The 72,089-nt window shown below is 42.5% G+C and overlaps 2 protein-coding genes across 3 annotated transcripts in view; one reads left to right on the top strand and one right to left on the bottom strand.

Moving 5' to 3' along the window:
- Positions 1–14,325: 14,325 nt before the first annotated feature.
- GDF11 (growth differentiation factor 11) lies at positions 14,326–43,519 on the top strand (the record flags this gene model as incomplete). Its single annotated transcript, XM_080994843.1, has 3 exons — positions 14,326–14,728; positions 36,203–36,576; positions 38,363–43,519. The coding sequence occupies 3 exons, from the start codon at positions 14,326–14,328 to the stop codon at positions 38,741–38,743; spliced, it is 1,158 nt and encodes a 385-aa protein (XP_080850969.1). The 3' UTR covers positions 38,744–43,519.
- A 20,208-nt stretch (positions 43,520–63,727) lies between these two features.
- The window catches only part of SARNP (SAP domain containing ribonucleoprotein), a 54,480-nt gene continuing 46,118 nt past the window's right edge, over positions 63,728–72,089 (bottom strand). For both annotated transcript variants that reach the window (XM_080995057.1, XM_080995058.1), the window contains 2 exons: positions 66,150–66,239; positions 63,728–64,121 (listed from right to left, as the gene is read on the bottom strand). In XM_080995057.1, coding sequence (XP_080851183.1) covers positions 64,080–64,121; positions 66,150–66,239 — 132 coding nt within the window. In that variant the 3' untranslated portion in view covers positions 63,728–64,079. The remainder of the gene's footprint in view (positions 64,122–66,149; positions 66,240–72,089) is intronic.

The raw sequence follows: 72,089 nt of genomic DNA, 5'->3' as shown, positions 1-72,089 counted from the left end.
TTTATGTTACGCCAACTGCACAGGGAAATTTCTAATGCAGATAGGAATATAATAATACTGGTAAATATCACTCTAATACAAATTCCTATGCGCCAGTATTTTACATGGATCATGATCCCCCATAGGTTCTAAAGCATGTGTGGAAAGAGAGCTTTTCACGTTATGCAGAGAAAATATAAGGCAGAGATAGGCATCCCTGATAGATAGCATAATAGACTAGAAGTTAGCACCTGAGACATTTTGCTGTTCAACAACCATCACTAGTAGGGTCAACACTAACATCTCTTGCTGCACTTCTTGCCTTCCCTATCATTCCCCCATCCCCAGCTCAAGTACAGCCTCAAACAGTTAGCTTTACTCTGTTGCAAGTCTTGACAGCTCAATATCTCCATAAGAACGCAAGAAAAAGCCCTACTGGATCAACCCAAAAGTCAATATAGCCCAGCATCCTCATTCCCAAAGTAGCCAACCAGGTGTCTTATGAGACGCCTGCAAGCAGGACATGAGCACAATAGCCCTCTCCCACTTTTGCTCCCAAGCAATAGTACTTCTGAATCTAGAGGTTCCATATCCAGCCATCGGGACTAGTAGCCACTTCTAGGTTCATCCTCCATGAGGCTGAAGGAGCTGGGTATGTTTAGCCTGGGAAAGAGGAGTCTGAGAGGAGATAGGATAGCCATCTTCAAATATCTCAAGGGCTGTCACATGGAAGAGGGGACAAGCTCATTTTTCTTCTACTCTGAAGGGTAGGACTCGAGGCAATGGCTTCAAGTTACAAGAAAGGAGATTCCAACTCAACATCAGGAAAAACCTTCTGGCAGTAAGAGCTGTTTGATGGTGGAATGGTTTCCTTCTGGAAGTTGTGGACACTCCTTCCTTGGAGGTTTTTAAGCAGAGGTTAGATGGCCACCTGTCATGAATGCTTTAGCTGAGATTCTTGCATGTCAGGTGGCAGGACTAGATTCACCTTGGAATCCCTTCCATGCCAACTCTACAATTCTACGAACATGTAAAATCTTTTAACGGCTTCTAAGACTGTGGCCAAGGGGCGAGGGTGGCGCTGTGGGTTAAACCACAGAGCCTAGGACTTGCCGATCAGAAGGTTGGCGGTTCAAATCCCCGCGACGGGGTGAGCTCCCGTTGCTCGGTCCCTGCTCCTGCCAACCTAGCAGTTTGAAAGCACCTCAAAGTGCAAGCAGATAAATAGGGACCGCTCCGGCGGGAAAGTAAATGGCGTTTCTGTGCGCTGCTCTGGTTCGCCAGAAGCGGCTTAGTCATGCTGGCCACATGACCCGGAAGCTGTATGCCGGCTCCCTTGGCCAATAAAGCGAGATGAGCGCAGCAACCCCAGAGTCAGCCATGACTGGACCTAATGGTCAGGGGTCCCTTCACCTTTACCTTTAAGACTGTGGCCACCACCACATCATGTGGCAGTGAATTCCATAGTTTGTGTTGTGTGATTAAGGTCTATGGGCCCCCAGTTTTGCTGGGAAGCCTTAGCATTATGGGAGAGATAGACAGACAGACAGACAAGACACACACACACACACACACAGAGAGAGAGAGAGAGAGAGAGAGAGAGAGAGAGAGAGAGAGATGTTCTGGTATAGAGATGCAGGGCTTGGAAAGAATTGCTGTGTGTGTGTGTGTGTGTGTGTGTGTGTGTGTGTTGTTTATCAAAATATATTGCAATTTCCAGCGGCTAGTTTAGCAAAACATTTATTGCATAGACAAGTGGTGGGCAGGCCTGTGCTTTGTAGCTCTTTGTAGCTGATCCTCTACTGTTTGGAAGCCTGTACATCCCTCCTGTGCTGAGTTAGTTCCCATTCCTCAAGCTTCAGGGTTGTGACTTGCTTACCTAGACTTAAGGGCTTCATTGTTTCCTAACCCTTTCAAAGCTAAAATAAAAAAATCCTTCCAGTAGCACCTTTAAGACCAACTAAGTTAGTTCTTGGTATGAGCTTTCGTGTGCAAGCACACTTCTTCAGAAAGCTCATACCAAGAACTAACTTAGTTGGTCTTAAAGGTGCTACTGGAAGGATTTTTTTATTTTGACTATGGCAGACCAACACGGCTACCTATCTGTAACTGGAACCTTTCAAAGCTGCTTGTTAGAAAAGTAAATGACAGAGACTGCAGACGTTTTAAAGAAATACCACCCCTTCATCAAAGGTTGGTTTGGAGAGAACAAATTACAACAAACTCCTCATTATTTGTCACTATTGTAAATCTCCCCAATTCTGTATTTGTTCCCTCCTCCTTTCCCCCCCCGAATAATTTTGTAGTGACCCCTGCTCCTCTTGACCTGCAGTCCAGCTGTAATTATGGTCAACAAATCATGCCTACTAGTGGCTCAGGGTAAAGACCGCTGGTCACAAAATACCTCCAGTTAATTGGTGGGATTTGGATGAATATAACTGTGTTTAATTGTTTGGTTTTTTTATTTTAATTCTGCTTTTCTACACAAGTATGCAAAGCCGCTTGCAAAAAGATAAATACATCACAGCCATCACATAGGATTAAAACAATTAAAATGTGTCAATAAAACACACATGCACACATTAAAAACAGCTCAGTTTAAACAATGATAGAAGATTAAAACACAAGAGCAGCAAATTAAAGGCTATCAAACTTGCTAAGCTGACCTGAACAACGTTCAGTAAATGTCTAAGACTACACAAGGAGAGAATGTGACAGATCTGTAATGGTAGCGCGTTCTACAATCCTGGTGCCACCACACTAAAGGCCCAGTCTCGTGTATCCGTCTGCCAAAATTCTCCAGGGGTAGCGCTACTTTTAGGTAGAATGAGGTGGCTGCCTCAGGTGGCAAGTTGTGGGGAAATGGAGCAGTGAAATGTTGTGGGGGGAGGGTTAAGGTGCTATACATTCTGCTCTGTCTCCTCACCCCTAAGCTAGCCTACTGTCCTCAGGTATGGTGAAGACAGCCAGTACTGAAGTATGACACAACTGCTAATCCAGTTGGCATCCCTCTCTGGAAGGGCATCTTGTCCTTCACTTCAGGCAGCAAATTGTCTTGGACCAGTCGTGAATTTAACTATGGTTGGCCTTTGTCTCCAGTCGTAGAGAGTAGGCAGACTCACACAGTCCAACAGCAGCACAGTCCTTTAAAATGGACTTAGAAATAGATACACGGTTCAACAAAATCAGAGTAATAAGTGAAAACCTGTCAGCACCAGATAGCAACCAGATGTAGAGAGGGATGTACATCCTTGTCAACAGCTACTTATAAGAGCAGACCCCTCCCCATATCTACATAGCCAAAATTACATTCCCCTCCATTTAGTTTTTTCTCAGTATAGAACAGCCCTGCTACTGTTAAGTGCAGGTGGGCTTGCTTTCTTCCACAACAATATATGGAAGTACATACAAGTAGAGATTCTTTTACGCTAGAGCAGGGGTCAGCAAACTTTTTCAGCAGGGGGCCGGTCCACTGTCCCTCAGACATTGGGGGGGGGGGGCGGACTATATTTTGGAGGGAAAAAATGAACGAATTCCTATGCCCCACAAATAACCCAGAGATGCATTTTAAATAAAAGCACACATTCTACTCATGTAAAAACACCAGGCAGGCCCCACAAATAACCCAGAGATGCATTTTAAATAAAAAGACACGTTCTACTCATGTAAAAACACACTGATCCCGGACCATCTGCAGGCCGGATTTAGAAGGTGATTGGGCCAGATCTGCCCCCCCCCCCCCCGGGCCTTAGTTTGCCTACCCATGCTGAGGTTTACTCAATGTTATTGCATTAGTGTTTGGAGGAGTGTTTTGCTCTATAGTGCAACCAAAACCAGGACCAAAAATAAACTGGAACATTTGCAGAATAAAAAGATACAGAGTTTCAGTAGGAAATTGCAGGACATAACACTAATTGGAAATGAAGCAGTAGCTTTTGCAGGTGCAAACAGTATTAGAAATGGGGTTGTGTGTAACAGTTTCCTTCAGTCTATCTCAGGTACTCTGCAAATGTGACTTACCATGGAGTTTGTTTCCTTTTGATGAGAAATACCAATATTAATAGGGGTTTATAAGAACAGCTCCAATGAAGAGACTTATCCAGAGACATTAGGTTTTGGAACTAAGCATTTGAAACGCACAATAAATGGGATAACTGAGAAGCTGGGTTACGGGGGTTGTAGTGTTTATATTTTGTGATCCTTTATTATTTGGGACAAGAGATTCCATGGTTGTTGTGACTGAGCAATTTTCAACACAATGGACATTAACGTAAATCAATGGTGAAGCCTTCTCCTGTGCTCAGCTGACACACTCAGTTAGCCAAAGGAGATATAAAGCATACTATATCTGACCTTTTTATAACTGAGCTTGATAGTTTGTGGAGCCGGATGGCAAAGAACTGAGATGGGCTCATCAATCTTTAGGGTTCTATGTATATGAAGGTGGCATTCCTTTTCTAATTCTCTTTTAATGGCTCTGGGCTTGATAGAGCACGGCTGCTGTTCTTCAGGCAGCAAAGACCTGAGAAAGAGCTTTCTTGTGCCTTAGAGTTTATTTGTAAATTTATAAAAAATCTTTATATATATATTTTTAAAAGATATTTATTAAAGTTTCACAAAAAAAGAATCACATTAATAAAAAAGAAGAATTTAAAAATAAAAGGAAAAATACACAATGCAAAATACAAAAAAGAAAAAAGAAAAAAACAGTTAAAAACAATTCCGTCTTTTCATCACTTCTTTTACATCTACTTATTTCCCGGACCTCCTCATACCTCCCTCTTTTGTATTCCAATTCAGTTTGTTAGTCCAGCAATTTCTTTCCCTCCTTTTTAATCCCAATCCTTAATCTTAATATATTATAACATTAAATTTTTACCTATTAAAAACCAATTTTTCCATTCTTTTAACCTTTTTAATCCTAATCCTTAATCTTGATATATTTATAACTTTAAAACCTGTACAGCTAGAAGCCACTTAACTTCAATCCAACATCACTCTAACATTCATTAATTTTGCAATATTTCTGTAAATAATCTTTAAATTTCTTCCAATCTTCTTCCACCGACTCTTCTCCCTGGTCACGGATTCTGCCAGTCATTTCCGCCAATTCCATATAGTCCATCATTTTCATCTGCCATTCCTCCAGTGTGGGTAGCTCTTGTGTCTTCCAATACTTTGCAATGAGTATTCTTGCTGCTGTTGTAGCATACATAAAGAAAGTTCTATCCTTTTTTAACACCGATTGGCTGACTATGCCCAAGAGAAAGGCCTCTGGTTTCTTCAAGAAGGTATATTTAAATACCTTTTTAAATTTGTTATATATCATCTCCCAGAAAGCCTTAATCTTTGGGCATGTCCACCAAAGGTGAAAAAATGTACCTTCAGTTTCTTTACATTTCCAACATTTATTATCAGGCAAATGGTAGATTTTTGCAAGCTTAACTGGGGTTATGTACCACCTGTATATCATTTTCATAATATTCTCTCTTAGGGCATTACATGCCGTAAACGTCATGCCTGTGGTCCATAACTGTTCCCAGTCAGCGAACATGATGTTATGTCCAACATCTTGTGCCCATTTAATCATAGCAGATTTCACCATTTCATCCTGAGTATTCCATTTCAGCAGCAAGTTATACATTCTAGACAAATTCTTAGTTTTGGGTTCTAACAGTTCTGTTTCTAATTTTGATTTTTCTACCTGGAAGCCAATTTTCTTATCCAAATTGTATGCCTCCATTATCTGATAATAATGAAGCCAGTCTCGCACTTTGTTTTTTAGTTTTTCAAAACTCTGCAATTTCAATCTGTCTCCATCTTGTTCCAAAATTTCCCAATATTTTGGCCATTTGACCTCCATATTGAGCTTTTTCAAGGCTTTCGCTTCCATTGGTGACAGCCACCTTGGAGTTTTGTTTTCCAATAAATCCTTGTATCTTATCCAAACATTAAACAGTGCTTTCCTGACAATATGGTTTTTAAATGCTTTATGTGCTTTGACCTTGTCATACCACAGATATGCATGCCATCCAAATACGTTGTTAAAACCTTCTAAATCCAAAATGTCAGTGTTTTCAAGAAGCAGCCATTCTTTCAACCAGCAGAAAGCTGCTGATTCATAGTAAAGTTTAAGGTCTGGCAGGGCAAATCCACCTCTATCCTTTGCATCTGTTAGTATTATAAAAAATCTTTATGTACAGCTATATCATTAAAAAAAAAAAATCATAGCAGTTTACAAGGATATCTATATACAACAAAAACCATGTGAACGTTTAAAATCAGAGATCATCAGCTAACCATTACAGAGGCTGGGTTTCTTATTGCTGTCAGATCAACCTCACCAAGTCAGCGGGTGACTAGCAACGCTTCTGCAGATGATCTTGATGACTGAGCTGGAATATAAGGGCTCAGTGGTCCCTAAGGTAAATGTAAAGGGCCCCCTGACCATTAGGTCCAGTCGTGGCCGACTCTGGGGTTGTGGCGCTCATCTCGCTTTATTGGCCGAGGGAGCCGGCGTACAGCTTCCGGGTCATGTGGCTAGCATGACTAAGCCGCTTCTGGCGAACCAGAGCAGTGCACAGAAACGCCGTTTACCTTCCCGCTGGAGCCGTACCTATTTATCTACTTGCACTTTAAGGCGCTTTCAAACTGCTAGGTTGGCAGGAGCAGGGACCGAGCAACAGGAGCTCACCCTATCGCGGGGATTCAAACCGCGACCTTCTGATTGGCAAGTCCTAGGCTGTGTGGTTTAACCCACAGCGCCACCCGCGTCCCGGTCCCTAAGGTACCCTTGGTCTAATTTTTTAAGAGCTTCATACATTGATACAAGAATCCTGAACTTGTCTTGGTATTAGATGGGCAGCCAGTACAAATGCTTTAACAATGGTGTCACATGTTGTCTCATCAGCACTTTAGCTACCATATTCTGAACCAGCTAGAGCTTCCAGACCAGGCCCAAGGGCAGCCTCACACAAAGTGCATTGCAGTAATCCAGTCTCATGGATTACCAGTGCATGGTCTATAGTGGTCAGGCTATCCCTGTCCAGGCACAATTGTAGCTGGTGAACCAGACAGACACCAGCTCAGACCTTTCATAGCCTTTCCTGATTCAGATGTTCTGGAGAAATTGGGCTGCCAGTCCTAAGAGTGTACTAATAACACCTTGCTCCAAAACTCCTAATGACTGCTCCCAACAGCTTCATATTGGTGTTAAATAGCACTGAAGAGAGAATCAAATTTTGTGGAACCGAGTGCCAGGAGGCCAACAAGCACTCACCCAGTGCTACTCTGTGAACATGGCGCTGAAGGTAAGAACAGAGGTGCTGTAATACAGTGCCACCAATACCGATCTCACAGCGCCAGTTCAAGAGAATATCATGGTCAAAAGCCACTGAATGGTAAAGCAGAAGGAATAGGGTGTCTCTCTCATGAGAAAGGTCATCCACCAGGGCAATCCAACACTGGGTCTGAACCCAGATTGGAGTATATCCAGAAGTCCATCCAAGAATACCTTCAGTTGCTCCACAACTGCTTTCTTCTTCATCGCTGTGGCGATCACACAGGGTCCCCGGACGTTTGACGGTCTATTGATCCCTATGCTACCACTGTGATTGCTTCCCCACTGCCACCAACCCGTTTCTCTCGGGTACACACGGAGTCCAGACCGTTGTTAAGATTAAACCAAATAAACAAGTTTATTTTATAAGCCTTAACAAGTTTATGGTTTCAGATAATTTTTCTTGTCAGTTTCTTAATCTTAGTTTCTTTACCGGCCTATACCTTCCTAATAACTTCTAACTGATTATCCCAACTGTCTATCTGACTCCTCTTAACAGATTCTCTCACTCTCTCACATCAAACTATCACAACCCACAGACTTATCCTCCCTCTCTCTAACACCCGACTGACTCCTTAACAACACTAACTCTAATTCCTCCCCTTGGGTTCCCACTTGCCAATCACTTCACACTAATTTAACCCTTTCCTTATGACCCAGCATGATGTCACCTAGGAGGGCAAAAGCCACAATCACCTTGCCAAGAAATGGGTGCTGGTGCTGGGTCCATAGTTGTTATAGTCCATTGGGTCCAGGGTGGGTGTATGAGCACCTCTTTAAGGTCAGCAGGCAACATATCATCACGCACAGTTGAATTTAGCACATCCGTGGCCCATTCTGTTGCTGGGGTCAGGGCCCTGACATCCAAAGAGAACATGTGCAAGCTATCTTGTGCCAGTTTGGGGAGCGGAAAGACTCCCACGGACTTGTGGGGCTGAAAGGCTGCACAACAGCTTTTTTCTTTATTTAAATCTCTGAGTATCAGGCTAGTATAATCTGGCTGATTTTTTTTTTTTTTTTAAAGAAAAACCCATTAAAGGCAGCTGAGTTATAGCCTTCACAAAATAAAGTAAAATGGACACATATTAAAGCAGAGGAACATAAAGCATGTCATTGGGCTTCTAGGATAGTCTATTAAGTCTCCAATACTTAAACGTCAGCAGTATTGATGTAAATGGCAACCAACCAGAGCAGAATTAAATAACTTCATAGATGGCCTATTAAGCAGTGGTGTTATAGTCAGAGACAAAATAGTATTTCTAAATATCATTAAGACTTTATGGGCACTCTTGGATTACTGTACACAAGTATGTATTTGTCCAGAGCTTTTTGATCTGAAAACACCTGGAAACCAGCATAGGTGCTTTTCAACTTGCTGCTTAAGATTGTATTGGCTTGAAGAAAGGCAACCCCTCTTGATTAAACTTACGTATTGTGTGTGTCAATGGATCCTATAAAGTGCACATTATATGCAGGGGGAACTATTTCTGTCTTTTGAGCCATCCCTTGTGCTTTATGCACACTGGGAGCCAGTGTAGTGTAGTGGTTAAGAGCAGTAGTCTCGTAATCTGGTGAACCGAGTTCGCGTCTCCGCTCCTCCACATGCAGCTGCTGGGTGATCTTGGGCCAGTCACACTTCTTTGAAGTCTCTCAGCCCCACTCACCTCACAGTGTTTGTTGTGGGGGAGGAAGGAAAAGGAGAAAGTTAGCCGCTTTGAGACTCCTTCGGGTAGTAATAAAGCAGGATATCAAATCCAAAATCTTCTTCTTGGTGTATATGCAAGATGTTCTGCTCATACAACTCAAAGGAAAGCCATTTAGTCAAATGTAGGGATGGGGAAGGGACGCGGGTGGCGCTGTGGGTTAAACCACAGAGCCTAGGACTTGCTGATCAGAAGGTCGGCGGTTCGAATCCCCGCGATGGGGTGAGCTCCCGTTGCTCGGTCCTTGCTTCTGCCAACCTAGCATTTTGAAAGCACCTCAAAGTGCAAGTAGATAAATAGGTACCACCCTGGTGGGAAGGTAAACGGCGTTTCCGTGCGCTGCTCTGGTTCGCCAGAAGCGGCTTCATCATGCTGGCCACATGACCCGGAAGCTGTATGCCGGCTCCCTTGGCCAATAAAGCGAGATGAGCGCCGCAACCCCAGAGTCGGTCATGACTGGATTTAATGGTCAGGGGTCCCTTTAGCCTTTACCTAGGGATGGGGAACTTGTGGCCCTCCAGATGTTTGTTGGACTACAACTCCCATCACCTCCGATCTCTGGCCATGCTGACTAGGGCTCAATGGGATTTGGAGTTTGGTTCAGTAGGTCCCCCATTCTCTGTGCAAATGAGTACCCAGTTTTGAGTAAAGGTTGAAGATCCCAATGGCAACATGGAAGGATAAACAAAGAATCCAGTTAGGCACAAACAGGTGGGTAAGCAATAGTGGCTTGTCAGGGCCAAAAAGCATTAAAATAAAGTGAGCCAGACCATTGGGCAATTATTGTCCACACTAATTGGCAGTAACTCACTCTCCAGGGTTTCAGACAGGAATATTTTCCCAGTCCTACTTGGAGATGCTACTAAATATGGGAACTTCTGCTTGCAAAGTAGGTGAACTGCCGCTGTCTTATGACCCTTCCAGGTAAAGTATGGCATATTAGATTCCTTTATATAAAATAAACATGTCGCCATGGCCAGAAGTGAGTTGGAAGTGAATCATGAAGAACATGAGGCTTAACAATTTCAGGGGACATAGCCACAGGATGTAACCTGAAGCTCCAAAATTGGATGCTGAGAATTGTTGACAAGGGATAAACCTTTAACAGCTCTCTTTTGATGATGCAAATTCTAATCCGTGTTGCCTATTTCTTTATGTAAGCTATCCATCTGCTGAAATGCCCTTTCCTTCTACACAGCTATTAGAGGTGCAAGAGCTTTTCCCTCTGTTTCACCTGGTTACTGTATGCTGGTTCTATGAAACTAAGACATTCTGCATATTCAAAATGGTTACAGTGGTACCTCGGGTTACATACGCTTCAGGTTACAGACTCCACTAACTCAGAAATAGTGCTTCAGGTTAAGAACTTTGCTTCAGGATGAGAACAGAACTCGTTCTCCAGCGGTGCGGCAGCAGCGGGAGGCCTCATTAGCTAAAGTGGTGTTTCAGGTTAAGAACAGTTTCAGGTTAAGAACGGACCTCTGGAATGAATTAAGTACTTAACCCGAGGTACCACTGTACTTTGGAATCTCAGGACATGCTCCTTAAGGAATGCATGTATGCTCCTCTCCTGTGCTGCTACAGTTCCTTCAGTTTACAACTGTTACACACTTCTACAGATGAAATTATAATCTTCTTTTGTCCAGAGAAATTATGAATGAATCACATCCAGGTAAATTTGTATAGGACTGCAGTTTCCAATCTCAAGCTGCAATACTTTGGGAAAGTTCTATAATGCTACTTGTGCAAGTGATGCACGCCATTGTTCCTTTATTTCAGATTACATTTGAACATGTGTTAAGCAGAGTGTTTTGTCACTATTTTTCTAGAAAAAAGAGGTGCCAGAACTCACCATGAATGCCTGCCTCCTTCTCTTTGAATGGCAATGGCGCCCACTGGAGAGGCTGAAAAAAGCCCAGGGTCTACATATTGGACACATTAATTCTATGCACCGAGTGACTAATGTGTATTAGAGACATGAAACTGTGCTCCTGCTTAAAGTGAGGATCTCCGGAGTCACTTTCCTTTTCTGCTTTCCTCCCTTTTAAAAAAGAAACAAGACTGAGCAGTTTGTAAACTACAGAAGGGGAAATCAGTCCATTTTTGTCATGTACCTTTTTGGTTATTGTTGAAAGTAGACTCTTAAACTGCATAGACTGAGTGTCAAGCTGTGACTATTAAATACCTTTTTGTGGGGTGGGAAGAAAGGAAGGGCCTAAATGTTCCCATCCCTTACCAAAACAAATACACCTGATGCACACATTCTTGTAAACAGCCCCAAACCTCCCGAGGTTGTAAAATTGACTATTTTTGCCAGGTCCTTCAGACACCAGGAATGATCCATTCACTGGCAATTGCCGGTTAACACTTGGTAAGATGCGAGTCTGTGTTACTCTGAGAAAGAGGAGGAGATTCTGACTCCCTTGGAGTCAGAGGCTCCCTGCTTCCTCAGATTCCTGACCTGGTGCAGATGCTTGCTCATCACCTGGCAAGACCATAAAGATGACCATCTTACTACTTGGTTATCCGAACCCCACAGTGCTAAAGTTGTTGTTGTTGTTTAGCCGTTTAGTCGTGTCCAACTCTTCATGACCCCATGGACCAGAGCACGCCAGGCACCCCTGTCCTCCACCGCCTCCCGCAGCTTGGTCAAACTCATGCTGGTAGCCTCGAGAACACTGTTCAACCATCTCGTCCTCTGTCGTCCCCTTCTCCTTGTGCCCTCCATCTTTCCCAATATCAGGGTCTTTTCCAGGGAGTCTTCTCTTCTCATGAGGTGGCCAAAGTATTGGAGCCTCAGCTTCAGGATCTGCCCTTCCAGTGAGCACTCAGGGCTGATTTCCTTCAGAATGGAGAGGTTTGAGCTTCTTGCAGTCCATGGGACTCTCAAGAGTCTCCTCCAGCACCATAATTCAATAGCATCAATTCTTCGGCGATCAGCCTTCTTTATGGTCCAGCTCTCACTTCCATACAACACTACTGGGAAAACATCACTACTGGGAAAGCGCTAAAGTTACCGCTTGGCTAAACGGCCGTCTGAATTCACCCTGGGGCGGGGCGCGGACACGGAAACGAATCATTCAAACAAGAATCGCTTTCCGGCTCATTAAGGGAAAGCGCATTTCAGGGACAGTGGGGGTTTTGGAGGATCGCCTTGAGTGCAATAGCTTTCTCTTGGAACCGCGAACCAGTCTTTTTTTTTTTTTTTTTCTGAAGGGGAAAAGGAAAAGAGTCGTTTAGTAAAGGAGAACAGGCGCTGTTTAAGCGGGTGGCCCGCATCTGTTGGAAACGTTAAATAGAACTTCCTTTCCCCACTTTATTTCCCTCTTTTTTTCCCCAGGAAGAGGGAGGATCGCCTTTCGCTCGCTGTCCTTGGCCTCCTTCCTCCTCCTCCTCCTTTCTCGCTCGCTCCCAGGCCGTGGGCTCTCTCGCTCGCTGTCCTCGGCTATACCGCCCACCTCATTAATAGGCGTCTCACCTGGCCAGCTCCCCCCTGCTACGCTCCCTTGACCCTGGAGGCTTTGACTGTGCCCAGCAGAGCGGAGCAGGGCGGGGTGGGCTGCCTGCAAAAGGGGGGGGGGGCGCGGAGAGAGAGAGAGAGAGAGAGAGAGAGAGAGAGAGAGAGAAAGATGCTCGCTCGGGAGATTCGCTGACACAAGCGAGGGGTCTCTAGAGCCCTGGAAAGACAGTCGATGAACCCTGGGGCGGAAGGTGCAGCGCTTGCCCTCGGAAAGAAAGAAAGAAACGCACCTCCCCCGCTCGCCCGCTCGCCTTTTATCAGACGGCCAAAAACAACACCGCGGGAAAAAAAGGCAACAAAACCGCACGTGGCTCCTGGTTGGAGCCGGGCTCGGGACCTGCCAAAAAACAGCCTCCCCCAGCTACTCACCCACCCACCCCCAGGCGCAGCCCCGGTTAGCAGCGCCCTGCTTGGAGATGCGATTGTAACTTGTGAAAGGGAAAGAGGCAGCAGCGCTCCAGCATGCAAAGCAAGGAGCTGCAGTGCATTAACGCGAAAGGGCAGCGGAGGGTTATTGAGTGGGTGACAGCTGCGACGCCAGAGCCGGGGAGAAAGGCAGAAAGAAAACTGCTCGCTTGGCAGAAAACGAATCTCTCTCTCTCTCTCTCTCTCTCTCTCTCTCTCTCTCTCTCTTTTGCAGCGGAGGCGCGCGGGTCTTGCTGCGCCCGAGTGGGGAGGGGGGCACTTAAGGACTGTCAGAGCGCCCGCGACCCGGAGAGAGAGAAAGGAGGGATCTAGAAACCGTCACATCGATCGTAGATTTAGATGGTCCGGGGGCACTTAGAAACTGTCAAACGTCCCAGAAATGAGAATGAAAGGGATGTGTGGAGAGAGAGAGAGAGAGAGAAAGAAAAAAAGAGAGAGAGGGAGAGAGAGAAACTCTCCCCGGATGAAAAGGAGAGCTTAACCTGTCCAAAGTGGGCAACTATAAGGAAGTGCCAGGCGAGGATCGGAACCACGGGCGAGTAGGAGGAGGAAAAGGAGAGAGGGTCGGCAGCAATGCCTCTCCTCTCAAGTCCCCGCGTTGCTTAAATGGCCATCTCTGAACCCGACGCGGCTTAGCAGCCCTTGCTCGACTCCCAAAGGCGCCCGAGCCGCCCCCTCCCCGCTGGCCGCTCCCAGCAGCCCCTCCCCTGCCAGATGCATTATTAAAACCACCTCGCAATTTGCCTCCCGGGGAAGGTAATCAGAAGGGGGGAAGGTGGCTGCGCAAAGGGGACTTTGTGTCTTTAAGGGGCTGTCAGATCCCTCTTCCCCACGCCCCACGCCCCCCGGGGCGCCCCCTCCCCTCCGGCTTTCAAAGAGAGCTGCCAGCGCTTAAAAGGTTTGACACACAGAGGCGAGCGAGGCTGGACTGCTCCGCGCTTACACGAGACGAGCGCGCAGAACTCCTCGCTCGCTTTTCCCCCTTTGGTGACAGCCCTTTTGCCAGGAGATCTTTTGTTGCCTCCGCAGCCAATCAAGGCTTTTTACGACACAGTTCAGTTGGGATATAAAAGGAGAGTCCTTTTTTTTCCTCCCCTCTCCCCCCCCACCCCGGCCTTTCCTTTCCCCCAACCAGCAAGTCACCCACCATCTCCAACCCAAAGAACTTCTAGCCATCAGAAGAGCAGCAGCAGCAGCACCAACAACAACAACCAGCTCCCAGCAGCTGCTGCTCGCCATCCCTCCCCATCCCCCCTGCACGGCCAAAGCAGGGCGATTTTTTTGTTTGTTTGCAAGAGAAAGGACCGGGGTTTGGTGCGGGCGGGGGGCGGGAGGGTGCACCGCGCAGCTCGCCCACCATGCGGGTGCCCAGGTCTCGTGTGCTCTTCTGCTGCCTGGTGCTGTCTTTGGAGTTCTGCACGGGGGAGCCGGCGGAGCGAGGGGCGGATAAAGCGCCCACGGTGGGAGTCCCCTTGGTGACAGAGGCAGAGGACCAGGGCTGCCCGGTGTGTCTGTGGCGGAAGCACAGCAAGGAGATGAGGCTGGAGAGCATCAAGTCGCAGATCCTCAGCAAGCTGAGGCTCAAAGAGGCGCCCAACATCACCCGAGAGGTGGTCAACCAGTTGTTGCCCAAAGCGCCTCCGCTGCAGCAGATCTTGGACTTGCACGACTTCCAGGGGGACTCCTTCCAGCACGACGACTATCTGGAGGAAGACGAGTACCATGCCACCACCGAGACTGTCATCAGCATGGCACAAGAAAGTAAGTTCTTTGTTAACGAGGCACGGCCGGGCTAAGGGGATCTTTGGGTGCATGGGAAGCGCAACTTTAGCGGTATCTGGGGTTTTTTTTTGGAGGGTGGGGTGGGGTGGGGGCGCCGAGCGAAGGAAGAAAGCAGGCTTCTCGCCCGGCCACCCCACATCGCCTCTGCTAGTCCCGGAGCTTATTGTTTATTTCAGCGAGGAATAAATCACTCTGAGAGAGCAGGCAGCGCTGCCATCCTCAGGGACCCCTGAGCCCAGATTGGTTGCTCTTCTGTATGTGGAGGGGGATGCGCGCTGACCAGGTGTTCAGGAGGCATCCTCAGCCTCCTCCTCCTCCACAGCGCTGGCAATATTTCTCAGACTCTCTCCATGAGCTGCTTTATTCCATGCTGAACAAGTCGAGAGCAATGGCCGGGAGGGGACTGACCTGAATGGTTGGTTGTTCGTGTGCTGGTACACATTAAAAGGTATCATCTCCCTGCCCTCAAAGATACCTTCGGCTCCCTTTCCTCTATTTGCAAAAAAAGAAAAAGAAAAGAAAGGGGAAATGCAATGAGGTTATCGCCCCCCCCCCCAAAAAGCCCCACCGTCGCTTTTAAGTTGTGCAAAGTTCTTTGCCAACCGGCTGCGTCTGAAGGAGGAAAGGTCTGCTTTGTGTAGAGTGGCTCCATCGAGCCTTTTGCGTTCAGAGTATTGTGCAAACTCGTCTTAGCGGTGAGCTTTGTCGCTGTGCTCTTTGCGGATCTTCTGTGGATTTCCGAGCTGGGGCTTTGGAAAAGAAGGCGGTTGGGGGGGTGTGCGCGCGCGCATAGGTTGGCGTTGCATGAAAAGTACTCCCCCCCCCCCCTTGCCAAAGCCAAATAAACCTAGGAGAGGTCATGGAGAGGCTCTGGCCCCGAAGCGCTGCTGCCAAAGGTGTCATGATTCTGAAAGCGGTCTGCCACTCCAGCTCTCTTGCAAGTAGAAAGGGGGAAACGGCATTTCTCAGCTCTGGAGAGAGTGTGGCTCCTTTTTCTCCCCCTGCCAAGTGAAGGCGTAATCCCTTTTGTGAGGTTGCCTTTCGCCAGCTGCAAACAGCTCGAGAAGTTTGTCCAGTCCGAGGCTTTGGAATATCCAGCTGCCTCCCTGAGCATGCACACACACTCCCTCCCTGTTCCCTTTCCAGGTCTGCCAAGATCCATGGCCCTTTGTACTTCTCTCATTTATTGTAGACTCACATGGATGGCACCCCCCCCCTTTTGTGCAAAAAAACCCCCAGTTAAAAATAAATGTTTCTTAGTGTTTTGGGAAAACAGAGTCGCCAGGGGGTGGTGACAGCTTGGGCCTAAGTGCTGTGCAATATTTCTTGCTGTTGTGTCCTCTTGCCAAGTTTATCTGTAAGTGGGCTGAATGTGAAAACCCAACAGCAATATTCAACCTCTGGGAACCTCTGGTGTTCCAGGCATATTTCAAAACTTGGGGCATCACCGCATGTGTCAGGATTTGGTGTTTGAAACCAACTCTGGAGGGAGCACTGCCAGATATTTTTTTTTTGTTCTGGGCATGCAGTTATTTGGAAGGAAGGCCTCTTACTTATTCACTTTGAAATATGCGCCCTCTCTAAGAACATAATAAGTGATGTGGGTGGAAGATAGAATGTCAAGCTTTCTGTTAAAATCTCTGTGTGACAGGAGCCACACAGTTCTCTTGGAGTGGTAGGGACATTTGCTCCCAGTGCCAACTGAACAGGGACACAAAATGGGCACAAGAGATCTTGTGCTATTCCTTCAGGTATTTTTAAACAAATGTTAAATTTTGTGGCTCCCCCGCCCTTGGAATAATTATACAGTGGTACCTCGGGTTACATACGCTTCAGGTTACAGACTCTGCTAACCCATAAATATTACCTTGGGTTAAGAACTTTGCTCCAGGATGAGAACAGAAATCATGCTCTGGTGCGCAGCGGCAGCAGGAGGCCCCATTAGCTAAAGTGGTGCTTCAGGTTAAGAACAGTTTCAGGTTAAGTACGAACCTCCGGAACTGTGAGGCTCAGTGAGGGTGACAGCCCAGGACCATTTGCTAAGCGCCAGCAGCCTAACACAGTAAAGGACATTCAGCCATTGTATATAGCCACAGGTAGGGGAGAGGGCTAAATCCTAAACTTATGGCTAAGCAGATACTACTGATTGGATAGAAGCAGGTACATTTTTTGTACCACAGCTGACTTGCTGCGGTGCAGCAAACAGCAGGTGCATTCTATCTGAACAGTGAGTCCTTGGAACCTCAGAAGCAGTACCTTTTAGGGATAACAAAATCTAAGCTTCACTTACTCAGTCTTTTGAAAGTTGTGGGGTGCATGGGAGCCTGAAGAGAAGAGCAAGTATACACACAACTAGCTACCTAGCTACAAGACATCATTATCCTGGAGTGTAATGCCCAACCATTCTTCATATGACAGGTGGTCCTATATGAAAACTCTACATACAACTGGCTCCACAACTGCTTAAAACTTGATTTAGCATATCTCTCTTGTAACTAATTCAAACACACATGTCCATTTGTTAAGTGCAAGTCAAGCAATGATTCTCCTGTGTGAAGGAGTCATCATGGATCCCGAGGAACAGAACTTACAATTTCCTTATATTACATTGATTTTTAAAAAAAAAGATAACCGCATGTGTGAACTATCAGCTCCTATCCAGCTAAAGCTTGATATCACAAAGCTCCATTGAAACCAATGGAACAAGTTAATTGCAAATTACTTAATTTTCTATTGCTTTCAGTGAAACTTGACCATGATGACTAACTTTTGCAGGATTGGAGCTATCAGCACTGATCAGTGATGCACATCTTGAGTCATACTCTGGTCCTCTCTAGTTCCAGTTTTCAATGAGGCTGTATGTCAGTGTAGAATGCAATGACAGCACCAAGGTAGAGCTGAGATTCTGAATGGTAACCGCATGACAATACTTTTCTGGATGCTAAATGTCATTGTAACTCAGCCGATTTTCCAGCACTCAGAATGCTAGTGGTGTTCACTCAATGCTAAATAGCAGCAACACCTGAATTAGAGCACACTGTACACCCATCTTGTAAATTCTTATATAGATGTGAGGGTTTTTTGTCCCTTAAATTACAAGAACCAGAACAGACCTATTTGACTCCAGCCAGGAACCACATGGAATAATTACCTATACAGTATGCACAACCTCATCAACTTCTTGTTACATTTGTAATATGTTTGTTAGCATTTTAATATGCAAGCTGACTTATAATCCTTACCTAATTAATAATTTTAATTCCAGAAAGGCAGATACATAAAAACAGGCTTTGATTATGGTAGCGAACTCATCTCAGAACTGTTAAATGTCTCTAAATCCATTGTCTGCACATGCCATAAATATTCATGGCTGGATCATCAGAACTAACTCTTAAATCCCAATTTCTGGTGAACTGAGAGCTGAGAGAAGTTGGAGTGTACCTGAGCTTAGAGGGTTAAACAGAAGAATTGTGTTACTATTGATTAGTGTAATATTCTTTTCCTCTGACTTCCTTAACCCAAACATATTTTACAACAACCAGCAGAAATATCGCAACAAAAATGACCCAGCACTAAATAAGCTGGTTTTAAGCTTCTGTAGCAATTTGTGCTGATTATATTAGCTCAATAAAGTTCAAAGAGACATGTAATGTTTCTTCTTCGAAATCAATATCTGTCAGAGGATAATCAGAATTACTTCACTGGCTATTAGCCAGATATTCAGGCTAAGGAATCATTAGTGAAATCACTATGAGGCAAAAGCTTAGGTAACCTGATGGTGAAGTGAGCAAGAATTGACAGGTAAGGAGTACAACCAAACATAATGAAGTACTTGCAATACACTTTGTCCATATTCATCACTAAATTTAGAGCAATCCCATCTCATGTTTGAAGTGTGGGAACGGCCTCATGTAAAGTAAGTAGTCCATCATCGACTCAACCATAGTTAGAGAGAGTTGTTCATGCAGTCTCCTACATAAATAGAGCTGCCAGTCTACCTTGAAAATTCCTCTGATTCCATCCTTGATCTTGTTTAGTTTCCCTACATATTTCTTAATGACACTGAAAACTGGAAGAGGATTTGAGGTAGTATTAGAAAGAAGGCCTGTTTGGTCCAACTTGATCTAACCCTAACCCTTGCAAAGGCATATGTAGTTCTTATTTTTTCTGGAGAAGTCTGGTAGGATGCAATATGTTTCCAAGAATGGAACTTCTGCCTCCATCATGGACAGAAAATGACTAGCTTCACATGCCTCCTTGTGGAAGGATGGGAAGAGCAAAGCAACTGTTTGCTGTGCTTGTTTGGTATAGTTTAGGATAAATCTTGGGTGTACAAGGTCTCATCACACAGTGGTGATACAGTGGGCTTGGTCCTTCTTTTCTGTGGGTGGAATTACCCGTCAAAGCTCAAGGGTGTAAATAAGCGTGGGGGGCTGTGAATATAGGAGTTTAACTATGCTGAATACTTGGAATGATTTTTATGACTCTGTAATACTGGTTTTATTTGTTGCTTTGATGTAATCTGCCTTGGGATCATTTTGTGATGAAGGGTGGGATAGAAATGAAATAAATAACAATGAATAATAAATAACCCGCTTGCAATATTGTGAGGCGATGTTGACCCCAAGCAATCCTGATTAAAACCCTTAGCTGCCTGACTTTTAGGAGGAACATTCTACCACCACTACCACCACATCCTTGTTCATAGATATTACTCTATTCAATAGCAGGCTTCCGCAGCCTCGGCCCTCCAGATGTTTTGAGACTACAATTCCCATCATCCCTGACCACTGGTCCTGCTAGCTAGGGATCATGGGAGTTGTAGGCCAAAAACATCTGAAGGGCCGAGGTTGAGGAAGCCTGCTCTATTCTAACACTGACTTGCTTCCCCTCAGTGTCCAAAAGATCTTCCAGATAAGTTCGTTTTTTCCTTTCATATATAGCTTTAAAAAAAGAGATGAAGAGAGATATGTCTTGTTTGAGTTGAATTGACTCTTCAGTATGGGGGGAGGTATCTTATTCTTCAGGGTTTCATGTTCTACTGCTGAAGGCTTAGTACATAAGGGATCCCTTCACAAATAACATTTTATAGCTATGCTTTTTTTGTCATTATGGCCTCTGTGATTCCATCTCCTTGTTTTAGGACATGCCAATTTAGAAAAAGTTAGTCTGTTCCTTCCTTCCATCATCCTTGCTGTTGCTTGCAACTGGATCGTAGATTCTTCTGAAGTATTGTGTGGCTTCTGGAGCGGTATCTCAATGGGGACAGTTTTGTCCTCTCGGTTTCCCTTTTATTTTGTATCTGCGTGCATGTGCGGTTTGCATACGTGCATTCAGGACATGCCACAGCCCTATGCAGAACACAATGCAGAGAGTAGATTATGTTCTAGAGTGCATCAAGGCTTACTTCCGACAATGTAAATTATACAGATTACTAAATTTATTCTTTCTTTTAATCTATATACCGTATTTTTCGCTCTGTAACACGCACCTGACCATAACACGCACGTAGTTTTTAGAGGAGGAAAATCCGTAGGCATGCCACCCGTAGGCATTCCCTCCATAACACGCACAGACATTTCCTCTTACTTTTTAGGAGGAAAAAAGTGAGTGTTATGGTGCAAAAAATACGGTATATCTATTTGTTTCTGTGTACATTTTTGGTTTGTCATTTGGTTCTCTTTCTGCATTGCCACAATTACCAGATCCCTACCTTGCTTCTTCAAGACTGTGTGAGGTTAAATAATTATTTACCAGTTTGCTGCTGATCAAGGAAAGCATCTTTGTTTTCTTGAATACACAAGGTTCTGCCATCACAACTGGGATACATGATCCCTTTGGAACAGCAATTTCCAGGAAGCCTGCGATATCAAAAGTCTGATGGTATCTTCTTGTCCATACAGTTTTTTATGCAGGACAGAGAACCTGGAGGCCATCCACACAGAGGTCTAACATTGGATAAGTATATATTGGATGGAGAATCAGGATTCATTAGTCAGTCATGGAAACATAGTGGGCGGGGTCATCATGAGCTTGTGTCTAGCGGAAATTGGGACTCAATCAAGTATAGAGAGCAAAGGATATGTGTTTGGATGCTGACTCAAAAGGTGAGAGTGAAAAGAGAGCCACAACAAAACAATTTCTCGTTAGAGAGCGATCTCATTATCTATCTGTGCTGGATGCTGGGTATTTGCTGCTGCTGAGATGGAAATGGTTACCATAACTCTTGATTATTTAGGCATATTGCTTGACAAGACAAATCTTCTTGCTAATCAACAATTACTTAAGTACCTAGATCCTAGAAGGATCAGAGCATCCTAACCCTTTTACTGTGTGGGCAGCAGCACAGAACTGGCATAAAAATAATTTGGTTGGTGTTTATTAGAAGCTGAACCTGCTTCAGCTCAAGTTATATTCCCAAAAGTTAGGACAGTTAGTGAAACTGCTAGAACTAAGTCAAAGGCAACATTATGTGTTGGAGGTAGGCACTCAGTGGTTCTTAGGTAGGCTTGATGTATTTCTGAGCTTACGGCAACAAGATTCATGACATGAAATCTGACATTAAAGCCACATAGAGACTGTAGCTTGAAGAAGGTTAGAAGCAATGGGCAAAATCCTTCCTGGAATATTTTTATGATTTCTAGGCACTATGTCATGCATTGCCCTGTATCTCACTACAATATGGCAAGCAGTGGCATTTCCAGACCACAGTATTATTTTATTACACTGAAGGGCTCAGGTCTGTGTGAGGAGACTTATCAAGACCAGTGGGCCAGTTGGCACAATCCAATTGGATGTGGCTCATAGACTTCAGTTATCAACCACTGGCTTACTGGGGCTTAGACCAATTAGGTTTATTTTCCTGCGTTACCAAATAAGCGCCTGTGTTAACAACTCTACAAACATAATCTTTTTCTGCTTCACTGAAATAACTATAGTGTCAAAGAATACAGTAAGGATTTTGATGTTCTAACTGTCCTCTTGCACTCTTTGGGAGTGATAGAGAAACTTGATTATGTAAGAGGAGCTGTGATTGGACAAGGGAGGTGTTCATGGTGAGTTTTGGCAATTCTTTTTCTAGAAAAATAGCACTGGATGAAAGCATTGTGGTTGTGAGGCTCCCAGAAGAGCCACCCACTTCCGGCTCTCAAATTGGATGATTTGACCCCACAATATATAGAGATTTATTTACAAAGCCTGAGCACTATTTGGCGAGTTATTTGCATAAATGGCACATACTGGCTATCCAGAAAGTGGTTGTTTTTAGAAGAGAGAGATCTAAAATGGTGGGTCAAGCCTCTACATTGGACTTGGCTGCTATGTCAGGCTGCCTCCAGAACACTACTGAGGTGGTTAAGGGAATCAGAACACTGAAAGCCATTAAATTCTCAGAAGGGGTGATTCACACTGAACCGCTGGACTTGAAATCAACTCGAGAGATTGAATGGCTGAAAAAGAAAATCTGGCCTCTGAACAAGAGACAAAATGGCCACCAGATTAAAAAAAAACACAACTGCTCTAGGAGCCTCGTAAGGAAGACATGCAAAGGTTTAGAAGAAAGGTATTTGGAATAGAGGAACACCTATGCAGTCAGGTAAAGACGGTGGCCATCAGTGCTTGCAACATGATAGTGGGCTCTGAAAGTAAGTTTAAAGTTAACAGATCCAGGATTTTCAGAGGAGATGTGAGAGGTGGGCAAAGTATTGCTACCATATTAGAGTATCTCTACGTAGGGAATACTTAACGTTGGAACTGGAACTCACAGCTGCCTGTATGTGGAATTTTCTATGCTTCCACATCAGCAGAAAATCTCCCCCCCCCCCCCAAAGAATACATTTACATTGCGAGACTGAAGGGTGAGAATGTACAGCAGGATGCACTGTAGCATGAATGTGCACATGTTTTGGAACTATGACACCACTGTTTCTACCAAAGGAAGAATTCTGTAAAAATCTATGACTCAAAATGTTCACTCGAGCTGATGCCAACTGGGAGGGGAGGCAGCGTATGGTCTGGAGTGTGTGAAGGCTGAGCGGAAGGAAGGGGTGTTGGATGGGAGGGTGTGGGGGGCACAAGTGTGAGGAATCGCAGTAGGGAGAAGGACTTCCCTCCTGGCCAATTCTACAGCTCATTGAGAAATTTCCTTCTCCAGCATTAATAGACTTGGATGGCTTTGAAATTTTACTGCCCATAAAATCGGCGACACGCTGGGGCTTTTTTCTGTGTTAAACGTTTGCTGCTGCTCCCCACAACCATCTCTTTCCCTTTAACAACTTGCTCCCTCCAATGCACACCCCCCCTGCAAAAATAAAGCCAGCGTGCACACACCACCCAGATTGAAATTGACAAGGGTAGTCCAATCTGATTTTAATTGGCCATCTGGAATAATTCCCCTTGCTTGTAGGCTTACTGGATTGGCTGGAGCCAATCCATTGGACCCACAGATTCCATCTCCTAGAATCTTTATCATTCATCCTCACTCCCTTTTTCCTTGATGGCAGTTATGATTTTTGCTCCTGACACTCTTTCATGGAGCAATTGTGTGTGTGAGTATTTTTATGGTTCCTGAACAGAAGGAAGGGAAGGTTTTATAGGCAGTGGGGCCATAAACCTTTCTGGTTCCCCTCTCCTCACTCCTTCTGTCCTGTCCTCCCCCCTTTTTTAATCTAAAGCTTACATTTCCCCCACCCATAGACAAGAAACTAGGGAAGGATAATTGGGTTCTAAACCATTTATTGGCTACCCATGACCCCTGATGACCTTTCGTTTGGGCATTGGTGGTGGGGAGGGGAACTTAATGAAGTACCTTGAAGGGAGACTGGGGGTGTGTGACAGTGTGAAATCCACCAAACGCTACTCCCCCCCCCCTTAGTACTGCATTCTGACAGCTTGGAGTAAGTCTAACACAACAGTGACTTCAAATCTACTTGCAGGCATCACTACTTTCTGAGTACAGGGATCATTTTCAAAGTGTCAGTTTTGCTGGAAAATGTAAAGTTGGGATTTTGTAGCAAGAAAGCCAGGGACATAACCTGGTATAACAGGGGATTGGGAACTGTAAGGGATGGGCTGAATTGTGACTCCAGACATTTATAAGAAGTTGCTGAATAAGGGAAATATGTCAAAATCAGACAAAAACTGCTGTACTGATATTTTAGGATGGTAAATAAGATACCCACATTAGTTACAGGCTGTTTACAAGATAATATACAAAATTGTATTTCAGTGCTAAGAATGCCTAATAGCATTTTGAGTGTGTGCAAATATGTACCAAATTATTCCAGGTTAGTGGTGCAGCAGCATATAATGTTTTGAATTGGATTTACATGAAGTTCCTGCCCAGGTTGCACTGAAATCAATGGAGTTGTAAAGTATCATTACCTAATTTCCCCCCAGAATGGATGTAACTATACTGAGGTTTCATTATTACTGCTAGTGGAATTCTAAGGGTGGTCTTAAACACTCTTGTGTGTCAATATTTAAGGTAGTTATTCCCTTTTCACTAATGAAGCACAGGAGATCAGAGAGAGCTGTGGAAATGCTCTCGAATGCAGCACCACTAGTAACAGTTAACTAGGAATTACAATAGCCTTCACCGGTAACTGGAAGAATTAGAACAGGCTTCCTCATCCTCGGCCTTCCAGATGTTTTTGGCCTACAACTCCCATGATCCCTAGCTAGCACGTCCAGTGGTCAGGGATGATGGGAATTGTAGTCTCAAAACATCTGGAGGGCTGAGGTTGAGGAAGCCTGCGTTAGAAGAATTGGCAGCAGTTGATACCACTAGAATACTAGCAGTACAGTGGTACCTCGGGTTACAGACGCTTCAGGTTACAGACTCTGCTAACCCAGAAATAGTACCTCGGATTAAGAACTTTACCTCAGGATGAGAACGGAAATTGCGGGCTGGCAGCAGCGGGAGGCCCGATTAGCTAAAGAGGTACCTCAGGTTAAGAACAGTTTCAGGTTAAGAACGGACCTCCAGAACGAATTAAGTTCTTAACCCAAGGTACAACTATATTACAATGACTCCACAACAGTTGCATATATTAAGCTGATTAGTGCAGTCCAGATCACTCAGTTACTCTAGTCTAGTGTATGGTAGACTATATTAGTGAGTATCCATTAAGAAATGACTGTATAGGATTTTACAAGTATGTGTGTCATGTCAGCAAGGTGACTATGGCTTCCTAGTGTGTTGCTGTAGCACCAAGTACAACCTCATCCTTGGATGACCACCTGGGCAGCAGTGGGTAGGGCTTGATTACCTGTTAAATTGAGTAATTGACAGAGTAGGGCCCCAGCCAAATTAGAACTCTTTCTGTGGTGAAAATTCATGGATGTTTTCCATGACGGAACCTGAAGTATGCCCATTCTTCCGTCTCAAAGCATAGTAATTGATCATCCGTCAGAAAAAAAGAGAGTGGTGGTAATGTTCCCATCTATAGAGAAATTAATAATATGGGAATTAATAATATGGGAATTTTTAGTGTGAAAAGCAGGACATTGTAGAATAATTCAGAAGCAGGACAGGACGGATCAGGAAGTGAGAGGCTTTGTGTGTTTTGAATGCTCTCAAAGGTGAACACATGGTTCATTAAGGGTTAAAGATATGTGAAGCCTCATAATATGTTTTAGAAGAGACACCCTGTATTCTTAACCTGGTTCTGGAGGCAATGAATGTACCAGGATTTTTTATTTTTTTTAAAAACCAATAACCCTGCCATTTAGATATGTGGCACTGGGACTTAAATATTCTAAATATTGATTTAACTCAGTGCAGCAGGACTGGTGCTTTAAAATTATGCTGGGTACCTAAGAACTGGACAAAGAATACATTTTCATAGCATACATAGAACTAAGAGATTCCAATAAATTCTTAGAACTACGTTTCCTATTCAGATACTTAGAACAATGCTACAGAGAGAGAGAAGGTGATTAGCGGGAATGATTAGCAATAGAACCTAAAGTAAGCTGGAAGGATATGTTAAGTTCTATCTATTTAGCTACCAAGGAAAGTTTAAATATATAAGAAGGAGGAAAAATAGAAACCAACCGTTGAATCAAAATGAACTCCACTTAAAAACAACAGCCAAATATTTACCAGAAGGAACCAGCCAGTGGAACAGAATGCCTGTAGAGGAGGCAATTTCCTCATTGGAAATAAGGACCATTGCTAGGGTTCGTAGAATTCAGAGTGTGCATGTTAGGATGATTAGACTTGAAGATCTCTGTGGAAATTATTGTACAGTGGTACCTCGGGTTACATACGCTTCAGGTTACATACGCTTCAGGTTACAGACTCTGCTAACACAGAAATAGTGCTTCAGCTTAAGCTTCAGGATGAGAACAGAAATCGTGCTCTGGCGGTGCGGCAGCAGCAGAAGGCCCCATTAGCTAAAGTGGTGCTTCAGGTTAAGAACAGTTTCAGGTTAAGTACGGACCTCCGGAATGAATTAATACTTAACCCGAGGTACCACTGTATATTCAATCTCGCCTCATTTGTGCAGCAGCAGAAACAAGATGTGGGGCTCTATAGTGATCCTGTTTGCCTCTTGTAGCCCGTCTCTGATTGGTAGAGACCATATATATGACCAGGATGCTGAAAATTATAATATTCTCCGGTGTTTCCACTCACAGAGCAGCCAGACTCTATAGAAGTATTCCCTGCTCTGGTACTGAAACTTTAAAACAAAGAACAGATTATAATACTTAAAATAATAAATATAATAATACAAGCTTCAAATTGCCTGTGAATAGTAGGAATGGATAAATGAAACCTTATAAAAAAGTTTTTGTCCATGGAAGCATGGTGTTCAATGGTTTCCATTGCTCTGGCTGTGGCATGTGTATTTTGGGAAAGAGTGAAGAAGAGGTTGGAAAAGAAATGTGTATATCATAAGAGCAGTAGCTAGTCATGTTCAGCAACAAAGCTCTAAATGATGGGGGCCCAGGATACATAGAGGACACAGGAAGTGTTAAGAAGTCTCTTCTTTTCCACATCCCAATTGATTACGGCGGGAGGCACGACTGGTAGGGACGCAGAAGAGGCCTTTTTGTGGTTACATCCAGATTAGGGAATTCTGTCTTGGAAGGTTCATTTGGGCCCCTTTTTCTCGGCTTTTTGCCACCTAGTTAAGATGTTTTTATTCTGGCACGCATTTGATTTGGTGAGTTAATGATTCTTAATAGGCTGATATTTTGTCTTAAATTGTTTTCCTTTGCAGTGCCTGTCTTATCCACCTCTTTTATCTGTTGGATTAGAGGTTTTATAAATTAATTTTCATAGCTGTTATCAACTTCAATGTTAACAACTCTGAATACTGTATTACAATGGAAGGATGGGGTCTAAATTTACCGAAATAAAACAACCAACAGGTGCTTCTCATCTAATAAGTAGCTACAAGAGACATAAACATTTTCTTCTCATTTTCTGTCTGTAAAGCAGTCAGTGTCTGAGTGCTTGCAGGATCAGGTCACAACATTTAAACAGACTGCAGGTCTCTGAAAAAGGAGTGGATGGGGTGGAGACCACACTCCAAATGAGAGCTGAAGACAATTCTACAGTCCCACTTGGAGTGAGTTGAGTAAGAAAGTTTTCATAAATGACTAAAAATAGGTGAAGGTTATTATGAACTTGGATGTAATGAAGGCATGGAGAAAAGTGAAAAGAAGCAGCGCAACCAGTTCTGACTGTTTACCCATAGTGGAAAGTAGCACTGCCCTATTGCATAATCTTTCCCCTCTCTTCCCTATTGGCAGGTGGGGAATGGCTACTGTCAGGGCACAGAACCATGGACAGCGCCCTGGTAAATTTTGGGTGGGGCACATTAATTGCCAATGAGAAGACAGAAAAGATGAACCACTGGAACAGAGAGTGGCTTTATGTTAGCTATTGACTTACGCTCACAGACAAGTTTGACTTAACTGGAGGCTTCCACATAACAAACAGAATTTCACATCAAACTTGGGGGACCTGGACATAATAAGCCAGCATGCCTTTGCTTTGAAGGCTAGATTGTGTGCTTTCCCAGCCCCAATCTCATAATTGCCCTTTCCACCTTAGTCTGTGCAACGTCTGCGATTGTGCGGAGGGTTTTGCATAGCTAGGCCGAAAACATTGAGAGGAGGGGGAGAGGTTTTCTGTCACTTTAAGAACTGGCAGAGACTGGGGTAGAGAGAGGAGTTCCCAAGGGAGCACAGCATTAATTTGGGACTTGTGCACAGCAAATTGCCTTGGGCATTTGTTAGCAGAAGCCTTTGCTCCTGGTTGGCTGCGCAGGGTGAGGCAGCCACTCCGTGTCATGACCTTGGCGTGTTAGCAGGGCCTGCAGTTCATGGCACATGCAGCTGGGGGTGATTAAACGGAGCGGGGTGCACCAGGCAGGGGCAAAGGGGCACTCCTAGCTCAATGTAACCCAGATGTCTGTGAACAGAGAGGAGTGGGAGGGGGTTGGCCACTGGGAGCTGCTGGCTGGAGCTGGGAAGAGGGGGAAGTGCCTCCTTCTCGCACCCCTTAGCCTATGTGAATGGCAAAACGACTCTCTCCCAATCCCCAGTTTGCCTGTTTAGATGGCGATCATCCTCTATTATTCTTCCTAGCCATTCTTTCTGAGTGGAGGGTAGGCGAGATCTTTGCTATGTGTATTCCCCACTCTACCCCTGAGCTTCGCTGCTTGACTTGCGACATACGTATTGGTTTGCTTGTTGTAGGAATTCAACAGAAGTGTCAATTCAATTCTTTATGTAGTGAGGGAATTATCCTATCTGAGGCACTGACTTCTGCAGGAGTGGCCTGTGTATCGCACTAACCCTATATAGCATGGGTAGGCAAACTAAGGCACGGGGGCCGGATCCGGCCCAATCGCCTTCTAAATCCAGCCCGCAGTTAGTATGGAAATCAGTGTGTTTTTACATGAGTAGAATGTGTCCTTTTATTTAAAATGCATCTCGGGGTTATTTGTGGGGCATAGGAATTTGTTCATCCCCCCCCCCAATATATAATCTGGCCCCCCACAAGGTCTGAGGGACAGTGGACTGGCCCCCTGCTGAAAAAGTTTGCTGACCCTTGCTATATAGGGTATTACAGATGCATGTACGTCAGTGTATAACATCTATGTATATCCTACTACTCTTGTAAAGCTCAGGGCAGCTTATATAATAACAGATGACTTTGTACCTGCCCAGACAGAGTATGTATATTCTCTTTCCCCAAGAGCAAGTTTGGTCCTCCACACTTTCCCAAGCAGTAGAGTGTTCTAGCACTGCTTCAAAGCAGGGAAGGTGGCTCTCCAGGTCTCTTTCTTTGGTGTTTGGAACGTGCCTCAGGCTTGGTTTGTTTTGCCTGACTGAAGTGTATCACTGAACTCTAATAATGCCTCTTGTTTGCCTAGACCAGGGTTTCCCAAAGTTGGGTCTCCAGTTGTTTTTGGACTACAACTCCCATCATCCCTAACTAGCAGGACCAGGGAATGATAGGAATTGTAGTCCAAAAACAGCTGGAGACCCAACTTTGGGAAACCCTGGTCTAGATAGAAGGAAGTGAGGGGGATGTGAGTGTATGCATAAATTAGTTTACTCTACAAAGGCATTATTTTCTTTGTTGCTCAACCTACTGTTTTCACTGGCCTCATCTGCCCCTGGTATGTGACCCTTGGGCTGAAAAAGTTTTCCTACCCCTACTTTAAAGCGCCATCATTTCTCCTAAAAGACAAATGTGATTCCCTTAAAAGTTCCTTCTTCTCAGACTTGTAATCTGCCTATGCTCAAATCTGCTAAACTATTGTTCCAGTTCATTCCCAAATAAGTAGGGTGTGCTTAGTAGAAGCACCAGCCACCATCGCTCAAGCAGTGAATGAAGCCATCACTATCAACTGAAGAAGCATGTTTAACGTTTAGCTAAACAAAAGCATAGAGAAACGATCACTTCCTATTTTGTATAGCTGTTTTGTAAGGAACCATTCAGCTATATTCATAAATAAGCTTTTTAAAGGTGAAAGATTCCTCTCTCACAGTAAATTCCATCTTCTGCCTATTATTTGAGCTACCCTTCTCTGATTTGACTGTGTGCTACCTCTTATTCTGTTGCCTGTTCTCTTGAATGTTTGTGTGTATTTGTGCTGCTCCCCCAAATACACACATGTTGAACTGGGTGTGGGTGGGCAGGTAAGGGAAATGCTATCTGCTGTAAATACTGTCCCTGGCCTGTTCATTCAGCATGTACAGGAACATCTATTGCATATGCTGTACTGCTTTTGGGGAGGTCTCTGCATCTCACCCGTTCACTTTTTATCTATTCATATTGAAGTTTGGGTGAGTGATTTGTCTCTATCCTAGCTTAATCTGCAATGACGCATGCTTAGAAATAAACCTGGTTAACTTTCAAAAAGTGCTGCCAGATTGGCACTTTCCTTCCCCACTTACTCTAGAATAAACTGAAGCTTTCCCTACTACAACAGGCAGGAGATGTGGGCAAAGGAGACTGGCAGAGCAACTCTCCTGTTGCACTCAAACTTTTAAAGACAGGATCTGGCAACCCTATGTTTGCTGATAAACCTGGTTCTTCTCAAATGTCCAATTCTGTCTCAGAGGTAGGCGGTTGAAAGGAAAGCTGAATGTGCTTTGTGATAAAACTACCTAGGACTATGGACGAAAGGACGGGTGGAAAGTTTAAATTTAACAGGAGCAATCACAACATGTCATTGCAAGGGGGAAAGGAGTGTGGGTTGCAGTGGACTGGATGAGTGACTAGATTAGAACAGACAAACTAAAGAGGAGAGGAAACTCTTGACTATCAACGGAATGGACTATAGGCCATAGACGACAACAGCTAAACAATCTGATAACCATTATATAAATGCTGACATTCTGAAAATAGGGATGTGCCAAAATGGGAAAGGACATGCCAGTGCTGAAGAATTAAGAATGTTCAAAGGGAGGAAACTGTAAAAGTACTTTCAGAGTCGACTGTGCTGAAGGCATCCGCATAACAACATAGCATAATGAAAGCAATCTCCAAATCACAAAGGGCAATGAAATACCACTGTCAATATAGCAAAGCTTCTCATGGATCAATCACTAATAATAGATTCAGAAACAGCAAGGAAAAATACAAATTTATATTCCACAAATAGCAAGGTGCTCCAAGAATCTGTGCTGGGACCAAAGCTTGTTAAAGAAATCCAGGATTATTTGATTACTGGAGGGTAGAAGTGATCAGTATTGGGACTGAAATAATACCCTGCTGTCTTATAAGCCTTGTTTAAGCATTCAGATGTGGCATTCATTAGAGACATGGGGTGGTATTCAACTAAGTGCTTGTGCAATTGAGACCCCCCCCACTCCATCCCCAAATCTGCTCCAGAAGGTTGGGGAAACACTTAGAACAGATTTAGGTGGCACATAGGGGGAGGAAAGGAGAACATTCTGTTACACGAGAAATCCTTTTATTGGTGAAACTAGTGACTCAGGACTGCATTGACTACATCCTATGGTATGGGACCAGTTGTCCTTTTTTGTATGACTTGTTTAGGACAAGCAACAAAGTATTACTATGGATAGACATGGACTGATAATGTGTATAGATTTGGATGAAGTAACATGTGAGTCTTATGCTAGAGTTAGACCTCATTTTAGAGGCCACATAATTGTGGCCCATTGGACACACAATTTCTCTGCCTTCATCCCAAGGATAAGAAGCACCATTCACTGGGTCAGATCAGTTGTGCATCCAAGTTAACATTTTTGTCTTCTGTCAGTGACTCACCAGATTCATGGAAAAGCTTATTAGCAGGCAGCAGTAGTGAAATTCACCCCAGCAGCTAGCCGCTAGAGAGACACTATGGCTAACATGGGTCCTGAAATTCTTGCTAGCATGGCTAGCAGTCACCACTGGGCCCATTTATATTATCTAGTTCTTAAGTAATTCCATCTATAGACATACATACAAGTCAAAGACAGACTGTCTTCTTTCCAATCTCTTGCCCTGTCACACATTGCGTTACTGAAGCGGACAGAGGACTGGGTATACAGACGCACACTATTATGACTGCTGTCTTTGGCTCAGCACTGAAATAGTTCTGATAGTCTGGAATAGGAACCATTCCTTTTTACTGGAGCCCAAACAAAGTCTCTATTTTGAAAGAATTTAACAATTCATACACTATTCATTTTATGTTTGAAGGATGAAAATATTGAAGAAGCAGGTTATCTAACATCAACTAAACACTCCCTCAACATCAGACTACCAATTTACCCATCGAGGAAAGTGAAGGAATAAAAAGGGACGTGTTGAAGTGGTGCCTAAGCTTCAGTAGGAGAAAGGCGGTTTCCAAATGACAATCTGGTTTCTCATTCTTCCAGTTGAGCTTGGAGTTAACCAAAACACTATAGTGTGCTAAAATGGGTACAATGAAATCAGAAGAAAGGTTGAGACTAAAAAACAACCCACACTCACAAAAAAAAGGTACAGGAATCAGACTGTGTTCAAATAAGTAAAGGTAAAGATAAAGGTACCCCTGACCATAAGGTCCAGTCGTGACCGACTCTGGGGTTGCAGCACTCATCTCACTTTATTGGTCGAGGGAGCCAGCGTACAGCTTCCGGGTCATGTGGCCAGCATGACTAAGCCGCTTCTGGCGAACCAAAGCAGCACATGGAAACACCTTTACCTTCCCAACGGAGCGGTACCTATTTATCTACTTGCACTTTGATGTGCTTTTGAACTGCTAGGTTGGCAAGAGCAGGGACAGAGCAATGGGAGCTCACCCCATCGCAGGGATTCGAACCGCCAACCTTCTGATCGGCAAGCCCTAGGATCTGTGGTTTAACCCACTTAAATCCTTAGCATCGTTAACTATGCTAAGGATTATGTGATAGTCCTGATAGCTGCCCTGTGTATTCTTTTGCAGGATACTGTAGAATGCAGAACCCAAAAGGCTGCAGCATCTCTAGTGAAATGAAACACGATCCCTTTAGGAGTCAAAATACACAAAACCTTGAATATTTATTGGATTCAAGGTTTACTCTACTTTGCTTCAGAAGCTAGATATGCTTTTAAACTATTGGTCATTCATGTAAGTCAGTCAGTCAGTGTAAACGAATGTAAGGTGATGCATATTAGCACAAGAAATCTTCATTTCAAATATGCCCTCATGGGGGTCTTAGCTGACCAGGAGAGAGACCTTGGGGTCATAGCAGATGTCTCTTGCTGTGCTGTGACACTGCACCTGTTTGGTGAGGAGAGGAGAGGGACTGGGAGCTGGCTACCCCTCTCCATTGTGCCTATGACTGCCACGGTGAGTGAGCCACTAAAGAAGGAAGGCAAAAGCAGTGACGCAGAGAGGTTCCGCTGGCTAGCAGCAGTACTGAGGCTAAAAGGTGAGGGGAATCCTGCAAGACAGCCTCCATGCCTGAGTCGTATTAGCCCTGAGGGGCCTGACTCAGAAAGGAGTGCAAATTCTGGCCAGTTGGGCCAAAGCCCTAAGCAGTTACAGTGGTACCTTGCAAGACGAATGCCTCACAAGACAAAAAACTCGCTAGACGAAAGGGTTTTTTGTTTTTTGAGCTGCTTCGCAAGACGATTTCCCCTATGGGCTTGCTTCGCAAGACGGAAAGGTCTTGCAAGTTTGTTTCCTTTTTCTTAACACCGTTAATACAGTTGCGACTTGACTTCGAGGAGCAACTCATAGAACGCGGTGTGGTAGCCTTTTTTGAGGTTTTTAAAGACTTTGGTGATTTTTGAAGCTTTTCCAAAACTTTCCCGACACCGTGCTTCGCAAGACGACAAAAATCGCAAGACGACAAAACTCGCGGAACGAATTAATTTCATCTTGCGAGGCACCACTGTAGTTTGAAATGGTTGTTTTATATTTTATTATTTGCTTGTATAAGCTGCTTTGTGAGGGCTAGCCCTTAACAGGTGACCTAAAGCTATATATATCATCGGAAGCCCTTCTTGCTGTGCCTCCACCCACATGAGGTCCGGAGGGTGACAACACAAGAACGGGCCATCTTTGTAGTGGCACCCCATTTGTGGAATGCTCTCCCCAGGGAGGTTCGCCAGGCGCCTTCATTATATATTTTTAGGTGCCAGGCAAAAACGTTCCTCTTTAACCAGACATTTGGCCGATTAATATTCTATAGCCTTTTAAATGTATCTGTGGGAAAGAGGGGGTTATTGTTTGCTGTTTTGTTTTACTTATTTACTTGTTTTTATCATGTTATTCTGTGAAACCCCTTGAGATCTTATGACGAAGGGAGCTAAAGAAATCTAAATAATAATAATAATAATAATAATAATAATAATAATAATAATAAACCATATCAGTCATGGTCTGAATGAGTGGTGGGCTATTGAAGGCATTCAATTTTGTGATAAGGGAATTGTTTGTTCAGGGCAAGCATTTCAGTTTGCCAGAGAACAATCTCTTCTCCTTGCTGTTCTAGGGGTGCTCCTGACTCTGCAAGCCATTTTTAGGAGGGGGGGGGGCATGGGAAAGAAAGCCCCATTGTGCAAATGGAAGTCCTTACATAGGACTTCTGCTGATGGGGTTCATCAGTTGAATGCCACCCTATGAAAACAGTAAAGAGGTAGCAGAAAAATCTGGTTCCAAAATGAAGCCTTAGACTTAGGAGTGGACATTTATTTAAAAAGTACTGAAGGGTTGTAGCTCTGTCGTATTGCACATGCTATGTGTGCAAAAGATCCCAGGTTCAATCCCTGGTGTCTCCCTGTGAAATACTGTTGACATTACTGAGTGAGATGGACCAACGATCTGACTTGGTATAAGTTAGCTTTCTATGGTCATGTGAATTTTTATTTTTTTTAAACCCCCACAAACATTCTGGCACATCACACCTGTAGCTGGTAGTGGCTACAAAGGGTTGTTTTAAACTAACTTTTATTCAGAGTAGACTCATTCAAGTTAATGGCCATGAATAACTTAGCTCCACTAATTTCAGTGGGCCTACTCTGAGTAAAGGTTAGTTGAAGTCAGCCTTAAGAAAGGAGTACTGAAGGGAGAAAGGGCAAGAAGTTTACGATGTTGGAACAGTGCTGGATGCTAACTGGCGGATCAACTTAGCCTTGAGAAAAATGGTGGTGCCAAATCAGGCTTTAGTATGGCTTGCTTCTAATGCAGTTATATAATTTTTTATCACTGGTCTTAATTTTTTGAGGGATGCTCTTTGAATTATTTCCTTTTTTTGCACCTTTTCTTGTCTGCTTGCATTTATTTTGACAAAGCCTGTGTTCCTCTTTGTTCTCATTTGGATGTGATTTCCATTTTCTGAAGGAAGACTTTGATAACTTCTTTGGTTCTTCTCATTAACCATGTTCACACCCTCTTGGCTTCCTGTGATACACATTTTATTCTTGGTATTAATATTTTAATTCTTGGTATTAATATTTTATTGGAAAGGGTTCAACTGTAAATAATTGTTTGTAAACTCGCCCCCCTTAAAATAAGTTTTGAAGGGCCGGGGGAATCCTCAGTAATGATGTGGGAATGGCTGCAAAGGAGAAGTCACTAGAAAAAGTAGTTTCTGTCCATTGGAAGGCTATTGACTTTACTAGGCTGCATAACCTTTTTTACATAAGGTAGTGACATTTTAGATGCACCCAGTTGACACGTAATTGCCAATGTGTGGGTCCTTTTGGACCCAGAAGAAGGTGGAAGGGGGGGCGTAATGGGGTGAGGCATACTTTTGTGTGCTCTGCCGACAGAACCCCTACATGAAATGGTTGCTGCCTGTATCGTGACCCTTCTCACCCAAGCCCTTTTGACGCTACCGCCCCCTGATTTTAGTGCCCCATTTTCATGGCTGCCAGTTTCCCAACTGAGAATCAGTGTACAGTGGTACCTCAGGTTAAGTACTTAATTCGTTCCGGAGGCCCGTTCTTAACCTGAAACTGTTCTTAACCTGAAGCACCACTTTAGCTAATGGGGCCTCCTGCTGCCGCCGCACTGCCGGAGCACAATTTCTGTTCTCATCCTGAAGCAAAGTTCTTAACCTGAAGCACTATTTCTGGGTTAGCAGAGTCTGTAACCTGACGTGTATGTAACCTGAAGTGTATGTAACCCGAGGTACCACTGTACCTCTTTATTCTTCCCTTATTTGTTAGGATACGCAAGAAGGGGGTCTCTTAATTGCTTTTATTTTTTAGCTTCAGATCTATAGAGAGTTGTATCTTGAAAAAAGACTACCTGACTGGAGAGTTTAATATTCACTGTACTTGAGGCTGATTTACACAACCAGTTGAGGGCCTCTTATTTGTGTACAAGACTACCTCCACTGACAGGCACTGTGTTCAATCAACAAGAAAGTACTTTCATACATGTGATAAACAGCTGTGTGAATGGCTCCTTAGGCAGAACCCCCTGACCGCAGCACTGGGAAATGGGTTGTGAAGAAATTCTGCTCACTGCTTCTCTCTCTGTCTTTCTCTGCCAGCGGACCCTGTGGTACAGATTGAAGGCAACCCGCACTGCTGTTTCTTCAACTTCAGCCCCAAGATCATGTTCACCAAGGTAGTAAAGGCACAGCTGTGGGTGTACCTGCGGCCTGTTCAGCATACCTCCACGGTCTACCTACAGATCCTGCGTCTCAAACCAGTGACGGAGGATGGGAGCCGCCATATTCGTATCCGCTCACTCAAGATTGACCTGAATTCCCGCATTGGCCACTGGCAGAGCATTGACTTCAAGCATGTACTGCAGAACTGGTTCAAGCAGCCTCAGAACAACTGGGGTATCGAGATCAACGCTTTTGATCCCAATGGCAATGACCTGGCCGTCACCTCTCTTGGGCCTGGTGCTGAAGGCCTGGTGGGTAAATAGGAGCATTGCTTTTCTTCTCTCTCCATCCTAGTTTCTAACGTAGAGTTGGAGGCCAAAGAAATACCTTTCCCACAAAGCTCACTCAAGCTGCAGGTGTTTGCTGATGTCAGGAACTGAGAACATGCCTCAGTTCCCTGTTGCAGCATTACAGTAAGCTGTGCTGAAGTGAGTAAGTGGAAGATTAGTAGAAGAAGCAGTCTTTCAGAACTAGTGATGGCCGCAGTGCCCCTGATTCACTGTTTTGTTGCATACATACAGGGTCACCAGTGAGCTACATGTTGGGAAGCACTTTCCCTTCCATACCTATTGGTTTGCCCTCTTGATTGTAACTCCTCCTGCCTCCTACAAGTTCATTGAGGGCTGTGATACTATTGTACTGCACGTAGGGTAGGGGTGTGCTTACATGCCAAATCATAGTATTAAGTCTTACTTGCGAGCATCTCTCACTCACTTAGCTGGTCTTTAAATAAACAGCAAAATCGTTGTACGTTTTGATATTACTGGCCTCCACTTGTGTAAACAGCCCATCAACAGGTCTGGAATAACCATGTTAAGGTAACCGGCACAACTCTCACTGCTCTCCAACAGATAAAACCACCATCTACCTTCTGTACTTCACAAAGGCTGAACATTATGTAACTCAAGACAGCAGAATTCCTATTTGTGCTAGCTCTGAAGTCTCACTAACACTCAGACCACCGCCTGTAAAATATCCAGAATTCAGCAAAATATTTGATATTCTTGGCAGGATATCACATTTTGAAGTGGCATCTTAATTCACTGATTTTCTGAAGGAGATTGCATGTTACAGATTATTGGATACATACATTCATGATTCAATCTTATTCTGTTAGCCTTAAGCTAGTCTTCCATGTAAACAGACGCTTAGTAATTTACTGAGATTCAAATAACGTTGAAGGTTGTTTCCCTCCCCCATTTTTCCTTTATAAAAATATATCTTCTTGGTTTATTTTCCCCTCCCCTTTTATTATCTTTAATCTCTTACTTGTCCCTTGAAGCTTATTCTGTTAGGCATAATTACTCTGCCAAAACACACCAATTTAACTGAAACCTTGCTATATGCAGATGGTTTGAAAAATCACATAAAGACATGCACATATTCCTTATGGAGCTCCCTTTATTTCACATCTTCACCCACTACCTACAAATTGATCTCTTGGTCTCTCTTGTCAGATTGTGCACCTCATTTTTGTTTTCTGGCAGCAGGTGATGGGTCAGCAGCCCATATTGCATTCTCTCTTGTTTACTTTTTTTTTAAAGGAACGTATAGACACACACACACACACACACACACACATACACACAGAGAGAGAGAGAGGGAGGGAAGGAAGGAGGGAGGGAGCGAGCTGTACATGGTCAGCCTGTGCCTGGTTTTCTAAAGGGGAAAGCAATACTCTAGGCTCCTACAGGGAATTGGATAAATTACTGTACGCTGTGATAAGTATTGTTAGGATTGGAGAAAAGATGGCTTGTCTTGGAAGGACAGATAAGGACTCGAGCTGGACAGAGCTGGGATATGGCTAGGGAGATAAATATGTGGTTTTAAAAGATATACAGAGCAAGAGGACAGATGGGGCTGGAAAGATGGGTTGTGGGCTGATGATAATTAATGGAAATGGTGTGCTTCAAAACTATCCTTGTGAGCTGGGCTCCTGCTATGGGGCTAGTTATCTCTGTCTTTGTGATGTGGGTAAATAGACATTGCACATAAACACGTAACTCTTTTGATTTCTCCCTTCCATTCCCACCCCAGCACCCTTTCATGGAGCTACGTGTGCTGGAGAACAACAAACGGTCCCGGAGGAACCTGGGACTAGACTGCGACGAGCACTCGACTGAGTCCCGTTGCTGCCGCTACCCACTGACTGTTGATTTTGAGGCCTTCGGCTGGGATTGGATTATCGCCCCCAAGCGGTACAAAGCCAACTATTGTTCAGGCCAGTGCGAGTATATGTTCATGCAGAAATATCCTCACACCCATCTGGTGCAGCAGGCCAATCCCCGGGGCTCAGCTGGGCCTTGCTGCACACCCACCAAGATGTCCCCCATCAACATGCTGTACTTCAATGACAAACAGCAGATAATCTATGGCAAAATCCCTGGCATGGTTGTTGACAGGTGTGGATGCTCTTAAACCCTCTGCCTGTCCTGTCACTCCTTCCTCACGATTCCCCTGGATTCCTGCTTCGATGATGCATCCTGACACTGACGAATCCATTCCTGATCATTTTAAAACATTTCTGAAGAGAAAATAATTGTGGGAAAAGAACAAGATGGATAGAATTGTATTGAAAATCTCTGAAGTGACATCATGCACTGTGCAATAATCAAAACAGACGTCACGTTACTGGAGAGTGAATGAGTTGGCTTGGATCAATACTTTCCTCGCTGAGGCAGATCTGAAATGACCTCTTCTCTTCCAAAACCCTTTGTTTGACCCATCATTGCTCAAGCTTTACTTTTACTGGTATTGTTTTTCTTCCCAACCCCCTTTCTCTCTCAATCTGAGAGTAAAATGATTACAAAGTGGGAAAAGTTCATCAGAAAGAGAGAGGCTCTTCAACCCGTTTACAAACAGTGAAAGCTTCCTAGATTGTGATTGTTAAGTTAAATAAAATGTTGTATGGAGCTATAGAGATAAAGAGGGAAAAAAGAGGTAAATATTTTGTATTAAGATGAAGAAAGACAGAGAAAGGGACCAGCCAGCTTGGGGAATATTTGGCATTTTGGGGGGTGGGTGGGAGGGTGAATATGATGTGGGACTTTGAGGGTTGCTGAACCTGCCTGCCTTTTGTGAGACAGACTCCCTTAAAAGTTAGGAGACGCCCAAGAAACAGAAACTAGAGTCCACTTGCAATGTTTTTCTCTGATGCATAGTTCCAAGGTGATGAAGTAGAAGTGTAGTCCGTAGACTTAGACGGGTGTTGGAGGAGCTGTCCAATCAGAGGAAAAATTTAATTCCATCTGCCTTGGGTGTAAGTCCACCTCCTTAGTTTCAGTATCCCTCATGCAGACTGACACTATCCACTTCAAAGTTGATATCCTTCAGTGTTAGTGTCCTTAGGAAACTGTAAACTCAACTCATTGAATTCAAAGTTGCTATTAGCTTAACATGTACTTAACCTAAGTTCATCTTCGAAGTAGTGGGGGAAAGAGTCTTGTTCATGTGAGGACAAAGGATCTCTGTCCCCTTTTACTCCTCTGGCATGATTTGATTTATACCACCAAGGGTTTTCACTTGCAGGGTAGGAGTCTGTCAAAGATGCAGTAGAGGAGAAATATTTCCTTTATTTATTGAATCATTCTCTGCATTGGAGCTTTCCTTTAAGCATAACCTTTGTTTAATGTTTCAGTGATGAAGCCCCACCCGCCCAATATATATATAGAACTAATGGTTTCCTTTGCTAACTGAACTGGACACACACATATGATTTGGCTACTTGCAAGAATTGTTTCTAATGGCTAGAGCAGGAATGGGGAGCCCGTGTTCCTCCAAGATGATGTTGGGCCACTACTCCTATCATCCTTGACAATTGGTCATGTCAGCTGAGGCTGATGGGATGTGAAGTCTAACAGCATCTTAGGGGCTGCAAGTTCCTCATCTCTGGGAAAAATGACTTGTTGATGTTAGGCAGTTCTTAATAACACGGCAGTCCTTGAATGGTCGCATGAGTGAGTTGCTGTGTCTGGCTCCTCTTCACCTTCACTGTTGTATCAATGCTCTTTTATTTTAAAATGCACTTATGTAGATCCTTAACCTGTCTATAGCCTTCCATGAAACTACAGTGTGACCGTCCTTTCCCTAACCAAGAAACACAGTGCAATTCTGCTTCCTACTATTTGAGGCAACAAAGCCCAGAATAACATAGGGAAATTATACATTAACTCATAAAAAGAGAAGCAATGGTCTCTAATTGTTTTTATGCCACAGAATGTATTTAATCCAGAGTTGGTGTTACTTTTGATGGGAGACCATTGCTCTTCAGATGATGAAACACTAGCCAAACACTGGGCATTTAGCAAATGCCATATTTGAGCTTGATTTCTAGGTTTCGAAACTGGCACAGATGGGTCAGATAGAATGCCTGCTGAAGCCTCTACACTGATGTCCCCAGACAGATGTAAGTTACTTGATAATGCCAAATTGGTTGCAGATATTGTCACTGGCCTTCTTCGAGTCAACAGCCTTGGGAAGATGTTGGGTTATAATGGATTTCATATCCATGGCTTACAATTCTTAGAGGAGATATAAAAGTTTAAATAGGAGAAGCTCTTAGGGGAGTATGAGATCTTGGTAATTGTGGTGTTACCTATAATGGCTCTAAATGTGGAGCCAAGGTATTGATTCCAGTGTGGATTTTCAGCCCAAGTGACTAATGCTATACTGCAATTTGGAGCTAACAGAGCAACCCATTAGTTAGTGGTTCACGTCCTATGTGAATTAGAAATCGTTGCTGTTTGATGGTCACCACAATTCAACCATTCCCTGTAAATTTTCCATCTGTGATGGGACAAAAGTTTGAATCTAGTCTGTTTGGGGGGAGGGGGGACTCACTTGTTCAATTAAGCAGCCAAATTATAGATTGAAGGAGCCATTGAAATATTGTTCTCAAAAGCTGAAGCACTTAGGCAGATGAAATGGCATATATAGTGAACTTTGTTTCTTGCAGAAGTATTTCTATATTCAAATAGGGAAAAAGTTAGGTGTAGGAAAGCTCTTATAGTGAGTAGGTGGCCCCAGGTTATTTATGGCATTTGGAAAGTAGACTTACGCACCTCTATTTGTGAGGTCAAAGTATGAATTCTATTCATGCAAGCGTTTGCTTCTGCAGGCTGTTCATAATTTCTCCAATAAATCTCGAGAATTTATTGCAGAATTTGCAGTTGCTTAATGAAGGAAGGGGAAAGAGCAAATGAGAATTCTCTCTGAAGTAGACAATGCCTTCTTGCGCCAAACTGGAACAAACAGTCAGGCTCAGACTACTCATACCATTGTGGCGTCTTTACTTCCCTTCTGCTATTTTCATGACAGTATGAAATCAGAATCCCTGTTTCTCCAGAGTTCAGCTGTTCCTGCTGCTTTAGGGCTTGTTTCTCCACTTCTCTGCTTGGGCTGTCTAGCGAGCTGCTGTGTGGCATGATGCAACCCTTCAGAAATTTCTGTCATGGGTCTGGAACCTGGGTGTGGGGGTGATGGACTGGAGGGGAGTCTGTAGCAGACCCTGGAGCCAAGTGTTTGTTCAAATTTTTTAGCAAGACTCTTTTGAGCCAACCATCAACTTGTTTGCCAGAATTACAGCTGTTCTATTGCATGAAAGCAGCTAAACTATGTCACTCGACTTCTCCTGAAGTTGCTTTTTCACAGATATACCAACTGTGGATGTGATGGCTAAAGAATCGGATTAGACCACCAGGAACTAATTCATCCTACAGATTACCACCTTTCCAAATCTAGCACTTATTGTATTAAAGAAGCTGTGTACATCACCACCCAGTTCAATTCTTGTATGGACAAATTTTGGTCCTTTTGTAGGTCGATACATACTATGGAATCTTTGCCTTCCTGATCTGAAGTTACAGGGTACCAGAATGTTGGGCAAACTTTGAATGAAGGCTTGGATGAAGGTGCATAGGATGAGACGCTGCGGAAAATCTTAACTCCCTACCCTGCCTCTTACCCTGTTGCTAGGGAGTTCAATGCTGCCCTAGCTAAGCAAAATCTTAGCACTTCTCATGGGTTTAAACCCTAAAATCCAAAAAAGGGAACAGTCCCTTGCTCAAGGTTGCACAGAGATCAGCTCTCTTTTTTGCGCTACACTGCCTCTCTCTAGCACTTATGGACTGAAGCGCTTCACTCTTTTTCAAAGCACTCAAACTTACCTTTTCTTATGCTAAATTACATTAACTTAACTTTGTGCAAATGAACTAGCTAGCTTAAGTATATACAGGACAGCAGCTCTGCAGATGGAAGCCCATGTCTGGATTTAACCCAGGAATCCTTCGTTCCTCAATGGTTTGGGGTCACCTGGATTCTTTCAGGTGACTCCAAAGCATTTAAGTTCTCAATATGCTGTATTTGTTACCTTCATTTCCTTTTTCTGCAGCTTGTATTTTGGGTGGATCGGTAGATTAAAAACAACAGAAACTAAATTATAGTTTCCTTCATAGTGTGCCACCAAGCATCACAAAAGAGAATATCAGAAATATGAAGGGCATATCTTGCTAGTTTCATATTAAAATATACTGTATTTAGAATAAAAAGCTGAGGGAAGAGAAGTGTACTTACTACATGTTTTTTTACTGTGAGATTTATCTAACAAAAGTATATCCCAGCAATTTGACATGAGTGGAATTGCTATTTTTTATTAATGGGGAATCTGAGCAGTTACTACATGGTGATGTAGAGCAATGCCATTCTTTTTTCTCTCCAGTTCCTGAGGAATCAAAAGAAATAAATCTCTAATTGTTGTGATTGATCGGAAGAGCTTTCTCTGGAAGTCTGCAGAGAATCTGGTATTTGAAGAAGTGTCACTAGTCCTTTTGATGCAATGGAAAATGATGATCGATTTCATTTGTTCTTGTTCTTTCTCTGAAGGATTCCATTGCTGTGGGCCTTTGCCAGATGTACTAAAGAAGTCACTTTTTCAGCAATACTTTAATCAAGCACTGTTACCTCTGCTTCGTGCCTCTGCTTTTCCCTTTGGAAAATATTAGCTTTGTAGGATCTCTCCTTGAACTGGGAAAGAGCATAGGACCAGAGGGTTGAAAGAAAAGATGTGAGATGGGATTCCTTGATTGATGCCATTGACTTTACCAAGTGATCTTTAAGGGATGCCACTTCTTCTCTGTAGAACAGCAGGAGATATCTATCTATCTATCTATCTATCTATCTATCTATCTATCTACCTATCTATCATAGATATATATATAGATAGATAGATATATAGCATATTGATCAGCTTGCGAGTTAAGGAGCTAAGGCCCCCCACTAGAGATTGGTGAAGAGGTACAGAAAAGGGAAATGACTTTTAAAGGAAAAGAAATAATCAGGTACCGGTCTCTTTCCCCATCTAGTTCATTCCTTAATACAAAGAACATCTGACATTATTCCTCTTCTAACGTTAGTTGAAATACAGTTGCTTTTCTTACTGGATCTCTATTGTTCCTCCCCAGCCAGCACTTAGGTATGCAAACACCACTGTTGGCAACAAGGTCAATTTGACAATCAGGACAGTGTAGATGAACCCATTTTCTTAAGAGATTCAGGAGGACTGTGCCTACAGCCTCCTCAGTCCAACAGACCTGACGTACCTAAACCATGAAAATCCAATTCACACTGGCAACAGCATGCTTTACTAATTTAATGAGGCTGTGCTTTCTAGAGAGCCAAGTTACTGATATATGACACACACAGGTATAACACTGGCTGTGATAAAGGACTAGGGGATTGAGAAACTCAGTGTTACCTTTTGTCCAAAGGATGGAACTTTCATGTTTGCTTTCTAAAGTGTTTAAGTGTACAGTATCTACTCATGCTTAGAAAGCAAAGCGGGTCTTGAACTGGTCTTGCAGTATACAGGAGGCAATTCTAGCTAGTATCCTGTTACAACTCTTGTCTTCCAGCCCCTTGCCTCTCTGCTTCTGGAAGTATAAAAAGAAGTAGAACATGAGTTCGAATTCAGTTGCAGTGGCCACATCACTGGTTTTATGTCACGCATAAAACAGAGTTATGTGTTCTGTTATTGTTTTAGAATGAATTGTGGTTGGAAGCTGAAAAGAGGGAAGCGTATAGAAGTGAGATTTCAGGTTAGCAGTGTCATACTCTCAGACCGTTATATCTGGCACTATTCTATAAAAACAGAGTAAGAAGATAGTTGTGTAGTTTGTTTTAAAATCAATAAGCAGGCTTGAGTTTTGTTTCTGGGACTGAAATCAGAATGTTTGAATTGAAAAAGGAATTTGACAATAACATGCAGATGACTGTTAATCTGTGATAGGAAAAGCATGAATCAATGTGATAATCCTCACTGCTGTGACATATTACCTCACTCAGCTATCTAATATCTAGCAGATATTATTACACAAAATATCCATTCAGAGAGGACCGTCGCAACAAATGTTCCACAAAAATGCTCTTTCCTAGAACCCGGTTTGAAATCTGCCAAGACCAGCCAGGGTTTATTTTGCTGTTATGTTATCAGATAGTTAATTTTAATCTTGCTTTAAGAAGTTGTTCTTAGTTGAACTGCTATGGCACAGGGCCACATACTTTGCACTACACAACTCTTCCCTGTTGCGAGACGCAGAGGGGGGGAAGTGTACGACAAAACTATTTTTCATTAAATATAATTTCCTGTTGGTGGCTTTGCTCAGCTGTAGGGGGTTGAGGGATATATACACATCATTGTGGAAAACTGAGATGATCATGGTCAAATTGGATCCCTAGGAGTTGGGCTTCTTCCAATGGGACATCTCCAAATGTCTATTTTTGAATGCAGTGTAGTTTTCCAAAAAACAGTTCATTGCTGTGACTTGCTTGCATAGTCAGTAGAGAAACAGGACACATTTTAAAAACTTGTTATAACAGCAGACATTCAAAATGATTAGCTGAAAATAGCTGAAGTTTAGGGTTAACACAGAATATGCAATTAATTGTATTGGGATGGAATCACTGTATAGGGATATGCGTACAAGTAGCTCATTAGATGCATTTGTACATCACAGAGACTATGGTCAGAAGGGATTGTTGAGGGACTGGCTGATAACTGGAGAACATTTTTTTCATAATCTATTATTTTTTTTACCAAGGCCAGTTCATTGTGTTTTGGTTAATGCGTACCTCATTAATATAGAGCAGACACAGGGACCCCAGGGCCCTCCACATATAGTTGGACTCCTGGTTCTTATAACCCAGCAAGCACGGTTAATGGTCAAGGATGATGGGAGCTGTAGTCCATCAACACCTGGAGGGGCAAAGGTTCCCCATTCCTGATAATAGAGTATCTGAAGAGTGATGGAGAATCTATTCCTAAATCTCACATGTGGAGAGAAAAGTCCCAGTAGAACAAATGCCATTAAGGATTGTTTTGAGAGGCGTGCAACCTGATCCCATGAATGCTTATTCAGAAATAAGCCCTGCTATGTTCAGCAATGCTTACCTTGGGGTAAGTGCGCTTAGGACTGCAATGATACAGTCCATTTTACTGTTCTTTTCCTGTTAATGCAGCATACCCATTAAGTATGGTACACAAAATAGATGGGCAGGTCTCACCTGAAACGTGGATGTTTTCTTTCTGGGATTTGGGTGGTTTGATTCCCCACCCTACCCATCTACTGCCCAATGGTGCTAAACTAGAAAGATAATTCCAATTCACCTGCTACTAGTGGCTCCTTTGATGGGATAGTATTTTGCTTTGGGTAATTTGACTCACAAAAGGCAAACAGGCATGGCTATTTTTGGATGTATGCATGTAAATATCAGTCCTACAAGTATATTATTATTATTAACTTTTTTGTTGATGTTACTGTGCATAAATGTCATAGGGGTGTATGAGTGAGTGTGAGCGCGAGTGTGAGCATGTGAGCGCATGTGCCTGTGGGTATGAAATGAAGAAATGAGTTTGAGGATGACAAGTGACACAGGCAAAGTATTTTTTAAATCACATGACCAAAAGGCCATTCACTGGTTAAGATTGTTTTTGTTTGTTTGTTTTGATCACATGACCAAACACAGCACTTGAACAACAAAATAAAAATGTAAAAATATATAAAAAAATTAAAATATAAAAAAATAAGAGTTCAGAGCTTTTCACTCCAGTCCTGCATGTGGGACGTGCATAGCTGTCATCTCAACCTTTCCAGATGGAAACCCATTGGCTGTCTTGAGACTGACTGCCAATGAGGGGAAACTGGGATTCTGAGAGGAAAGCTAATGCCACTATAGCATGCATCGTGCCATATAGTCATTTTAGTTTCCCCAAAAGGTGCAAGTTGGTTTTAGGTCCATGGCTGGTGTTAATCAACAGGGACTTCTGTTGTATTGGGGCAGTGTGCGTCCCATTCACACCTATCCACCAACATCTTGAATGGCTGCCTTTCTCTACAAAAGGGATACCAGTTCACTTTGGAAGCAAGAGGCCATCCTATCAGGACATTTGAGGAGGCCTCAGAGACTTTGCAGGAGTGAAGCAAAGCATCTGGACTTAAAAATGCTGAATGTTCACTGTAAAAATTGTCTGTATTGAAAGACTGCTTTGGGCTAAGGTACCATTTGCACTATAGAAGGTTAAAGAAAATTTAAAGAGACTAGGATGGGCTTTCCCTTTTGTGACACACCCTAGAGCTCAAGAAGAGATACTTTTATGTCTGTGCTTTCTCTTTTTGTAATGGCTGTGTGTGAAGATTAGTGCATATGAATCTTGGTGTCGAATCCTTTCCTGCCGAAGGCAATACACTGCGTAGTTCTGCCATCTCAGCAACCACACATTGTTATATCTGACTTCCAAGCCACAAAGTGTCTTGTTACTGCCATGCTACTGAATACAATGCTCATAGGGCAAACTAACTCACTAGCTGATTTCTCAGTGAAATAAACACCTACCGGCCATTTATGTACTTCTTCTTGCTATCAAATCTTTCTGAAGATCTTTAATAGTTTAGAATTAGTCAACCAATGTCCAGCTAGCTTTAGTTTCCCCCAAGTTGTCATGGACGAGCGAGAAGAACCCATGCCAAATAATTAAGTCTGGGAGAAGAGGCTGAAGTTAGACTTTTAGCACAATTACAGATTGTGCCTCATTTATGGGGAAAAGAGGAGTCCTAGAAAGACAGTTTTTTGCTGTTGCCTGCGAGTCAAGAATGTGTCAACAGGAGAATGGATGGCATAATACTTAGTACTAAAGGGCTTGCTCTTAAAACTATTTAACTCTTCTGTAAGCTTCAGCATCAATTTTGGTGTAACTTTGAGGCAAATTAGCTTTATCTCTGTATCATCTGTGGAACAGGGATATCTTTTATACCAGTAGTATGAGACTTAATTACAGAATCCAGAAATGAGGAAAACGTAAAGGCACAGAAATGACCGACAGTTACTCTAAGTGGGGTGGGGTGTGAAGTGGTGGATTTTTTTTGATGCCAGTGGGGGAAATTATTTATACCAGCTTTAGGCTAACATAGGTGGAGAGAACCTGATCGTTGGGCCTCTCTCAAGAGAATGAAGGGGACTTTAACCTAGTAGACTCAAATTCACCCCAACCCCATCTCCACTCTGCAATGTCCATGCAGCATTCTATGGGTATGGTGAGAGCCCCCACTGCTGAAGTGATCTGCCTAGAAGCAGAATGCTTCTTTGCTGATAGAGAGGCACCTCTGCCTAATCCTAACCCCTCCAGCCAGTGGATCTGAGTGTTAGGAGTTCTCTGTAAATTTTTCAGTACAGTGGTACCTTGGTTTAAGAACGGCTTCGTTTATGAACAACTTGGATTAAGAAAGCTGCAAACCTGGAAGTAGGTGTTTTGGTTTGTGAACTTTGCCTTGGAAGCAGAACATGTTTCGCTTCCTGTTGAGTGTGTTCCATTTGTAAACTAAGTCCCCCGCTGCTATGGGAAAGCACACCTTGGTTTAAGAACGGGCTTCCGGAACGGATTAAGTTCGTAAACCAAGGTACCACTGTACCTATTTATTGGAAAAAAGAAACCAATCTAATTCTGCTGGCATTTTGCTGCCTTCAAAAATCATGCCATATCATACCCTATTTTTGATGCTGTTTTTTTACATGGTTTCATTGCCATTTATCAAATTGACACAGTTATGGTCTGTTTCACTTAACAAATTTAGAGTTAGTTAAGAATTATGTCACAGACCTTTTACCGTGAAAACAGTATTCCTCTCTCAGTTGAACAAGCTCCTAGCTGTTCGCTTTGCCAAAAATCCACCATTGCACATATTTTCTAATCTCTCCTGCCCCATAGGGGTTACTGACTGAAAACACAAAAATTAAATTAAGATGGCACTCATTTATGAGGAACTGGGGTCAGAACAACTGGATCTTGTAACAGCTGTTATTTCACATACATCTTAGAAAAAGAAAATTAGAGGAAAGCAAACACAAATAAGGATTGCCTTGGCTATATTTCTCTTCTGTGTTGTATAAACTAAATTTGTTCTGTAACTGGCTTTAGTCTGTCCAGTATATCATAACCATTGCTTCTGTTCCATTTTCTCTTTGTCCTTTTTTAGATTTTTTTTGTACAATAAATATATATAGCAAAAAGCATTTTCTTCTTTTAATGCACTGGCAGAGTTTTAAATCTTAAAAAGTTTATAGCTCAAGAATCGCTGTATTTGAGTGTCCAGCAAAGCCATTATGTACAATTTGAGGCTGAGTTATTATACTTTGGGATATCTTTGGTTCTATTCCTAAGAAGGAAAATATTAGAATAGAAAGTTTGCACACATGTGCAAGTTTGGAGCTATGTATCCCGGTTCCCAGAACCATACGTTATACTTCCCCTGGAGAGCTGGTGTTGATATGATTCTATAATCAGTTACAAGAAGATATACCGGTAGCTACAAGGATGCTGGAAGAAGGAGACACACCTTATTTTGAAACCTTCGTTATTCCATTATTCCATATTCCTAGCAACTTGTTTCTCCCCATTAAGTTTTTTTTTAACAGCAAGAAACAAAGAGTCCAAAGGTCTTAGCTCTCAGTTTCCCTTGTTTACTCTCCAACACCATCTTACTGGGCACCATACCATTCATATCGCTGGAGCAATCTGATTATGCTAAAGCATGCTTGCGGTCAGAACACAGGGGACCTAACCTTATTTTTAAAAAACAGCCTTATGATTCCTAGCCCCTAGCGAATTCTTGGACAGGATCAAAAAATGTTCCCTAATGCCTCTCATTTTTTTCTTACATGCCCTAACGCTGAATCATCAAACTATATAACTGAGAAATATTCCAAAGCAGCCTTTCGCAATTGTTTTCTCCTAGTCCTTGTACCCAGATTAAGGCTGCAATCCTGAACCCTTTTATGACAGAAACACAACAGGACATTTCCAAGTAAACATGCACAGGATTGCATTGTGAGAGAGAAAGGAACTCTGATAACCTTAAAGGTGGACGGAGGATGGAAATCAGAGTTTCTCATTTTTGTTGATAAGCTCTAAAAGAAAAACCCACTGAGGATTGGAACCTAAACTGAAACTGAATTACTTTTGATTCTCTAGGTCATCCTTCCCTAATGTGCTCTCCTGATTGCTTGGACTACAACTATCCAGTAGTCTGGAATCAAAAGAGCTGTATGCCAAAACATCCAGAGGACACCACATTGGGGAAGGCTGTCACAGGAAAAAAACCCCTAATACTAACATACCATTTAAGCACTATATGTATATAATTTAAATAGCATTTCCATCATTCCTAAGTGCTTATCTGGCATGTGTCGCAAAAATCAAAATGGGTCAATGCCTTATTAAAATAATATTCTAATATCATTTAGCCCATGACTATTATTTTTTTAGATCTACTTTGCATCCGTTCTACAGCTCTAAATCACATACTCTAGTCCAGAGCAATGAGCTATACACAGGCTATCATGCACAAGGATTGCCGTGCATGGGCCTGCTGGACAGATGGTGGTGTCAAACTCTGAGAGTGCGCTGATCACCTGCTGGGAGAGAAAAGGGGAGCTGACTTCAGTCCATTCCCCTGTACAAATGGATGATTGTCAAGGCTGTCAGCTCTAAGAGTGGCAATCAAGGTTATGTGCAGCCCTAAGTAGTGGGTTGTGTGCAAGAGATGCAATCCCAAAAAGGATGCTGTGGAAAGCCTGTATTTATATGCAGATTATCCTTGCTGGCACCAGCTGTTTAATACGATCACTATTATAAGTGATTTAAGGTGTTTAATACAACCACTAAGTGATTTAAAGCAGTCACCTTTGGAAATGCTTCTACCGCCATAGCATCTAAATTTATTGATGGTAAATTGCTCCACTGATGAGATTTAGTTAGCGCTCATTCATCTAGCACCATTTTCTCATGTTTTGTGACAAACACTGAAACTTGGGAAAGAGCGGCAGCAATTCATTTAGTTCTCTCATCCAAGTTGTGGAGATGGTTAGAATGTCAGCAAGTCCTTTCTTCCCACAGAATGTACAATCGCTAATAAGCCATCACTTTCACATGGAGAATGCACAACCAGACCCCAAAATAGTCAAGTCCGGCATTCTAGACAGGGACAGCACAGTGCAAGCTAAAGCAAGCATTATTAATAAAACCCAGTGTTGTAGCTATTCCTAGAAAAGAAAGCAGAGTGTAGTGCTCCCAAGAAAGAATGACACACTGAGAAGTTCAGATTGAAATGGAAGATGGGCATTCCAGTTGCTGACCTGGTGCCACCTCATAAAGAACCAGACAACATTGTCAAAATCGGGGGGGGGGGGGGCAGTATAAAAATAAATAAACAAACAGGAAAAAACAGCTCTCCCAAATAGCCCTTAATGCTTCACACTTAAAAGTCACTACCGATCACGCCAGTGTTAACTTATCCTTCCCATTCATTTTGATCCACTCTGTGTAACCCTAAAGGGAAGGCACCAGGACAAAAAGAACTCCGCCCCCCCAATGCCTTTCAAATACCTTTCAAGGTGAGATTTGAATGATTCTTACTAGGCAAATGAACCTTTGCCTAACCCCAACACTTTGCTAAACACAGGACTGAATAGAACTGCACTCTTCTGACTGTTCTGTCCAAATCGGAAAGATCCCAATCCAAGTCAAACAAAACATGTTTGGCAAGTGTGGTGGGTTTATGTCCTTGGATCAGGAAATATGCACATCTAATAATCACTGCCTTAGCCCTAACGCTACACGATTCTTCACAATGACATACATAGAGGAAGGATGTATCCTATTTGGTGCAATAATCCACACCATTCTTCTCTCCTTCAGCATTTTACCTTTATCCCTGTCACCATGAAGGCAAGGTCCTGGACAGAACTGTGCATGTCTGAGTGCTATGTAGGATCTAGTAAAGCACTGATAATTTTACTTTTATTATTTATCTTTACTTTATTTTATTTAAAGAATGCAGATTATACAAAGGAAATCAAATACTGTCCCGAAAGGCAGACCCGCAAACAAAAAAGTTATTCCATCTGTTTTGCTGTCCCAAAATTGTAAAAGCTGAGATTTACAACTGGCCAGAAGTGCTGCAGGAAACTGGATCATGGGATGTTGTTTTATGGAGCCCTCATTAGGAGGTGACAGGTATGCTGAGAATGCAAGAGCTAATTACATTGCCCCAATCAGAGGAAGTGGTGTGAATATATACACACATGGACATGAAACCGATCAGAGCAACCCTAGCTTGCTGGCTACATGTGTTGTCTGGGTGAAAGGGCTTGGCGAACTGAAGTTGCTTGGTAAAACAGGATAGAGGGAAGTAGTTGTGGCAGTTCAAGATAAGGAAGGCTCTGAAAACACAGGTTTATTTCATTAAGCACCGGTGTATGACCAAATAAATATGTGCCAAGCTCTAAGCAGCTCAATTCAGCCAACTTCATTAAGCTGACTCTTAGGTAAAAGGTAAAGGGACCCCTGACTGTTAGGTCCAGTTGCAGATGACTCTGGGGTTGCAGCATTCATCTCGCTTTATTGGCCGAGGGAGCTGGCGTACAGCTTCAGGGTCATGTGGCCAGCATGACTAAGCCGCTTCTGGCAAACCAGAGCAGCGCACGGAAATGCCGTTTACCTTCCCGCTGGAGCGATACCTATTTATCTACTTGCATGTGCTTTCAAACTGCTAGGTTGGCAGGAGCAGGGACCGAGAAACAGGAGTTCACCCCGTCGCGGGGATTTGAACCGCCGACCTTCCGATCGGCAAGCCCTAGGCTCAGTGGTTTAGACCACAGCGCCACCCGCGTCCCACTCTTAGGTTTCCTCAAACAACTTAGTTTAAAATGCTTGCTCTTCCTCAATCAGATATTCTGGAGAGCCTTCTTCATGTGATATTTTGCATCCACAGAATTTCCAGGACACTTTAGAACACGCATGCAGATTACACCCAAACCAATGTATACAATCTACAGAGCCTTCCCAAAAGATATTCCACAGACATTAAATAACACTGCTAAAACTAGTCATCAGAGGAAGGAATTTCCAAGACAATCTCCATGTGAATTTTATAAATGTTCCTTCCAGCTGCAACATATAAATAATAATCCAGTACACAACACGGTACTAGCTCCTGTAAGTAATTGTTTGGTTCAAATATGTTTGTAGAGGATAAGTGCAAATTCACAGAGGACAGATTTATCTATGATTTATTACCCATGTGTTCAGACATAGCATCTTCTAATTACCAGATGCTGGGACAAGCAACAATATATGCTATCACCACCATGCCCTGCTTATGAATCTTCCTAAGGCAACTGCCTGACTGCCAATGGAGTCAGAATGCTGAATATACAGGTTTTTCATCTGATCAAGTAAGGCAATGATTAAGTTCTCGTGAACCACTAACATATGGACTCTTAGCAGCAACCTAGTCCATGTTTCCTTAGAGGCACCTATTTGTGCTTTTTCTGCAGTTTCCCCATATTCTCCTCATTTATTAATGTATGTTAGATGTTGTACAAGTCCACTCCTAAAGGTTCACAAATCTTAACAGAAATATTTTAAAACTAACTCTCCAATATTTCATCTCTATCCTAAATTTTGTCTCTATTCCATTAGTTGTGTGCTTTTCTTCCTAACTCAATAATGGAAACCTTTAATTAAGATCTCACATATTTTTAAGGTGAATCTCTGTCAACTGCACTTGTATTTTCAGTTTGTGCAGCTTCCTTGCCAGTGATTTCTTTACTGTGGGTAGGAAACAACTGACTAAAGCTCTGCATTTCCTAAGAATTCAGCCGCTTGAAGGGCTGATAAAATGGGAACACCCTATTGGAATTTATTGTTATGTATTGTTAAGGGTGAGTGGCACACATGGACCCTGCAGGTTCCATTGGAATTGATAAAAAAGGAGAATGAGAAGATCTGTGAAGAAGAGGGAGAGGCAGAGGGATGACAAAGAAAGAAAAGGAGAAAAGAGGGAGGGGGCACGTGTTCAGCTGGTACAGCTGTGGACAAACCAAAGAGACATCAAGAACTTCCTTTATTATTATTGAAGAACAACCCTGGTCAAAGGTGGCATGTAACCAAGGAAAACAGGATCAATAAATTAGGCCAATATTTTATACATTAACCAGTCACAGTATTTCATAGTTTTGTATTTCACTTCCTCTTATTAATTGTACTGTATATTAATAGTAAATTAATGTTTGTGGCTAACAATGAACATACCAACCATCTAAGGCTCTTTTGGGAAGAAGAGCAGAATATAAATTTAATAAATAAATGCATAATAAATAATTCTGAAAACGGCTGTTTCTGTTTTGACTAGCCTCAATATTCTCTGGGGCCTTTACAAGTAGGGACATGAACAGGATACGGATGTCCAAAGCTCAGATCAGTTAAGCAGGATAGGAAAGCAAGGTCAGGGCCTGCTGGGAATGATATTCCTTGCTGGCTGGTGTTTACCGTACTTAAGTTTTCATAGTATATTATTCTGGGTTGTTGTGAGAATAAAATGGAGAGGAGGAGGAAAAACCATGTATGCCACCACAAACTCCTTAAAGGAAAGGTGGAATATAAATATTAAAAGTTTAAAATTAATCAGGAAATACCGCAACCTCAGCTGAATGAAAGAAAAGGCATTTATCTGAAACTGAATCAGGAGCACCAGGCAAAGGATGCCACTAACCCACTGATAGATTAGATGGAATCCAGCTTACTGAAAATGCGGAAAAGTGAGCTATACTGAGAAAAATGTGGACAGCTGAACAAGAATGTTAAACTGGGTGACAGAGACATCTGAGGGTCTACTTGTGCTTTCTATCATTTAATGATGATACTTTTTACACTAAAATGGGGGGGGGGGGGACCCACTAAGCAAACCAGAGAGGTATAAAAGGTGTAATAATGCTGTGGAAAGGTACATTTCTAATATGGCTCAGAAAAATGAAATTGGGAAAGACTGGATAACACAAAGATAAACTACAGTTGAAGAGAGAGAGAACAACCTTTTAAAATAACTGAGATACTCACAATCAACTGAATAATAGACTGATCATGTGCATTTGCAGTGTCAGACTGGTGGAGAAATTAGGTCCCATAACTCAAAAGATATTTTTTTGGGGAAACTCTGCAGCCCTGCAGAAATGGTTTGACAAGATCCTTGATCATTTAGAGCAAGAGGAGGAGGCAACTTAGATAAAATAGGTCGTGGTATCTCAGCAAGCAAGGTTGGAAGAGATGCTATAAAAACGTTATCTGGTCTGCAAGAAAGCTACAGAAGCAAAAATTAAATCTGAGAAGAGGCAGAATGAATCTAGAGTTTAGCAGCTAGAAAATTAAAACTCATGGTTTTATGACACTGTACAAATCTTGGGAGTCTTGGGGAAATGAAGACAAGTATCCAGAGACTCTCACATAATAAAGAGAGGGGGAAACTGCAACATAGCATTCACAACCTGCAGCAAGAGAAAAGAATGGGGATTTAATTTCCCCCCTCTAGTAACATGGAAACACTGCAGCTAAAATCAAACACCCTAAAAAAAACTCCTCTAAAATGATGGGCAGAACTTGGAGGGGCAGATTTCTTGATGAAGGTGAATGTTGAAGTAAATCTGAAAATACTTGACTCAAAAAACAAATACACACTACTCTGGTATGCCAGAGTGCTAACAGCAACACCACAACTTTTAGCTCAGATTGAAAACATATAGGTTAAGTCTCATGACAAGATGTCTTGCTTAGTAGCAAATAAATGAAAGCTTTGGAAAACCTACTAACTGAAACTTGATGCTCTCTATATATCAAGCCAGTGCCATTTTCCCCTGAAATATTCCCAAGAACCAACTTCTGCCGTGCTTGGACCCATTGCCACTTTTAGGGGTTGGATATGGGCTTAAGCGCACTGGGGAACACACTGGAGGTGAGGCTGCTCTGGCAGTTTGGCGAGGAAAAATTGTTTCTTAATTCCAAGACGTTTTATACACGTTATTTAGATGCATATATTCTGCTTCATCCAAATGGATGGATTGCATCTGCCTATAACTTTAAGCACCAATCCTGCTACTCCCAGTAGCTTTCTTCCCATCATGCTTTCCACAGGTGCTTTCTTCCCATCATGCTTTCCACAATGCAACACCTTCCTCAGAAGAAATATAGCCAAGAGTGGCTTTCCAGATAGGACCTGAACTTATACAAACAATCATGCCTCTGGAACTTATTTTATGCCCCTCACTTGGAGGAAAGCATCTATTGTGGTGATAGCAAGACTATCAGGACCGAAAAGTTTCTGCTTGGGTGTGCATGTTTGTTGTGAAGGGAGATGTTGAAAGTTTAATGAGCAATTGCTATTGTTCTGGTCATGTCTGTATCACCTGCTTCTGCTTGGTGACTAGCTGACCTAATTTAAAGGGAGAGAGTGTCTGTATGGATATGGGGGATAGATAGGAGCACAATCTGAGGAAAGACTGGACAAATGAGAACAGTGATAGTGATGGCTATGCCTCGTGATGACGGCCACCCACAAACCAGGGCCAAAACTTGTGCCAGCTATGACATAATATAGGCTTTCTAGCCTTCCTCTTTGCTGCCGCATAACAAGTCTGCCCTCATACAAATGCCCACAGTAATTAAAACACGGAGCAAGAAAGCATGATTGGCTTCCACCTGACTTGCTCATGGGAGATAATGTGGCCAGGAAGCATGCACAGAAAAGGGGGGTCTCTGAAGCCATCTGTTTCTCATTCGAGGTATGTCCTGGACTCCTTTGGGAGGAAGGGCGGTATATAAATTTAATAAATGCCTTCAAACAGCAGCACAGAAGCACCTGAATTTGTGGCCCACAATTTAGGATCTGCTAGCTGATCCTCTTTAAAACTGGAAATAATAATAATAATAATAATAATAATAATAATAATAATATATTATTATTATTATTATTTATACCCCGCCCATCTGGGTTTCCCCAGCCACTCTGGGTGGCTTCCAACAAAACACTAAAATACAATAACCTATTAAATAATAACCTATTAAACATTAAAAGCTTCCCTAAACAGGGCTGCCTTCAGATGTCTTCTAAAAGTTTGGTAGTTATTTTTCTCTTTGACATCTGGTGGGAGGGCGTTCCACAGGGCGGGCGCCACTACTGAGAAGGCCCTCTGCCTGGTTCCCTGCAACTTGGATTCTCGCAGCGAGGGGACCACCAGAAGGCCCTTGGTGCTGGACCTCAGTGTCCGGGCAGAACGATGGAGGTAGAGACGCCAGGGATTCAGCTTAGGACCTGGCTGGAACTGCAACAACTGCAGAGTCAACGTCACTCTGAAGTCGAGGGACGTTATCCTCAAAATGTGCAGTCAGCTGGCCACAGGGGGTCTTCAAATGTTCCAGAGGTCCCTCCACTGCAATGGGAACCAGTCATCTCTTGATAATTTGAAGTAGCTCTGCTGGGCAGCTGCTAAGGAATGTACACAGGCTGCAAAATGGCCCTCATTGTGGTCTCATGGTAGGCATGATTATGTGTACTAACCAGTGTTTGGTTGACTTCAGGGTGAGACTTGTATCACTTGCATGATCTACTTGAGATCCCTGCATTGTATAGGGTTGGACTAGCTGGCCCACAGGACCCCTTCCAACTCTCAAAAGTAACATATATGGTCATATCCAGCACACTTATGAACTCTGCCTTAATTCTTGCAGAGCACTGGATATTTTCCTCTGTTGTCTAATATTCATTCCCAAAGCTAGCGTACATTTGTGGATGACATCCCCTTATCACCTTGTTAATAAGTGATAATACAAAAACATTATTTACCCCACCATTGTGTTAGAAAAAAACAGCGGCAGAAACTGTATAAATTGATTCCAACAACATCCACAACCGGCCCAAACAAACTTGCCCCACAAACAAAGAGGAAAGCAAAGTGGGACCAAACACAACAGAGATCCAGTTAATATCTGAGGAAGAAATCCCGAAGCAGGGACCAAACACAACAGAGATCCAGTTACTATCTGAGGAATAAATCCAGGAGCGGGGTATCAAAACAAATGAAGCAATAGAAGGAACACCCCTGAACCCTGGAAGGAAAACATCTGGAAGTACAGATATTAGAGAAGATATGATCCATAACATTGATTGTGACATATTACAGGGTAACTCAGTTGCCTGGCAAACCTTGGTCCAGGGAAAAGGATGGGATTTGATATTGATATTTGTCAACTACCCAAAACCAAAGGCCTTTCTATCACAGATAGATCGCATAATGCATCTTCTAGACACATTAAATGATATACTGCCAGGTTTAGTAAAACCAAATGACATTGCTTCTATAGAGTACTTATACTATTTACCCCAATTTGTTAAATGCATCGGTAAAGATGCGAGCATGGTGTAATTAACAAGACTAGTGCCTATTCCTAGGAGAAATTTGATGTGGAAATAACCAGACCATTTTAAACTAAAGCAACCATTCTGCTGCTTGGGATCAGTAGAGGCAATGTGGACAGTGGCTGACATTAAAGAGAAATGACAACTCTGAGCACAAGGAAGCAGTTCATCTCACAGCTGGCATGAAACTGACCAATCCTCTCTAACTCCTCCCCTGGCAGAGGGGAAATAATCTGAGTTTCAAGAGGTCAGAGCTTCAGGTGAGAGGTCACTTGATTTCCCCGCCTCTAGAAATAAAATTTCGCTGTGTCTCTATAAATATTTAAAAGAGCAGCGGGACTGGGGGCAGGGAGGACGACACATTTCTCTTTATTAACTCCTCACTGGCACACACTTCCAGGCTCCCCCTCTCCCTTTGTTTTCTTATTTTCCTGAATTTAAACAGGAGAAAGATTTTCAAACCCACCCACAGAGGGCTCAGGGGCAAGAGGCCACTGGGGAGAAGAGGACATTGCAATTGGGAAGAACATGTGTTTGTATTTCTTTGTGAAGGGATGCACGCACGCACGCACACACAAGATCCCTTCTCCCGTTTACATTGTGCAAACTTAACACAAATTTCCATTTCCCCCCTCCCTGACCTATAGTCCTACTAGCATTTAGAGCCCAAGCGTCTACTGTTGAAAAGTGACTTCATGCTGAATTTGGGTGCTACACGGCCTTCCTTAGCTCTCACGCTGCAAGGCCCGGCCATCCCTTTCTTTCGCTAGTTTTCCCACACTTTCTGCCGCTCATTGTATGCCTGATGCTTTTTCTATCTGCCTATTCAGCTCAAATTAGTCACGAGCAGCCCCCAGCTTAGAGAGGAAAAATAAATTAGGTAGTGTTTTAAACACAGTTTGATTAGAATGATTTCACCCCCACCCACCCCTTTGCTGAAGAAGGGGCAATGCACACCCTCAAAAAGATAGTGTCCTCTCTAATAAAACCCTTCTCCCAATGCAGGAGTGGGGCACAAGGCAGGGAGAATAAATACGGAGGGACAGTTACCCTTGAAGGGTACAGAAGGTGGCTAGGTAAGTAAAGGAGGCGGGGAACAGGAGTTATGACTACACCATTATTATAGGACAGTAGATATGACTGATAAGCAACATATTCCAAAAAAGTATTTTTATTTAAAGCACTGAAATGGGGGGCATGGGCAAAGTGTAGATGGACCTATAATAAGATATCAAACCATCCTTTAAATCAGCTAGTCATGTTTTCTGTGTATATTTACATTTATCTTTTATTTCCAATAGTTAACCTGGACTGCAGCTGTTCTGTTTCAACTAAATTTTACTCAGAGTAGATCCACTGAAATTAATGGACCTAACTTTGAAATTAATGAACATGACTATTGGGACGCGGGTGGTGCTGTGGGTTAAACCACAGAGCCTAGGACTTGCCGATCAGAAGGTCGGCGGATCGAATCCCCGCAATGGGGTGAGCTCCCATTGCTCGGTCCCTGCTCCTGCCAACCTAGCAGTTCGAAAGCACGTCAAAGTGCAAGTAGATAAATAGGTACCGCTCCGGGGGGAAGGTAAACGGCATTTCCGTGCGCTGCTCTGGTTTGCCAGAAGCGGCTTAGTCATGCTGGCCACATGACCCGGAAGCTGTACTCCAGCTCCCTCGGCCAATAAAGCGAGATGAGCACCGCAGCCCCAGAGTCGGTCATGACTGGACCTAATGGTCAGGGGTCCCTTTACCTTTTTACTATTGCTCTACTCTGAGTAAAACTTAGCTGAATACCTCCCATTTCATTCTCAATTAAAGAAAACAACTGCCACCAATGGGCCTTTGGTTCAGTATAATAAAGGGATAGAAAAAGATGCTTGTATATTCATTCATCTATGTCCTGTAATGGAGAAACAGTAAAATTGCTTCCACTGATTTAGAAGCAGCAGTTAAAGCAGAATTAACAAATGTTAGCACAGGCTTCCTCAAAGTCGGCCCTCCAGCTGTTTTAAGACTATAATTCCCATCATCCCGGACCACTGGTCCTGCTAGCTAGGGATCATGGGAGTTGTAGGCCAATAATAATCCTCACCACTGGATTAGAAGCAGCTATTAGGTTCTTCCCTCCATCAACTGCCACCTGACAAAAGCAATTCCGTCCAAAGATGGAACAGAGTAGACAGAGGAAGAGGTGGGAAGCAGAGCCATTAAACTGGCCCAGCTGAGAGATAAGTAATTTTTGGCTCATCATCTCCTTGTACTGTTTTCTGTTCCAGCTGGTTGTTATAAGAACTGTGTAACTAAAGAACTAGTGCATGAGTTTGCTTTTTTCCTTCTCTCTCCCAATTTCCCTTTTACATTCTTTCAGATTGTAAGCATCAGCCCTGGGACTGTCTTAATACTGATATTCATAAACTGGTCTGGGAACTATTTTTGGCTGGAGAGTGGGACAAAAACTCTTTAAATCAGCAGAGTGGAGAAGCTTTCGCAGCCCAAGGGCCACAATCCCTCCTGAGCAACCTTCTCGAGGCAGCACACTATTTATGGACAGAGCCAAGGGCAAATAAGATGGGTACAGCAAGGGACACAGCTCTTCCCTTTGTACAGTAGACTACATTCCAGCCATGCAAAAGTCAGAGGTTTCTACACCCCCATCTATTCAGACAGGTAAGGGTGCATAGTCAGTTCAAGAATAACTTCCAGCCAGGCAAGAACAGTTGAGGAGGGTATGCATCAGGGACACTGATGGGTGTCGCATTGGAAAATAGGGTGCAGATTGCAGAGAGTCCCAAGGGCTGGACAGAGAGGCCTGCATTTAATTCCCAGGACTTAGCTTTCCTATTTGTTTTTAATGAACAAGAATGAAACTTACGGAATAATGAACTGTTACAATAGCAACACTATCCTTAAATGTGTGGCAAGATCGTAGCAGTTAACAGAATTTGCTCTAGGCTGAATATTTCTTGGATTCTATCTACACAAGCGTTTGAGTTCATGTAGGCAACTAGCTTTCCATTTGGCGATACCTGACCAAAACAGGATGTTTGTTTTCTAGCAGCTGCTGCCATGATTTACAGGCATTTTAATACTTCTGTATTAAAAGCAGACAATACAAAGCAGACAATATGAAGACTGCGCACCAAAGCCAATTCAGTGTGAGAATCGGAGCCATTGCCTTCTTTGCCTCAAAACTGGTGTATGTCCCTTAGACAAATTATTAGGAGTGCACACCCAAAATTAATTAATGTAGATTAATGCCGTAACTGTCCTTTTATACTCTACCACCAGAGTGGTTAATGAATAGTTAAGAGTCAATAGCACCCCTCCTTACAGCACCCTTGTGTGGAGTGGGAATTAGCAATTGAGTACAGAACTAGGAGGGAGTAATTATTTGAATGAATTAATGTGAAAAAGAAAAAATAAGATGTGATCACTCCGGGCCCTAGTTTTGTTTTTGTTGAGCTAAGAATAAATGTGAAGGTGGATGCACAAAGATAAATGCCTCTTTGAGATTTATTTCTCTGCAAACTATATAGCAAGGACAAGATCCGTCCCAACCACAACAATTAAGCTTTGCTAGATAAGACTGTACAATTATATAAATATTATCTGCACCTTTCTTTAGGAACTTAACTAGTAACTATTTCCAGATGGGTAGCCATGTTAGTTTCTTGCAGCAAAACCTAAGAATCTTGTGGCACCCTAAACATCAACAAAATTTATTATGGCTAATAACTACAAGCTGTTTCGTAAACTTAAACATATAATTTCTTAGCGATATGTATACATATTTTAGAAAAAAACCCAAATGATGTTACCTTGGGTGCTATAGTACTGCTTTCAGAAGAGGAGAACTTGTGCACCCCTTCTCTCTTCTTTCATTTCGTGCAAGTTGGATAAACAGAAATAACCAGAATATATGAGAGAAATCCTATGATTAACTGAAACTCAGTGTGGTATTGAAAACGAATAATCAGAATTATACATTTTCTACAGTTAAAACTCCACACTGAGAACTAATTAAGCAAGACCATTACATGTTCCCTTAGCTGCAGTTTTGTAAACTTGCATGCCAGTAGATGTAAACACAAAAGGTACATTCAGTTATGCTCTGATCCCTCAAAGAGCAAGATACAAGTATTGCCGTAAAGAAGCTGTTTTATTATGAAACCAGGAATGCAATGCAGTTCTGGTTTCATCATAAGCTACAAAACATTTCAACCAAGTAATCAAACTGCCAAAGGTTTATGAGTAGAAAACACATATTACAAAATTAAACATATAAAATAAACCACAATATTCATTTTGAGAAATTAGGGTGTTGAACTGATACTATACGACCTCAGGACCGGATCATTAGAAAATTGCTCGGAGATGGCATGAATAATGAAAGCACAAGCACACTGGAAAAGCACAAATAAAACACACAACATTTAATGAATTCAGTATAAAATCAACAAGAGTCAGCTAATGGCTTTTAAATGCATTCTTTAATCTGTATTATACACAAAAGAAAGGAGTTGTGTGTTGGATACAAAAAAAAGCCATTCACCTTTGAATGAAAAATTAGGATAAGACACCCCCCCCCCAACACACATACTTGGAGCACAAATGGAACAACATTCATTCCAAAAGCCAGCCGAATAACAGTATATAAATCCAGACACAAACAGGAAAGGATACCTTTAGTACATAGAAAAAGTCTAGTAACTTCTTCCCTATATAAAATATACCTGTAAAAAGGGGTTTTGGCTATATGAAATAAAACAGGAATAAAGATGGAATCACTTGGACAGAGGTATATTTTTGGTGAGATAGCCCTGCACTTCTGAAACAAGCATGAATAAGTTATTTGGAAGAAAATGAGATGCAACAATGTGATGGGACAGAGGCTTTCTCCAATTTGTTATCTTTATTAAATTGCAACTAGAAGCATTTGACTCAAAAGAGAAACAAAAAACAGTGCAATTTGAAAATCCACCTGGGAAATGAAAGTAGTGTAAAAACACTGAACTTGAACATTACATTTTACAACAATTCTTTCCACAGCTATAATCTTAGAGCTTTTTGATGCTACTTTCAGAGAAGGAAATTATCAGCATTTGCAGTAAATGAACTTTCAGAAACTCATGGTAAAGTTTTTCACTTTCCGCATCCTGGGATGCTCTATACTGCAGCCAGTCACAGTCTGATACAATTCATCCCATTATATGGGCTAAAAACATCATTTAGAATACATAATAGCTGCACAAGGCATTAAAAAAAGGACTAATGCTTCAGCTGACAGTAATATATAACCCATATAGATGTAAGGCTGACATCATATGACTTCCTAAGACCTAATGTTAGAGAACTTTTAGCAGAACCCAAGGAGATAAATACTTTTAAGTATAAAAACAGTTTCAGATTGGGGTCAGTCAGGTGAGACAGATGAACTTTTTGAGTTATTTTACTAAACAGTAGACATAGAAGAGGAAGACTATTTCTGAGCCATGGGCAATGTGAGAATTGAAATAAAGAGACAATGAACGGCTTTGTAAAATTACAGGGAAGGTTCAGACAGCTCTGGGTTTCCGTACTACTTCAACTGGAGTTCAATAATGTGACAAAAATATTAATATTCCTGATATTTTGCAAATCCCTTTATTTTGTGCAGCTGCTTTCATCTGTACAGAGAGGAAGCAAGTTGGAGGCATAGTTTGGTTACAAGTGGCTAACGAGAGAATTTGCCAGAGAATTCAAATTGTTACATACACAAACAGAACACTTTTATTCTAGGCTCTGAAATTTGTTTCTTTTACAAGTCTGCCAGGGAGGGGTGAGGGGAAAGCCCAAATGAAGAGCTCGTTTTAAAATACAAAGCCAAGATTTGTGTGGGGGAGAAAATTATATTCCTCATTAGGGACGAAGAACAAGAATGTATAAAAGATACATCCCAAACAAGTAAAGGCTAAGAGGAAGGATCATCAGACGATGCCAAAACGTTCTGCTCTTTTTCTCTTCTTTGCCTGCAAATAGGGATTAAAGAGAGAGAAAATCAAGAACAAGGGGAATGGCAATGCGGAGCATGTGTTTTGGCAGAAGGAAAGGTAGAAAGTCTATAAGAAGTGTCACAGTGTTGGTTTAAGAAAGCATTTTTCATATCAAATTTCACAAGGGGCACTGCAATTGCAACAGGGCCTCCAACCAGAGTCAGAAATTAAGCTGTAAAAGCATGAGATACAGTGGCCTGGTGGTTGCTTCATCTTGCTGGGTTATACAAGAGAGCTATGCTTGGAACAATGACCACTTTACAGGCCTGGAAAGCCTTCCAGGCAATGGGGAGGTGGGAAATGTAAAAGGCCAAAGGGTTAACACTCTTCTATTCATGAGGAAGGCGAGAGGGACACAGTCAAATGCATTAAATATACTCATGCGTCTCTGAGATATGCCTCCAAGTTAATACACCAGGGGCATATAAATCTTAATTTTTACCAGGATAAATAGCCTAGGGGGTAGCAGAAGTCCTAATCAAGAATCTCCAGGGGAAAGGTGCCATTCAGCATATACAATACTAGAAAAAGACCTTTTTGTTTCAGGCACACTCTCTAAGTGACCTAACGGAAAAGCATGGAATCTCTCAGACCAGAGCCCAGCCACCCCCTTCGCTCAAATTGAACAGGGGGATCATTCTACAGCTGCTACTTCATTTTGTAGCGCAATGCTTGCATAGCATCTGGCAAAAACAAAAAGCTCCAAGCCATATCTGAACCCCACATAAGATGCCAAAGAAAATAAACTTCCTGCATAGAATATTCAGGATTCCTCAAAGGAGGAGGAATCAGGGACCCAAGTACTGCTTCCATTCCATAGGCAAAATAGGACCCCTTGTGATGGGCATTATGGCTCAATACCAATCACAATTAGCATGAATATGGATTTACAGAAACAAAGAATTGTCATGCTAGAGTAGGAGGATTAAAATTAGGCAAATAGTTCAAAGAAGGGATCAAAAGACACATAAGACGACAGATTCTTGCCACAAAGAATTTGCAAAATGTGACATGAGGAAAGAACTACCGAAGTGTTAGAATAACTATGAAATGTCCGGGGAAAACCCCTAGGTTTCAACAGGAAACAAAATAATTTTATACAGAGACATAGCTATGCCAATCGCTTGCAGCAGTCGGTCTTGTGGCACCTTAAAAACTAACAAATTTATTATAAAATGAAATTGTTATTGTACAAAATAAACAAACAAACTGCTATTATAAAACAACATTAGATTCCTTTAGTACCCTTCTGTGATATTTTCGTGAGGTGAATAAACTTACAGCATGGCGCAAAAATAAAGAAGCCAAGTGTGGGGTTCAAGCTGCTAAAATCTACAACATCAAAATCTCGCTTTTGCTGGATGTTTATTTAGACCATTCTCCTTGCCATTGATTTCAGTAGGCAGTTTTTTTTTAGTGGTATAAAGAGGCAGGTAGATAATGTTCCATACACCCAGCATGGTATTTGTTTCACATCAAATTGAAAATCACCATGCTACCTCTGCAATGGATAGAAAGCTGGGTTTGGACCTGATGACCCAGATTCCAGTTCCAACTAACTTCCAGTTCCAACTAACTGGGTGGTCTTGGACAATTCATAGGAGTTGTTACAAGGATAAAGTTAGCAACTATAAGCTTATAACCTCTTTCTCATCAAGATAGTGACAGAAAAATCTGAAGCAATATAGATTATTCCCCCCCCCCCAGAAAATACCCCCTCCCTGCACAAAGCACAGTAATGACCTGATGTATTATCTTTGAAGTGGAAAAGAAGCAATTTCTGAGGTCGCCCATTGATGGAGTATCTGAAGTATTATATGACCACCTAGGATAGTTTAGTGGGACCATGGGGGTGGGGGCAGAGAACAGGATAAAAGAGACACAGTGCCATCTTGTGGAGTGTTTGGCATTCTTTCACAATTCATCACAAATTGTCCTCAGCTTCTACCCACACCATTATAATAACAGAACATGCCCCTTATCAGCTTTGGTTTGACAAGTTACCTCTGCATCTTCTGTGGTTGCTGCCCCAGCCGAGCTTGTTACAATACCAAACCTCTCCTTTCTTTTTTTGAGCTTTTCATCATCTTCCGTCTATACAAAAAAGAAGGGAGAAAATGTTAAGTTGTCTGTATCACCCAATAAAATCATTCTAGTTGGTGATTCTGCTTCTTTCTTAGTCTCATAGAACCATTTGCTGGAAGGGAATTTGAGAAGAACATAGTTTTCAGAACTGTTATTCCGATAACAGTTGAAACCCTTCTCTGGATGGAGAATATGTGTCTTTATGAAGTTCATGGAACAGGAGGCCAGGTCTCTGAACAAGCTAGATGTCCTTATATTTTAATTTTCTAGTCTCAGGCTTGCCCAAAGATTGTGCTTCTATGACATATCCTTATTACGTACTACATACAGAACTAAAACAGCCGTGTAAATAATTTTTCAGGGAGCATTTACTCTTACTTCAGATACTTCTCTTTATTCCTCTCTCCTGATGCTCATCACTGCACTTCTGCTGTTGTGACACTGTAAATCTTAGTCATCATAAACTGGGACTGGCATCTGGAATAGCTTCAAATGTATTCTTCCACCTTGAAAACCACTATGCAACACTCTATGTGCTAGCTCTCTCTGTTTCTCTTTCCTAGCCATATTTGTTTGTTTATTTGAAAAACTTCAAAGGACAAATCTTAGATATAGCACATGGTTAGCAAGCGGAGAGCTTAATAGTAAGCCTGCATTATAATGGCATGTTCAGCCAAACCCTGGCTTAGCTCAGTGCAGGCTGGCGGTATAAAAGACAGGGGAGGAACTAAGCAGTCACATGTTTGAGTGACCCCAGTAAGCCAGTTTGGCTTACCATGATGTGTGAATCAGGTCACAGTATTTTTGCTTCACGCGTTATGTTAAACCATGGTTCAGTGCTTACATGAGTGAGCCTCCAGAACTCTGAGCAAAGCTCATGTTCTCCCCTCCCTACTCCTGTTTCTGCTGTACAGTAAGCCAGCAGCTTACAGGGGGCGATGTTCCAAGAATCGTGCTTAAAGCCAAAATCTCATACTGTATAGCCAAAACACAATGGCGGGAGGGGTTGTCAAAGTCTCTTTTCTCAGACACCCACCCCTTTCCACCCATTTTTTTCCTTACTTTTTTTGCCAAGTGCATAAAGCTGAATGCATACAAGTTAAATGTGTGTAAGATGTGAGTTTAGTTTTGCTTTCAAAGAATCTTGGCTTGGGGTAATGAACTTACCAGAGATTCCAGTTTGCACACAATGTTCAGCTGAGCAAATCAGCTCAATAACCCCTTGTGCAAAGGAAAGGAAAGCACATGAGCCCAATTCTTTGCTCAGGTTTCTGGGGATCATTGACTTGGTGTTAAATAAACCATGGTTTAGTGTTCTGTATGTAGATATAGATAATCCGGAGTATTCAAGCATTTTTTTGCATCTGACACGGGTGTGTTAGGGGGTCAAGTGAGTGAGATCATTAGAACAGTGTTGATTTAGTGGAATTATTACACACAGGCTGAAGGACAGAAAACCCAGAATCTGCTTTGCTATCTAACGAAGTTCTGATCTACAGAACATTAATAAAACACAACATGCAATTTAAGGCTGTTCTCATTATAGTAGTTCACAGTCATCACGGAGGCAGCTTGTTAATGCTTTAGGATATTGTTATCTTGTTAATGTGAATAGAAGGTCATTTGATTAAGTGATCCGAACACATGGCAGATAGTCATTCTTTAGGTACTACTGCACAAGACTTAAGAACATATATTTTGCAGTACAGTATACGAAATATAAAAGCTAGCTACATATATAAAATGCATCTTCTCCACCATTTTAATTTCCCCCTTTCTTAAAAGGTCATCTTTTAATTCATTTTTCTCCCATTCTAATGGAAACATTTTCATTAAGTTGGCCTGTACGGCACTGAGCTTATCTTCATAAATTCCATTTCAATTATGAAATAAATGTTGGCTTATGCAGGTACTTCAGATCTCTTCTGTTGATTTTCCATAAGCCTGAGGCTTTTTTACTCTTTTAACCTTTAACCATGCTGGTGGCCTTGGTAATAATCAAGCCATCATTACCTTTTAAGAACCTCCACCTCATCCATTTGCCATGGGAGTTCTCTTGTGCTATTTTCAGCAGCAAAAGACTGTCCAATTACCTTCCTCTATTCCTGTAATTCTCCTCACCTGCTCACACAACACATTTACAACCTCCCCTCTGCCCTATTTGATTATCCAGCAGTGCTGGCCATGAGAGGCATTGGGGTAATGATAGGCTTTCACAACCATCATGCTTGAGGATGCAAGAATCAGCAGAATGGTGGAAATGAGAAATGAAACAAGCTAAAACCTTTAACTGCATTGCTGGTCTCTATGAACTCCTAGCTGAACGCACAGCTTCCCACATCCATTAAGCACTTTGAACCTTGCTTTCAAGCTGGATTGTATTAAAATGACTTGACTTGTGAGAATAAAAAAAACCAGGATAGAACTCTTCCTATGACTATATAAAGCCTCCCTTTCCTCCACATTACATCTGTACAAATAATGATGATTTGTTCAGCTTTGATTAATTGATATTAATCGGTCAAGCCATGACAAGCAGCACTGTTAAAACAAATGCGAAACAAAATATCAAATCAATTCACAAAGCAAGCCCAATGACATCACTGGTGCAGCAGGCAACTTTTGTCACAGTAGTTGCGCTCAACACCTCCTCAGCGAGTGGTGGGACTGCCTTCATTATGTCAATCCCTTACATCAATGACACCATAGCAACCAGGCTCAGCTTTATTAATTATGACAACTTCATCTGTTGTGGCAACAGGAACAACTGAAATGTTTAATTAAAAATGCAGAAGTTTCTCAGGGGCAGTTGTCACCATAACAGCATGCAGATACGCTTTCTGCGCATTTGTAACACCTCGTAACAGTTACTGCCTAACTTTGCAGGTTTGCCATTTCTCTGGCCGCAGAATACTTTTCACAATGAATTTTCCACTCCAACACATCTACTAAACCTTTTCCTGACAACTGAAGGCCATTATAAATGTGATACAATTATTTTATATTAAATGTTATTACATGACCTTCACAAACATGACACACCTTTTGGTCTACAGTAGCCTGGCTGGCACTCACACCAGCAGTTAGAATCCCCCCCCCCCCCCAAAAAAGGATGGTGAAATAACAGAATCTAGAGCTTGGGGTAACAAGATGACTTGGGGTAACAAAGTGGCTGCCAATCTTTGAACCCAAATTGTCAAGTGATCCTGATGAGCCCCAGATACACAATATTTGGTATAGCTAACAAAAGGAGGCTGATGAGTACTCCTCATATGTAGCACAGAGAGATGGGTGTGAATTCTGAGCTGTTGTACCTTCTTGCATGCCATACACATAGAGGTACTAGAAATGCAGGAGTTCCTGAGACCCGCCCCCCCAATGGATTGTAAACACCTTGAAAGATTGGTTTAACAAAGACAGAATACCAACTTTTTATAGTACAGCTGTTGTGAAGCTTAAGTATCTAAATTGTACTATGAGCTGACGAAACCAGAGAACCAGTAACATTCGTGCTCATCATTGTTCAGTTACCTTATAGAAATATGCTACTTCAAGATGCATTTTTCTGTTTTCAATATTTTTTCTTCTTTTGAGTGTTAACATATAAATTTACAAATCTCATATGAAAAATGAACATGTCAAAAATAAGATAATGCTGGGGAAAACTGGACACTTGGAACAGCATAAAAATAGAGCCAGCACTTAATGGTATTCCCAAGGGTTATTTTAAACTGTGCATTAATGTTTGTGAACAGCAGCAAAGATGCCATTTTTTTCCCCCTAAGGGCACAAGAATTGGTCAGATGATATCTGCAGTGGCTTCCTTTCCTATGTAAATAAAAAAAGATATATGCATAGCCACTCATATGTTATACACTACTATTGCCTGAGATTAACCTGCATGTAAAACAACCCTGTGGATTAGTGCAATGTGGATTTTACCTGCAAAATATATGGCTTGATTACGCCCTCTTAATATCAAAGCATACCAGGGCACACAGTCTTCTGCATCCGTCTTACCATCTTCCAGTTAGTGAAGACAGCGAAAGTTCTTAGTAGTAACTGCAGCCTGCAATTTATGCATATTCCAATGCAGCTGGTTCAGCTAACCATGGAAAAACTACATTCCCTACTTAAATCATTGATAGTAAGCAAGTCAGTATCTCTGTGCCCTAAAGGCAATTTGACCAGGGGGTGGGGCAGGGTGGGAGGGGGAATAGCCAAACAGCAACTTTAAATGGATGAATGGATGTTGTGGAGTATGTAAGAGACTGTAGTGAACTGAGGTTTTTATTTATTTTTCCAGTAACTCCCTATAATCACTCCACCCCCCCCCACTCATTGCCTGAAGGGAAAGTGTGTAACAATTCCACTAAATCAACACGGTTCTAATGATCTCACTCACTTGACCCCCTAGCACACCAGTGTCAGATGCAAACACGCTTACAATAAACTTCACTCCATCTTTAGCTCCTCTCTGACAGGTTTTGATTCATGGGGTGCTGAAACCCATCTGAGGAAAATTACCTCTATCAAAACACTGCTATCTCAGCATCTATCAAGCTCTGCTAGAGCCCTGGGGCATGCTCAAATATGCACATGGGCATTTGTGTATGTGAAGTGGGGGGTGGAAGCTGACCTTTCCTGTGAAGTGACAGATAAATTTCTTGAAGCTGGTGATTTCCAGGTTTTCTTATTTCACTACTCACGTAGAAAGATTTAGAGAAGGATCCAAGGTACAAAAGGTTTCCCATGTAAAGTATTTTTAGTTTATTTTATTCAGGTAGGATTCTCAAATCTGAAATCTAGAACACAGCCAGGCATCCCAAGATACTTCACACTTTAAAAAATGAAATCTTTGTAAATAGCAAAACAAAACAAAACCCTGTGCAATCGCAATGTTTGAAGTTGCATGAATATTTTACTGCAAGGTACATGGATTAAGAAGCTCCGCATCAGAAAAAAATACAGTCAACTCACAGAATCATTTTTTAAAAAAGAGTTCTCGCTCTTTTGCCTGAGAAGAAATGCTTAGAAAACACAGACAAAAAGCTAAGTAAACGGAGGAGGTAGACAAAGGATTTCATTGGCCACAGGCCTGGGGGTTTTTTTTGAGGGGGGGGTGTTATCTGCACACATCTCCTATGCTTGTCCCATGCCTCCTACTTCTCTATAACTATCTCCACACCTTTCTCTCCTTATTATTCCGCTCTTCCTGAAAAGTTCCAAAATGTTTTACTACATACAGACTTGTAAGCAAAACGATGTAAAATTTTGTGTGCACACAAATACACACCATTTGTAAAATAAGCACAGAACTTGCATTACTTGGACAAAAACATATACTTGGGGGGAGCACAGGCAGGAACTGAAACAAAAAACCCTAGTTTCAAATACAAATGAAATAGATTGCTCCACTGCACTTTCACACATCTTTCTGTGGCGAGTTTTGTGGACAGCCACTGGAGAGAGAAGCTGCAGGGTAAATAACTTGGCTGTTTAGGAAAACCAGATTAGCTCAGTTGGTGAGAGTGAGTGTGGTGCTGATAGCGCCAAGGTTGCGGATTCAATCCTCATAAGGGCCAGCTGCATTTTCCTGCAATGCAGAGGGTTGGAATAGTTGATCCTCGGGGTCCTTTCCAAATCTACAATTCTATGATTCGAAGTTCTGCTTTCCTTCACTGTTGCTATTAAGAACCAGCGGCTAAGCAGGACCTCCGGCTGTTTTGCCATGCCACTGGATCGTTTTGTGGGAGTGGAGAGTGACTGAGAACAGGTGTTGCTGCAGAGCAGAGACAGATGCTTTCAAGCCCTTTAAGGCAGCAGATAAAGGCAGGGATACTCTTTGGGTGGCCCCAA

Source organism: Podarcis pityusensis (genome assembly GCF_964106645.2).
Source record: "Podarcis pityusensis genome assembly, chromosome: 2".
Lineage (NCBI taxonomy): Eukaryota > Metazoa > Chordata > Lepidosauria > Squamata > Lacertidae > Podarcis > Podarcis pityusensis.
This window is presented reverse-complemented; position numbering and strand designations above follow the sequence as displayed.